Source organism: Tiliqua scincoides, chromosome 6 (genome assembly GCF_035046505.1).
Source record: "Tiliqua scincoides isolate rTilSci1 chromosome 6, rTilSci1.hap2, whole genome shotgun sequence".
In the NCBI taxonomy this organism is placed as follows: domain Eukaryota; kingdom Metazoa; phylum Chordata; class Lepidosauria; order Squamata; family Scincidae; genus Tiliqua; species Tiliqua scincoides.
The window spans coordinates 80,381,734-80,451,984 of NC_089826.1; the positions used below are offsets into that span (position 1 = coordinate 80,381,734).

Sequence of the window (70,251 nt, forward strand, 5' to 3'; positions counted from 1 at the left end):
ATTATTATTATTATTATTATTATTATAATCAACTACTTAATAAGTACTTGATATTTAAATAATAAGTATCAAACAGTGACTTGCTTGTGCAGATGAATCATCACTGTAAGCAAAGCTTTCATATAACCCAGTATCAGCTTAAACATGATATTTTTCATTGGGGGCACTTCACACTTTCAGTTAAAAGGCACCAAATGTTGAGGGAGTGATGATAAACCAAGGGACGTAAATGGATGTGTGAGCTGGGCCATAGCTAGGGCAGCATCTTGTGCAAAACAAGTTACACATTAGTTGTAGGTTACACATGCAGGTTACACATTAGTTGTAACCCACACAGGTTAAGGGCTCAATCCAATTTTCCAGCACACAAGGCGATGGCTCCCACACCCGAATGACAGCATTAATTGGCCCTAATTTAGGCTTGAGCAATCAGAAAATACATTCCCCCACCCCCAATATTCCTCATGAGACTCTGGCCCCTCCATCTGCTGCCAGCATTGGTGCCAGTGGCATAGCTAAGGAGATGCAGGGGGTAGCAGCTCCATCGGGCATCAAGCTTTAGGGGGGCAACAAGCTCAGCTTGACACTAGTGACCAAAATTGTGAAAATCTTCGTATGTATGAATAACACCATCATGTTATATATCATCAGAAAGCTAATTTAATGCAGAATACAATGAAACAAACTGCATTAGAATATCTGTATTCTATCAAATGTTATGGCCAATTAACCTGAAAATGAAAACACAACTGCCTTATGGAACAAGAAGTGGATTTTCTTAACTCAAAACTGGCCTATGAGACTGATTGTTCTGAGAGCCAATAACATATTATTATGTTATTGACACGTTGCAATGACGTGTTATCATGATACAGCATGAAACGAATAAGGGCCCAATCCTATCCAATTTTCCAGCACTGATGCAACCATACCAATGGGGCATGCGCTACATTCCTGTGGTAGGGGAACAGTTGTGGAGGCCTCCACAAAGTAAGTGAACATTTGTTCCCTTAGGTTGGGGCTGCATTGCGGCTACATTACTGCTGGAAATTTGGATAGGATTGGCCCCTAATATGAGTCCTCATTTCCATGAATCATAATATAGTTACCCCTGCTAATTGGGTAAAAAGACACTTTTTCAAGTGGCACCCCTCTTATATTTTAGTAGGGGGAGAAAAACCATCCCTCTTCACCCCAGCACAGTGTCTCAAACAAATCAGGGGCACACTTTCTATTTATTTACTTAATTAAATTTGATTTTGTCTGGGGGTCCTACAAATCTTCTCTGACCCCAGGTAGCAGATAGATGCCTTAGCTATGCCACTGACTGGGGGGAGGCAGCAGAGCAAGTGGGTGGTGAGTTGCTGGGGGGGAGGAGGTGGGTTCCTCCCAATTTTCACTTTTTTAAAAGCCCCGGAGTGACATCACTTCTGGTTGTGACATCACTTCCAGGGCAATGTTTTGAGCTTGACACCAGGCTACACAATCATTAGCTACGCCACTGCACGGGATATCTGCAGATTGAAATCGGGGAGTGTGTGTGCATGGAGGGTGAAAAAGAGAGCAAATGGGGGTCGGTCCGATGCTCCGGCATCACCGACTTTGTGGCAGCAAATGTGGTCAAGGCAAGTGGTGCTTTGCCCTTGGTTGCTGACAGGGGTCAACTTCCAGGCATTGCATGTGCATGGGATGGAGGACAGGAATAATTGGTGGAGATCTGTGGGTGGAAGCTGGCGGAAGCTGGTGTGCAGAAGCCAGGCATCATGCTGGCAGGCAGAAGCCGGTGGATGTGCCTGGGTGATGCTTTTGGACAACCAGGACTCCCACCCCTCTCATGCTGTTTTTCTCTGTCCTCCTTCCAGGGATGTCAGAGTTTTCCTGCTCAAGAGCCCCTGGACTTCCTGCTAGCTGTGCCTGTCTCGTCTCAGCCACGGATGATCCTCTGGTTTTCCTCTCTGGTCCTCCAGTCTCCTGGAAGGAAGAATAAAAGATGCAAAGCAATGGTGAAGTTATTGTTTTCTGGCTTTTTGATGCACGTTTTGGACTGACCAGTTCCACAAGCAGGGCATCTGGCCTCGACTGAAAGATCCAAGCCCTTCCTCATATTTTACAGAACCTCCTTAGATGCCACCTAAGAGGTAGATTGGGACAAAGTGCCCCAAAACAGCTGGCTCAGGTCTGGCTCCAAGACCAAAAACTCCATCTGAATATTTAGGGGGGGGGGGAGCACAGGAGGCCGTCCTGTCTCTTCTCACTGGGGGGGGGAAGGGGTGAGAAACACTTTTAAGGGGGATGCCACCTACAGATCAAAACTCTGAACACTTTTAATTGCAGGAAAACTTCATAGTTTTCAGAAAGGCATTTTTGAAAGAAATTACAGAAATTGTCATATCAAATAATTTAGGTTCCAAATTTATGCAGGCTTTACTTGTTCCACCTCTAATGTATTTGTTTAAATTTTATATTTAATTTCTTCCCCGGCCCTTGACACTGTGCCAGATATTTGATGCGGCCCTTCAGCCAAAAAGTTTAGAGACTCCTGATATAGAGTGAGGCTTACCTTTTTAGCTAGAACTAAAAGGTTGTCGCTATTATTAATATAGAACAATCCATACTGCTGCTGTTTTTCACCAAGTGAGGAAGACAACCCTCCTCCCCAAGCAGTGGCATAGCTAGAGGGGTTGCAAACCACTAAGTTTTGCATTCGCCTCCATTTTGCTCTAGTGGCCCGGAATGGCTCCGAAGGGGAGGGGCTGCTTGCATGGTCCAGTAAGGCTCCCTGCAAAATTGAATGCTTTGCAGCTTCAAGGTAAGGGAACAAACATTCTCTTACTTTGAGGAGGCCTCCGTGAGTGACACCCAACTGCAGGATGCAGCACATGTCCCATTGGCATAGCTATGCCAGTGCTGGACAGCACTGACATAAGAGGTTAGGATTGCACCCTCAGGGCCCAATCCTATCCAATTTTCCAGTGCTGGTGCAGCTGTGCCAATGGGACAGCTCCTTTGGAGGGGAGGCAGTCATGGAGGCCACCTCATGGTAAGGGAACATTTGCTCCCTTACCTTGGGGCTGCATTGCACCTGCTGGAAAGTTAGATAGGATTGGACCCTTAGGCTGCAAACCTATACACACTTTACTGGGAGTGAGGCTGTAATCCTATCCACACTTTCCTGGGAGTAAGCCCCATTGACTATAATGGGACTTACTTCTTAGTAGACATGCATAGGATTGGGCTCTCAGTTTCATTGAGCACAATGGGGCTTACTTCTGAGCACAACTGCATAGGATTGTGCACTTAGTGTGATTTAGCAAAGTTCCAACCAAAACAGACTAGTCTAGCTGTGCTGATTTATAGGTACAATGAATGTATCAAGAAAAAGGGCTTCTGACAGAGATCATAACTTTCTCCTGTAGATGGCACTGTGTTATGTTTCCAGTTCATAGTTTTCTGTTTGGCCAGTTCTAAATGGTGAGCCTTTTTCCTTAAAGCAGGGGTTTCCAAACCCCCAGCCCTGGGGCCAGATGCGGCCGCAGAGAGCCTCTATCTGGTCCACCACCAGCATCTGATCCCCTGAGAGCCTCTGGTCCAGTTGACCAAACACAACTGGAGTTGTGGGGGAATGGGGGTCTGTTTAAGTGTGTGCTTTATTTCTTGGGCTGTGTTTGTGTTTGGAGAAGTCCTGGACATTTGAGCCCATTCATTTATTCATTCATCCAAGTTCCATCTCTAATGCATTTATTTAAATGTTATATTTAATTTTTTCCCCCAGCCCTTGACACTGTGCCAGGTATTTGATGTGGCCCTTTGGCCAAAAAGTTTAGAGACCCCTGCCTTAAAGGAATGCACATTAAAAAGGGATACACAAAAAGGGATACATTAAAAAGGGATACAAAAAGGGATTACAAGGAAAAAATACATGTTGTATTTTTTATGCTATGCTTCTATTTCTTGACTGACAGCCCAATCCTATCCACACTTTCCTGGGAGTAAGCCCCATTGGTCAGTGTTTTTGCCATTAAATCAAACTTGTATGCTGCAAATATGCATACATATTTGGGAACGAGGAAGGACCCAATCCTACTCAACTTTCCAGAGCCAATCCTACCCACTCTTACCCAGGAGTAAGTCCCATTGACTATCATTGTTAAAAGAATATACAGAGTATCCTGTTAAAAGTACAGGTTTTTTAATATTTCCCCCAATGCAGTCACATACTATGGGGAGCATCAAGTCTATTAAAAATAAAATCTTGAAATGGGGACCCACCTGAAATTGGCTCACGACCCACCTAGTGGGTCCCGACTCACAAGGACACAAAAAAGAGTTCTGCTGATTCATCTATTCCAGCATCCTGTACCTTTCACAAGGGGCAGCTCAGTGGGCACGCGCCCCTCCTGGGCTGGGAAGGAGGCACGGACGGCCACTGCCTCATCTGCATGCGCGGAGACAGCGGCCAAGGGACAGGCACTGCTCCGCCCCCCCTCCGGCTACGCCACTGCTGGGCGATACTTGGGAGCTATCGTAGGTGGCCTGCTCCAGCTCAGGTGGACTATAGGAATGGGCTGCCTGTGTACTTCTGCAGTGGTCTCTCACTCACTCAAATTACATACTTCAACAGACATGCACAAATGACAAAAGAAGTACACCGTTATACAGAAATAACTATCCTTGCTTCCTATTTATAGCCAACCGTGCAGCAGACACGATGAATAAGTTGGTATTCTAAAGACTTTACTTCTTAGTCCTTCAGACTCACCCATGAATGAAGCTAGAGCTACACCACTTTCACTTTCTGTATTTCATGTCAGGTGTGGCTACTGTGGTTCTACTGTCTATTATTAAAAAAAAAAAATCAACTCATTTCAATGAACAGCATAAATGTCTTTTATTAACTGTTACATCTTTTCTCCAGTAGCTTCTTTGTATTTTTCACTGGGTCAGCCTCATCGCCTGGAAGACTCTGCAATTTAATTCTGACAAGAAAACATAGGAAAATTAGTTCACCTGGCTGTGAATCCATTAAAGGCCTTTCTTTTGCATAAAATGTAATATATTGTATGCTCAGTGTGATGACAGTAGAGTTATCAGTTTAGACCAGAAAATGTAACACAGAGCATTTTAGGAGACTGCCCAACTTGATTTGCATAAATATTCAGAGTACTTCATTATTTTCCCCCCTACTCTTTCATTTCTGGACTGATTCTTGAAATGAAAAAGTAGAAGCATCGGCACCACATCCTACCTTTATTGTACCCCAACTGTACAAATGAACATTATTATGATAGCACAGAAGAGGGTGTGTATCAATAGCACTTTATAATAAAGCATTCTTTACGGGGAAAGTGAATCCTGCATAGTTGCCCAGTATCAAGACAATGCAGGTGGTGGGTGTAGGTGGGATTCAGAAACCAGAATTTTGATCCATTCTGGATGGGGCTTGCGGTGCTCTAGTCTGTTCTGAAATTAATCCAATAGTACCTCAATTCTTGCCATGACATTCCCTATAGCTACCTTTCCCAGGGTTCCTGAGACTCCTTTGGTGCTGTGGTGAGCATACATCCTAGCATCTAGGGCAGCAACTTTCAACCAGCGCACCAGCAAAAGGTCTACAGTGTGCCGCAGGAGCTTGGAGCATAGCGATGGAAAATGGCTGAAAAAAACTTCCAGGTTCTGCAATTCTGTTTTTGGGGCAACTATCTGTAACAACAAATTGTTTGTCTCTCATCCTCCACTGGCTCTAAGGAAACAGTTGACCTAGAAGCAGAACCTGGAAGAGTCTTCCGGAAGCCAGAAGTGAAAATCACAAGAGGTGAAGACCAGAAGAAAAATGTTGAAAATCACTGATGTAGGGACATGGAGCCAAATCCTATCCAATTTTCCAGCACCAGTGCAGCCATGCCAATGGGGCATGAGCTGCATCCTGCAGTGAAGGTGCAATCATGGAGGCCTCCTCCAGGTAAGGGCTGCATTGCGGCTGCACCGGCCCTGGAAAGTTGGAAAGGATTGGGCCCTTAGTCCCTGCCGCCTTGTTCCTTAGAGCCTTCCCTGCCATCTCTTCAGCTCTGATAAGTTGCGCTAAATGGAGAGGAAGCAAGGACAGCACCTCCAGTTCAGAGTGTCTAAGCAATGTCTCCTCTGCATCCAATCCCGTGGGTGCCTGACAAAGTGCAGAGGCACAGGAAAGGCTCTATGTTATGGCAACACTCAAATGGGAGGTTTTTGATATTTGATTCAATTACTCTGGATTTGTTTTGGAATGAAATGGGGCAAAGTGTATCCTGCACCACCTAGACCAGGGGTGCCCAAACTCCGGCCTGGGGGCCACTTGCGGCCCTCAGGGGCATCCAATCAGGCCCTTGGGGAACTCCCAGTCTCCAATGAACCTCTGGCCCTCGGGAGGCTTGCTGGAGCCCATGCTGGCCCAATGCAACTGCTCTCAGCATGAGGACAACTGTTCGACCTCTCACCTGAGCTGTGGGATGAGGGTTCCCTCCACTGCTTGCTGTTTCATATCTGTGATGCAGCAGTGGCAGCAAAGGAAAGGTCAGCCTTGCTTTGTGCAAGGCCTTTTATAGTCCATGAGCTATTGCTAGACCTTCATTCAGTCATATAAGTTCCATCTCTACTAAATTCATTTATGTAAATTTATTCAAATTTTAAATGTAAATTAATTAATTTTTTCCCCGGCCCCCGGACACAGTGTCAGAGAGATGATATGGCCCTCCTGCCAAAATGTTTGGACACCCCTGACCTAGACTGTTCTGCACAGTCCAACGCATTTTGCCCACCTGGAAGACTTTGATGCCTGGCTATGAGGAACATTGTCCTTTTTGTCACCATCAGCCCTCTCCTTTCTTTCTCTAGACTTGGGATCCATTTTTTTTGTTTTTTGTTTTCTTCCTAGAAGAAGCATAAAAAAAACAGAGTTGTAACTCACGGGGAACATCCATTCCCTTGACTGCAAATTATCATGCAAGCACCTGGGGCATGCCAGGCTGTTTTCGAAGAACAGTGCTACTTTTTCTCAGGGGCTGAACTTTACAAGAAATATAGATGAATATTGTTTCCAGTGCAAGAATGCTGGTGTTGCTCCAGATGCATTTAAAATCAAACTCCCCCAAATGGCCTGACCTAGAGCTGTGCTCAGTAGCTCAGTAACAGAAAGTTGAAGACAGCAGAGCATGGAATGCTGATGAGAATGTGAACTAGAAATAGAAAATAGAGACTGGTCTGTTGAGCCTGCTGTTTGAGCATCAGGGTCACAGGGAAAGCACACCACGTGGTTAGAAAAACTCAGTTCTGCGCTACATAGCATGAAAGTGCTTAGGTTCTGAGCTGGCGGCCATTAATCTGAGTCCTTTCATGCTATACTATACAGTGAGAGAAAGCTGCAGGAGTGTGGGAAAAGAAAAGAAAAAAAGATGTCCTTTTGCCTTTCTACCTTTTGGAATCCTCTCCCCAGATGGCCCAAGCTATGCTTTTTTGCTCCTGTTCTAGGCTGGCTTAACCCATTTCTGCCCAGCCCACAGGTGTACACATTTGATCTCTGTTGCGTATATGCAACGTTGGGCAGAAATGGCTAACAACCTGAACAGGAGCAATCTTAAGGGCTGCACACACAGCACAACGTTTTGTCGAAGTTTTCACTTGTTACAGTTGTTATTATTCAGAATATTTATACACTACTTTTCAACAAAAAAAAAAATTCACAAAGTGGTGAAAAAAAAATTTCACATAGTGGAAATGGAAAAGGTGCAAAAAAGAGTGACTGAAATGATTACTGGGCTGGGGCACCTTTCTTATGAGGAAAGGCTATGGCATTTGGGCCTCTTCAGCCTAGAAAAGAGGCGCCTGAGGGGGGAACATGATTGAGACATACAAAATTATGCATGGGAAGGATAGAGTGGATAGAGAGATGCTCTTTACACACTCATAACCAGGGACATCCACTAAAATTGAGTACTGGGAGAGTTAGGACAGATAAAAGAAAATATTTCTTTACTTAGCATGTGGTTGGTCTGTGGAACTCCTTGCCACAGAATGAGGTGATGGCATCTGGCCTAGATGCCTTTAAAAGATTGGACAAATTTCTGGAGGAAAAATCCATTATGGTTACAAACCATAATGTGTATGTACAACCTCCTGATTTTAGAAATGGGCTATGTCAGATGCAAGGGAGGACACCAGGATGTAGGTCTCTTGTTATCTGGTGTGCTCCCTGGGGCATTTGGTGGGCCGCTGTGAGATACAGGAAGCTGGACTAGATGGGCCTCTGGCCTGATCCAGAGGGGCTGAAGCATCATCTTGCCCAATTAGCAGGAGTTTTAAATCTACAGTATATTAGCAACCATGTCTTTTAAAAATTCAAAAGAAGCAAGCAAAAGTTTCTAGAGTCACCTGATTTTACAGCTGATTCTAAAGGTAGTTTCTGAAAGGGGATGGCAATCCGGGCCATAGAGGCTAATTCAGTAAGGAAGTGCTGCTCGGCTTTCTGAAGGGAAAAGAAGACAGGAACGTGCCAGTACAGATTGGCAAAATAACTACCCAAAGTGAATCTTCCAATTCTACATCCCAATTCAGTGAAGAGATCTCTGTAACAAGAGTAATAGTATGCAGAGCATAGGGGCAGGACTGAAACTACTTTATCTGCTGGGAACTGGGGTGGGGTGTCATCTCAAATGCTCAGATTGTGCACCTGAGGGTCTGCCTCTCTTGGTGCGCCATTATTTCCCATTCTGATCCAGTTGCAACTCTATGCATGATTTCTGGAGAGGTTAGCAGTATTCCTAAATAATTCACAGACTAATCCCAACCTGTGCAGGCACAGCCAGGTCACATGGCCTACACTGTATACAGCACAGATTAGGAGATGGCTGGAGATCTTCTTGGGGTAAGGAGATATTTTTCCCCTTACTTTTCCACGAGTAACAACCCAGCCTCCTGTTATGAAGCTACTTGGATCTCTGCTAGTTGTGTAGCTGGTGGAAGTTCAAGCAGCCCAGTGTAATGCTGGCTGGCCCAGAAGGGGAGTGAAGATACACTCCACCAATCCTCCACCAGAGCTTGGAGACAGGACTGGGCTGCTACTGTTTTGATTGGGCTTTTGCAGTCTTTTCCATGCTGGGCTCCGGAGGGGTCAGTGATGGATTTCCATGAAGGCAGGACTTCTCCCTTTCAACCCCCATTTACCATTAGTTCATTCTCTAGCTGGATTTCCAACTGGTTCAGGAGTAACATCTTCTGCTTCAGGGAAACCAAGCGAGCCTGTTGCTGGATGTCAAACCAAGCCCAAACTCTTTTTTGCTCCTGTAGTGCTCTGGTAAAACAATGCAACAAAATGTTATCTGATGGAGGTTCCTTCAAAGGTGTTCATATTCAAATACACATGGTGGATTTGTTGGGAGACAATGCTGGCTGGGCACTGTCAAGTAGAACAATGGCAATTCGTAAGTACAGGATTTGTTGTTTTTCTTTAAGTTGAAGCAGTGATGCATTCTTGCAACTTCCAGATCTTCCCTACCGGATCCAAGAACCTTCTTGGTTCAGCTTAAAGACAGCTGAGTTGTCAGATTCACAACACATGGGCTGTGGGGAGAAAATATGCAAAGTACATAAGGAGAAGCTGGGGATTTCATAGGTCCAACTCAGAATGTTGGCCATCTTGATTAAGTGTGAAAGTAGGAATCACTAGGGAAGAAGTTTGGGTCTGCAAGAGACCTGGACATTCCTAATGGTCATTTATGTGTCAACTGTAACTGAATCCTAGTTGTACAAGTAGAAAAAAAACATAACAGAGATTAAGGGCCAAACTTCACCTTATGTTAAACCTATCATTGGCATCGATGGGCTTAAATTTGGTTAAAAAAATAGAAGCTGGATAAGGGCCCTAGGGATTTGGACCATGATGGACCATAGTGATGCTCATCCCCCCCTGATCTGGATCAGGTTCCTTGCAGCTGCTATGTTGCAAAGGGAGAAGCACTTATTTATGCTAATTTGAACTTGGCCTTTGTGGAGTATGGAAGAGATGGTGAACCCAATCTGGATTCAGACCATGGCAGGGATAGACCCAAAACCTCTTATCCCCCTGTGATCCCTATCCACAGGGGGCCTAATCTGCTATTTTTGGAATAAAAATTCAGCCACTGCTGAATTTATTAGACAGCGCTAATGCCAGGTTCAATATAATGAAATGTGTTTGGTTCTTAGGTGTGTAACTGCTGATAGCCATCAACATATCCTGAACAAATTAACAAGCATAGGGAGGAATTACACCCAAGGCTGAAGAACTGGTTCATGCAGCAGAGGTTTAGGCAAATCAGACAAGCCATGGGAATATGGATCCAGACAATGCCACTTAAAAGAAGCTTCATTACAAAGAAAAAAAAAAGTCACACTTTTCCTTTCACAATTCTGAAGTTTGTCTAAAGCTACTCAATCCTAGACAACAAAAGCAATCAAACTGTATTAAGCAATGTTGTTGTTTGCTTTCACCTTTCCTGGCCTGCAGATGAAACATCCAGAGGGTCTTGATGGTCCCTTTGCTTACAATCCTGCCTCCTTTGACATCGATCATATTCTTTCCTTTCTGCAAAAAAAATCATTTCTGTAAAATCCTCCACTTGGATTCAGACAGTTGCATGAACCAGAGAGCCAGGCCCTCTCGGCTATGAATTATAATGATTAAGGCTTCAGATCAACTCAAAGAAAACCATCCTACACCCTTCATCCATCTAACTCTGTGTTGCCCATGTGAACTGGGACCCACTTTTTGGAATGACAATCTGTCAGGACCCACCAGAAGTGACTAGTCAATGGAACCACCCATTGACTAGCATTGTTAAAGGCATTTTCATAGTAGCCTGTTAAAAAGTACAGATCTGTAACATTTCCCTAAATGCAGTCACATACCATGGTAGCATAAAGTCTAATATATTATATACACACCAAAATAAATGGGGACCCACATGAAATTGAATCGCAACCCACCTAGTGGTTCCCAACCCATAGTTTGAGAGACACTGTTCTAGCTGACTTTATAAAGGGTTAGAAATTTTTTTTAAGACTTTTCCTAGAAGACTAGATGCAGGTCATTTTCCAGGAGCTTCCTATTTTTTGCTCAGCTTCCCAGAGTGTAAAGTGGCATGCAATAATAAAACATTAAAAACAATTAAAACAATAAATATAAGACAAACTCCAACAGATCACATACAAGCAATTAAGATTACATTTAATTAAAATGCCACTTCATCATGTTAGCTATCAAACACCATCTTGAATTAAATGGTCTTAAGGCCCTGGTGAAAGATCTCCAAGGAGGGAACTGTTCTTAATTACAAGGGGAGGGAATGCCACGATCAAGATGCCACCACTGAGAAGGCCCTGTTCCTTGCTGCCATACCCCTCACCTCCATCAATGGTGGCATGATTAAAAGGGTTGTCTCTGATGCCCTCAGAGGACAGGCTGGGTTACATCACCTCTTTGAGTTTTTAGAAAAGATGGAAGGAAGGAAGGAAGTCCCTCAAATACCCTGGTCCCAAGTTGAAGAGGGCTATGAAAGTCAAAACTAGCACCTTGTGCCCAGAAATGAACCGGCAGCCGGTGTAGGTGCTGAAGGAGCTGCCTGACTGCCTTCCCATCTTCCTCAGACACACCCATACAGCAGAGAGAGACAGAGACAGAGACAGAGACCAAGACCAGGCAGAGACAGAGAGTTTAAACAACCAAAGGAAAATATTTAACTGAGTTTTAGGCTAGGAGAAATGGTCTCAAGTAAGGAACCAGCAAGCTGCCATGCAGCATTTTTAAACTGCTATACTTTTAAACTAACTCAGCAATACACCAGATTTCTCTGGGATCTGGCCTTACCCTGAAAGGCTTTCAGTTCTGCATCCTCGTGATTTTCCTGGATTTTTCCTAGTTGTTCATAGTAGCCCTGCAGCAACCTGTTGATGCTGTTGCTGTTCACATACACACTCTCGACAACAGCTTCTTTCAGCCTTTCCTGCAAGACACAGTTCAAGGTACAATTCACCCAGGCAGGCGTGAAAGAAAACATTTTAGTCAAGTCAATTGGCGAGAGCTGACTAGGGAATTATTTCATACCTTCAAATTTTTCCTGTCATCTGTATAAAGTTTTGCAGCCTCCTGTCGAGCGTGCTGGACCAAGGCCCGGCCAATGGCTTGTTCCAGGTGCTGCTGAACAAACTGAAGATTTTCTTGCATTTCAGTAACTAACTGCTGGTGAAATTCAAGCCTTGTCTGCTGTATCTCGTTCTCCAACTTCTCCTCTTCTTCAGCAATGTGCAACTCCTTGTAAACAGATAAAACCATCATCCTTTTATGCAAACAGTAGCATAATATACTATCTATCAGAATCTGTATCAGTTCTTCAAAAATAGAACTTTCTAGACCAGTGGTTCCTGAAGTTTTTAGCACCGGGACCCACTTTTTAAAATGACACTCGGTCAAGACCTACCACGTTTTATAAGACTTTAAAAAAAAAGTTTAACTTTACCAACCGCTCAAGCCTGTTTTAATCCTTTTTACTATGGTGGAGGGGGCTGCCTTCCAGAACATTTGTTGAGCACATTTGCCCACTTGTGAGTAAACACACATGTGGCTCAATTTGACTTTACGTAGGGCTCAATACTTCCTCCTCGAGAGTTTGGGGGGTTACATTCATCAGATCAGGACCATTCTCATGGTGTTACATGCCTCTCAGCCTTCCTTTCTGGAAGTGGACTGAGGCATGGCTGCCCTACTCATGAGTAAACACGCCTGTGCAGCTCACTTTCCATAGGGTTCAATACACTTGACAGCTATCAGCTTGTCAGTTTCAGGACCCACCAACAAAGAGGCTGCAACCCACTGGTGAGGTCCCAACCCACAGTTTGGGAAACACTGCTCTAGACAATAGTGAGGTTTGCTAAATGCTGATTCATGAATATTCTGCCACTTCTGAACCATTTGGCAATTACTGGCAAAATAATTTGATTTTTATTGAGTCAACCTTGAGATTATTTCTCCTAAATTTGTCTCTTCAACTCATCTCCTTGCAAACTAGTTCATAATGTATCTTGGTGCCTGACTATGCATGGGGGGAGGAGAGGAAATATCCGCTGCAATGGAGCAAACTGACTTGGCCCAATCCTATGCATGTCTACTCAGAAGGAAGTAACATTATAGTCAAAGGGGCTTACTCCTTTGTAAGTGCAGATAGGATTGCAGCCTCAGTCAGTCTTGGGCTGGTGTATGGGAAGGCCCCACCTACTTCAGAAACTCCGCCTATCGTGGAACTTTCTGCCACCACGTCAATTCCATACCTCTCTTCTGGAAGGCCCAACCCACTATCAAAGATTTTGGAGTCCATATGCATCATCACTATGTCTTTTTAGGACTAACAATGATCCCCTGTCGGCTCACTGATCTTAGCACTGGGCAGCTGAAAACACAAAGAGTGACACAATTGTGACTGAAGGAAAGCAAGCTAACAGGCCCATTCTACAGTTGCGATTTTAGAGGTTCCTATAATCTAAATCAGTGATTCCCAAACTCCTACAGGGGAGCTGACAAAGAGGTAAGTCTTTGTGGGAGCAGGATGGAGGCAGCAGCTCCTGTGCTCATGGCGGCACCAGAAGCAAGGGGCTTTTACACTTACCCGGAGGCAGCACTGGCCTTCTGCAAAATCTGGGGGGCTCACAGCCCCCTCTGCAGGCTTCCATGCCGCTGTAAACAGCATTTATCTCCTATCAGAAGTCACTGCTCGTTTTAGTGCAAAAACCCGAAGTGGATTCCGATAGGAGATAAGCACTGTTTACAGCAGTGTGGAGACCCGCAAAGGGAGCTTTCAGCTCCCCCAGACCCTGCAGAAGGCCAGTGCTATCCTCCAGGTGAGTTTAAAAGCCCCGTGATCACTGTGACATCATCGGGGCACTCATTTCTGGACCACTCCCCTTAAGGGGGAATGGCTCTCTTCCAGTTCCCTGGTGGGTCGCAACCAACCAGTTTGGGAACCACTGATCTAAGTATTCTGGCCAGATGAACCCAAGGCTTATACAAGCTGAGAACTCTGGGATGGGCAAAGAAGCAAAAGACGAGCACCATTTCGTTCTGTCGTTTCCACTGTTGCTCATCAAAGCAATGAGAAGAGATCTGCTGCAGGATATGCCGCTCCTTTAGCTCCATAATAAAGCTTCTTTTCTGGGATATTCTCAGTTGGACCAGAGTATTTGTAATCAGCTGTCGGAGAGCCAGCCTTCTCAGGGCAGAGTTCAGCAAGAGCCTGTGGTTCTGCAGTATGTATTTAGAAGACCTGCACACAGATCACAATTGATCAACGGAGATCTAAGTGATGGTCCTGCCTGATGAATTGCTGGAACATGCAGAGCCATTGACAATCTTGGATTCTGAGCTGAATAATAAGACAAACTTTGTTCAAACCTGTTCTCTGCAACTCAGTATTTTACATTAATAACAGGAAAGGATAAGAGAACAGAAGAATATGACAACCAGACATTTTTTTTTGAAAGGATGGCCAGAGTTGAAGAACCATTCTTATTTCAGCAACAGTAGTGTAGCTGGGGAAGTGGGAACTTGGGGCCAGGTGACACAATGACACCCTCCCCCCCACCCCGCATCATCACATCACTCCCCGCACCTGAGCAGACACCCCCCTCTCCTGTGCATGAATGGCCCTACACCCGGAAACAGCTCCATTTGGAGCTGTATGAGGGCCAGAGTGGGCAGGAGAGCCCATTTTGTAGTGCTTCCATGCACCAAAACATAGATGCTGTCACCCTCCCCCATGGGAGCTGAAAACCTTCATTCTGTCATGGGAGGGTCAACTGACCCCCCTGCAGCCCCAACCGAGATATGCTACTGCAACAGGAGGGTTGAACTTGAAGCAGTGGTGTCACTACTGGGGTGCAGGTTGCACTGGGTGATGCACACAGGGAGGGTGACACCACTACTGGCCAAAATTTTTTAAATCTTGGTATTTTTGAATAATACCATCATATTATACATCATCCGATGTGGAATTTCTGCAGAATGCAATGAAACAAACTGCACTGAAATTTCTATATTCTGTCAAAAGTTAAAGGCAAAAAGCCAGTGGGGTGGAGCAATGGTACATCACTATATCCACCACCTGGCCTGTTGCCATGCCCACTGAATGGGAGGAGGTCCATCATGGGGGTGATGTGCTGACCTCCCACATGGGGTGACACAAATCATAGTGATGCCATGGGGCTGAAGTACTGCAAATGAAAGGAGTTGCATTGTGCCATCACTTAACCCATTTCTGCCCCGCCCACAGGTGTACACATTTGAACTCTGTTGCGTATGTGCAGCGTTGGGCAGAAATGCATTAAGATCAGCACAGTTCTGTGTAGGGGGAAGGTCTATTTCATGTCTGTGACAGGGACAGAAAAAAATTGGAATAGCGAGCAATGAAACCCAAAAGGAGGATTCAACAAGAGTGGAGTGAAGGCAGTCTTAAGAACATAAGAACAGCCCCACTGGATCAGGCCATAGGCCCATCTAGTCCAGCTTCCTGTATCTCACAGCGGACCACCAAATGCCCCAGGGAGCACACCAGATAACAAGAGACCTGCAAGGCCTCCTGGTATTGTAGTTTAAGAACATAAGAACAGCCCCACTGGATCAGGCCATAGGCCCATCTAGTCCAGCTTCCTGTATCTCACAGCGGCCCACCAAATGCCCCAGGGAGCACACCAGATAACAAGAGACCTGCATCCTGGTGCCCTCCCTTGCATATGACATAGTCCATTTATAAAATCAGGAGGTTGAACATACACACCATGGCTTGTAAACCGTAATGGATTTTTCCTCCAGAAACTTGTCCAATCCCCTTTTAAAGGCATCCAGGCCAGATGCCATCACCACATCCTGTGGCAAGGAGTTCCACAGACCAACCACACGCTGAGTAAAGAAGTATTTTCTTTTGTCTGTCCTAACTCTCCCAACACTCAATTTTAGTGGATGTCCCCTGGTTCTGGTGTTGTGTAAAGAGCATCTCTCTATCCCCTTTATCCTTCCCAATGCCATCACTTCCATTACAGACATGGCACTGATGGTCTCTTCTTTTGTGCCATGCGCTTGAAGGAGGACAACACTCTGTTGCTTCAGACAAGACAGCAGCACAAATGGAAAAGGAGAGATGCCAGAGTAAGCCTAGGCACATTCACTCAGGAGTAGCCTTCACTGAACAAAAGGGGACGTCCTTTGGAGTTAGCATGCACAAGATCTGGTTGTAAAAGATGGCAGAACGGGGGTCTATAAATGTAAGATCATCCTCTGGCATCCTTAGTGCAGAACAGACCATGCAGATGTTGTTGCAATTGTTAGTGGTTTAGCAATCGAGCTTAGACTATACTTACTCCTTGCTGAGTCCGCCTAATTTGTTCAACGCACACCAGACAATCTTCTCATTTGTTTCGGACAAACGATTCTGCATCGAAGCAGAGAAGGCATGTTCTTTCGTCCACAGCTAATAAGGAGAGGGAGGTAAACAAAGATCCTCTAGTAAGGCTGATTTCCAGCACTTTTGCAGATGAATGTCGATGCATTACAGATGAAACTTATTCCAATGAGCACCACAAATTTCTTCATTGTCTGCTTCCCCACCTCTTCTGTCCTGTTGCTCAAGCATCCTTTCCTCCACCTGCCCTTCTGTCAGGTTCCTCTCTCCCAATCTGCCTGCACTACACCATTCCTTGAATCACCTCCACTCTTTGTTTCCCACTGTTTAACTTCTGGGACTACTTCCCAGGCCTCAGTGAGCCCTGTAAAAACATTCTTTATGCCTGAACTTGAAAAATGTGTTAATGGTTTCATAAATATGTACATAGCCCCTCAAACTCAAACAGACCTTTATTGGCATATAAAGTAGCCCCTCCCACATTTGCGGACCTGGTTTCTGCGGTTTCAGTTGGTCACAGTTCGCAAATGCCCCATCATGCAAATCCCGCCCTGCTGTGCTCAGAACTCTCCTGTCTTGTTTGCAGAACTCCTGTCTTCCTCTTGCTGTCCACTTCCTGTTGGTTTCGCACTCGGGACACATCTCTCTTCCACTGCAGCCCTCCAAGCCACTTCCTGTTAGCTTCTGCCCTGAGAGATAAGTCATGAGCGTGATACTAACAGGAAGCAGGCAGCGAGAAGGAGATTGGAGATGGTGACAAGAGGGTGGCAAACAACACAAATGTCACGTAGTACCTAGATTCCCTTGAGGTGCAACACTAAGACCAGTTTAGGGTTTGCTGCCATCCACAGTTCTGGGGATCTAAGGTGCAGCAGAAATGTATCCCCCAAGGATATAGGGGGACTACTGTATTTAGAATTCAGATGTATAACTGTTACCTGGGCAAACCTGTGCATTTTCTAGCATTTATACTGACAGCAAAAAGTTTTGTTGCACAACAAACACACATCAAGCCTAAACCTGCATCAAACATAAAGTACATATGGAAACATTAAAAAAAAAAACTAAGACAAATTTCAGGCTATCAAAAGGGGGGGAGGCAAAAACCTGCATGTCTAATAACAAGTGCAAAGATGGTTTAATGCTGTACCTCCTGTTCTTGTTGTAGCTGTTCTTGAAAGAAAGTCCACTGCTTTTGTCTGCAGCTTTCTGATTTCTCCAGTTGCAAAGCCAAGTCTTCCTGCATTTCTTCTTTCAGAAGTTCACATTCTCCAGGTGACAAGCCAGTAGCAACAGGAAGAGTCTGAAGGAATAACTGAGCAACCAAGTCCTCCAAAGTGTGGGAGTATCTGGAATACAGATTCTGGAACAGACAAGTTAAGAGACCAGTTTTATAGCATTACATATATATCCATTTGCCATCAATCAATACCTAGTTATTAATTATTATTATTATTATTATTATCATTCATATTCCTTAATCAATCTTTTCAGCCTCCCCATCCTTACCCTGGGCAAATACACACTATCAGTACCCTCAAAAATGTGCCTTATCAATTCCTCCTATAATATGCATAGCCCAACGTGCTTGTAAAACTACCCAAGATGCATTCACAAAAGGTCAAATGACAATATGGAGATTCCTCGAGATAAACTTTAATACAGTAGGTAGGTAAGAGGCAGCCCCCTTATTCAAGATCTTGGTTAATAAAATAAAAGAAGTTACAAGTGAAATAGACGAGTAATGTGAATCAGCTTCTCATTCGCTTATGATGAATTATATGCACCGTTATGGTTTGCTACCCTCACTGCGACCAGTGGTATATCTAGAGGTGGTGCAAAGCACTAAATTTTGCAGGGAGCCTCATCACAAAAGCACTAAGTTTTGCAGGGAGCCTCACCGCAGCATGCAAGCGTCCTCTCCCCCTCCCCTTCAGAGCCGTTCCAGAAAGTGTGAGCAAAACCGAACCGCTTGAAATGGTTCCAAAGGTGAGGGGGTGCTTATATGCTGCAGTGAGGCTCCCTGCAAAACTTAGTGCTTTGCACCCCCTCTAGCTATGCCAGTGACTGTGATTAATCTGGTCTGGTCAGGCAGAGGGTCTGGCCTGGAGGGTAGAGCCGTTGTTAAGCCTGAAGACCGCATCTGAAGGTCGCCAATCCAAGAACACCAGAAGCTTCCATGCATGGTGAGACTTTGAAGCTGATGAGCTGAGCTGAGCAGGAAGCTGGCTGCAGCTGTTTCTCAGTGTGGGAGGCAACATGGCCAGAATGAAGATCAGATCAAAAAAGATCCACCTGGAAAGCAGTGTGTTCTTGAAAGACAGAACTTCCTTGTTTGTTGTAAAAATGCTCTCGGGGGTTGAGAGAAAGGCTGCCCCTGTAACCCTAACCCTAAGGCTGGGTGTCTTGAAGTTGGACAGACTAACAGCCCAATCCTACTGAAATCCCTGCATGGTGAAGCTGCGGAACCAGACCAGCCTCTGCTGCATCCTATGGGGGAGCTTTGGCTGCTAGAGGTCTCCTTGGGGTAAGGGAACATTTATCCCCTTGTCCCAGGATGAGTCCCAGCAGCAGTTATGGCTCAACCTGGACCTGAGCCAGTGGAGTTGATCTGTGCTGGCAGATCAGGCTCAGGAAGGGGGTCTGGATTCGGTGGGCACTACTGCACTTGCCCCCCTCCCAGGCCCAATCCACCCCACCTTGTTCCACCCTTCCTGCCAGTGTGCTTGTGCTGCCACAAACACACAGTTCACCAGCTCTAGTCTTGAATAGGATTGAGCCATAAGGTTACAATTCAAAGTTCACTTGTTAGGGAGTAAATGCGGTGGGGGTTAAGCACTAGGCTACCCAACCCACCATGTGGCAGGTGGCGTGCTGGCTGGGTAGCCAGGAGCGGGGGCCGGCAACTTGCTGAGGTTAGCAAGGCCAAGAGGTAAGCCAGAACTTATCTGACAACACTTGTAGATGAGGATGGCTGTTGAGCCCCGTGGCTGGTTCGAGCAAAGGCTTACACAAGATTTTTCAGTGTGGGTCTGCACTGGCCGGTTGCCTTGACCCTTCAGGGTTGGCGAACTCAGTCCTTGATTGAGTGAAACCTTGAGCCAGGATGTGATGCCCAATTGGGTCAGGGGAGGTAGATGGCCAGTGCCATTTTCCCCAAGCAATTAGATGCCAGAACACTTGGGAGCTTTAGATAACACCAGAACCAGGGGACATCCACTAAAATTGAGTGTTGGGAGAGTTAGAACAGACAAAAGAAAATATTTCTTTACTCAGCGTGTGGTTGGTCTGTGGAACTCTTTGCCACAGGATGTGGTGATGGCGACTGGCCTGGACGCCTTTAAAAGGGGATTGGACAAGTTTCTGGAGGAAAAATCCATTACGGGGTACAAGCCATGATGTGTATGCGCAACCTCCTGATTTTAGAAATGGGTTATGTCAGAATGCCAGATACAAGTGAGGGCACCAAGATGCAGGTCTCTTGTGATCTGGTGTGCTCCCTGGGGCATTTGGTGGGCCGCTGTGAGATACAGGAAGCTGGACTAGATGGGCCTATGGCCTGATCTAGTGGGGCTGTTCTTATGTTCTTATAAGTTTTCCCTACTTCAGGTTTGTTGTTTATTCATAAAGTTTCAATAATTCCAAGCCTATGTCTTGCGCGCTTCTTTGAGGGGTGCCAGTGTAATGTTGAATAAACGAAGTATTGACTATGTTACACAAACCCTCTACTGGGAGATCCAGTCAAGCCGCACCCCACTGTGGCTCAATGGAATACAGAAATATATGACACCTTATAGAGATCAGACACAGCCTCACTGATTTCACAGTCACTCTCTTCTTCCTGGGTGCACTGTGCTTTTCTGTGCCGTTCAGCCATTTCATAATCAGCCTAAAATTGAGAGAACAAAAGAAAGAAAAACTGTGAATATCTCCTTTTGAACAGGGGCAACCATCGTTGGCATATAAAAGTCCTGAAAGACAAACCCTGATGCATGCCTAAGGTAGGATTTATAAATAAGAAACTGTTAAGATGGAAAAATGGACGTAAATCAGTTACTTTGTGCAAAAGCATAAAACAGGGCAGATCTATATTCTTTCTTTTCCCCTATACCTCCTGTGGATGAAGATTCCAGCTTTCTTGACTATAGTTTGTACAGTAATTCTAAACAACCACTCAGAAGAGTCAAACATCTTTGTAACAATCACCTTCAGAAATGCATCAAGATTCCTCAGTTCCTGATTTTTGCTGAGAAGGATTTTTCGTTCCTCTTCCTGAACTTCTTTAAGGCATTCTGTTTTCTTCTTGTGACTTACAAGACACGTCCGGATTAGATCCTTACCCAGTTGGAGACATTCTGCAATATGGAATTTGTAAAGTTCCTTATTATACCCTCCAAGATACAGATGCATTGTGGGGGGGGGGGGGAGAAAATAGTGGGGAAAATATGGAAATACAATTGTTTAGATTGTCTAGATCAGTGTTTCTCAAACTGTGGGTAGGGACCCACTAGGTGTGTTGCGAGCCAATTTCACGTGGGTCCCCATTCATTTCAATATTTTATTTTTAATATATTAGATTTGATGCTACTGTGGTATGTGACTGCATTTGGGGAAATGTTACAGATTTGTACTTTTAATAGGCTACTATGTATATGCTTTTAACAATAATAGTAAATGGGACTAACTCCTGGGTAAGTGTGGGTAGGATTGCAGCCTAGGATTATTAAAAATCTTCCTGCATGATGTCACTTCCAGCCATGACATCACTTCTGGTGGGTCCCAACAGATTCTCATTCTAAAAAGTGGACCCCAGTGCTAAAACCACAGAGAATCACTGGTCCAGACCAGTGATTTCCAACATTTCTCTTCTCTTGGCACACTGAACTCTATGGTCTTCTCTATGGTCATCAACTCTTGTGATGTCACTTATGGCTTCCAGGAGACTCTTCTGGGTCCGCGGGTCTGTTTCTAGGGCAACTGTCTGTAGTAACAAATTGTCTGTCCCTCTTCCTCTGTTGGCTTTGCTGTTACTACAGACAGTTGTCCTAGAAACAGAAACACAGGACCCAGAAAAGCTTTTCAGAGAGTTTCAAATGTTGTGCTCCAAACTCCTGTGGCCACCTGCAGATTTTTTGCAGCACACCGGTTGAAAATCGCTGGTCTGGACTGTCAGTAATAAAAGAATGAGCAAATAATGTCAGTAAAAGCAAGTGAGAAAATACCAACAGTTTGCACATCCTCAGTACTTACCATCTTCATAATGTTCCATGTGTTCCCAAAAGGCCTTATGGATGCCTGTTAAAAGCTCCTCCCTTTGTTTCATAATCAGGTTGTTCCTTTTAGTTAACTGATCCAGTGTATTTGATACAGCTTTGAGTCTGCATTTACTTTCTGACTGTATCTGTGTTTTCAGCGCAAGGGCAATTTTTGCCAGTTGCTCCCAGTTAAACATTCTTTCTTGGACGGCCTGAAAGAAAAACACATGCAACTCAAAGATACAAGCACATTTAAATAAAACCTGGCTCCATCAAGCTAGCATTTCTGTACCACCCACCCTTCAATGGAACATGAAGCTGATAAGCCAGTGTGGCAATTTTCCACGCCAACTTGGAAGCATAAGAAAAACGTAGTATCAAAAATATACTGCATTTTTACCTATCTACACCACATATGTAAAAATGTAGTAAGTGAAAAGCATTTACACACAGCTCTCTCTATTCATGGATTTGCTACCCATGGACTTGCTTATCCACAGGAAGTAAAACTGCCACCTAATTCATGAGCTGTTCTCAGCTATCTGCACTCTCTGGCATTCTGAAGTTGCATTGTGCAGCAAAGACCTTCAAAATAGTGCCTGCGAGCCCTTTAAAATGGACATAAGAAGCTTCAAACTGCTAGCAGAGAAGTGATCTGCCATTTTGAAGCTTCTCACTGCTACTTTAAAGGGCTCTGTGCCAGATGCGGGCACCATTTTGAAGGTCTCTGCTGCATTCAACAAGGCGGCAAAGACCTTCAGAAGGCAGCAGAAACTCTCAGCAAGACTGCAAAGACCTTCAAAATAGTGCCCGCAGCTAGCACAGAGCCCTTTCTGTGGGAAGCTTCAGAATGCCAGTGGATGAGAAGAGATGACACATGGTTTCAGTGTTCAGTAGCAGCCATGCATCCTCTGTCAGGTGTTCTTCTGCCCTAAATCCCTGAGGAGCCTTGGAGGCCCTTATACCATAAACTCACAGGAAAAGCAACCAGTTTTTCCTGAGCCTCTGGTCAGTATGATTCTTTTCCATGCAATAATCTTGGAGGCCTGAAGCCTTTTCGGACGGATAGCTTGGGGCAACAACCTGGTGAGGCATGTCCTGGGCTGGATTCAGTTGTCAACTTCACAGATAAGCTTCAACTGACACAAATGACACAATCTCTCTTCATGTTAATTTTCAGCACATGCGCTTTACCGTGGCCTGCGCATCCTGCAATTTCCTTAATGAGTCTTCCACAGCAATCAGCTTTTCAGTCACGCCCGTCATGATCTTCTTTGCTTTTGTGTTTGAGCACTTGGACTGATCCAGGAAAGAAAGCAAGACCTGATCTATCTGTTTCCAAGAAGCTTCCATCTGGGAATTAGGAATGGAAAGAAAACATTGGTATTTTAGAATCAGGAAGTTTAATTGCAACAGCACATCAAAACAAAACAGAGGTGCTAAAAGGTGAGGAGCAAAATAAGATTCTAGCTCACTCAAGAGGTGCATAGTTTTATGAACTATGACTAAAGCTATAGGACTATAGAACTAGAGCCCAGTCCCATCCCCTGGCATGCTTTAGTATGTAGCCTGTGGTTGGGGAAGAGACAAGCTGATGACAAACAGGAGGTGAGTAAAAAAAAACATTTTTACTTACCTCTGCATAAGCCTACAGTCACCTTTGGATCTCCACCCATTTTGGAGGGGAGAAAAAGGGCACAGAGGTTTTGGAAAGGGGATAAGATTTGGCTTGGACAACTGCTGTCAGATCTACCTCTGCCTCTCCACCCCCGCCCAGTTCCTCCTTCCACATGCCCTGTTACTCCTCCTCCCTGCCCAGGAACCACCACCACCCCCTGCTGGCTTCCCTGAACTGAAGCAGGCCACTGGCCACAGCTGGAGGCTGCCAGTGCTGGCACCTCTTCAGGGCAATGGATCAAAATTGGCTGGCAGCAGAGCACTCCATAGAGGGACATTGTCCTGCTGCTGTAAACGGCATGTTAGCATTGGGCTGTCACGGGCTCACATGATACACTGCAGAAGCACAGAAAGGGTGCTTCCAGGCTTTGATCCACCTAACAAGCATGGCGTAAGGAACCTTGAAAACCTCTGAAGAGCCCCATGGTTCTGTGGAACACCATGTGAAAATTCCTGGTGTACAGCATATCTTCATCCATTCATAGCTTCTGAGACTACCTGAAATATGTTGAATACAGCAGCTCAATTAAACTATCAAAGAGTGCAGAAAAAAGTAGGCAAAAAAGCACCCAGGGGATGGAAATCTTCACTGTTCTGGACAGGAAGAACTGCATGTATGGGTGAGACAGAAATCCCCAAATAAAATAAACTATCCAAACATTATCCATCCTGCCACACAGCTCCAAAGAGGTCCTAGGGGTGCTTAATATTTTAGCATCAAGCAGCAATTTAAACAGCGCAATACAGTTCATCATCAAGTTTAGACAGAGCTTCTTGGAATTATGCTCCAAGCGGAAATCAGTGGCAGACTTTAACGTCCCAACCAAAGCAGAAACAGATTTCATTACCCATGGAATTTGGTACTCGCGGGGTCCTGAAATGGATCCCTGTGGAAACTGAGGGCCCGCTGTAAACGAATAAACAGAACCTGACTCATTTGCTATCCCCACGTCACAGGCAACTTTGGGGTTACCACGAAATTGCTAGAAAGAAAACGGATACATACATTATTCACAATATGATCAGAATAGTCCCTCTCTTTCCTTTCTAGATCATCCAGGGTTTGATACTCAGACTCGCGAGTTCCAGACATCTCAGCATTCAGGAGTCTGGACTTGAGTTGGTTGTGCAATTCTTCAAATGCCTGTAAGGGAACAAAAAAGGCCTCAAGAACTAAGAGGGGGGATGACTATATGGAGTCATTGAAATTGATAGAACCAGGATGAGCCATTTATTTTGCACCCCAAACACACTTCTGACCCAGACAGGGGAGGACAATATCTGGAATGAAGCATTCCAACCCAGGTTCAACAGCACTTCCCTCCCCACCAATAGTAAAACCCAGTTCCATAAAATCATATTTTGTTTTGAGGGTAGCATCCTATATCCTTGTCCCTTCGAGATGATCCACCTGCATCCTCCTCTCCATGGGAGATTTTACTTTGGCTTCTTTACACTGTTGAGAGGATCTTGGGGCAAAATGGACCGGGAGAGCCATCATGAGGAAACAGTATCTCACAGATTGACAGAAATGTATACAGGACCCTGACAATCAAACAGCCAATCCTAACTAAATTCCCACATGGTGATGGGTGCAAGATACGCGGCATCTGGAGGTCTCCTCGGGGTTAAGGGACATTTGTCCCCTTGCCCCAGAAGTCACAATGGGACAACTCAAAATCGCTGGTGCAGGTCCAAGTTGATCTGCACAGACAGATTGGGTCCAGAAAGGGTGATAGGATACAGCATGCACTGGTCCTGCCCCCTCCTGGGCCCAATCCACCAATCCTGCCCCTCCCCACTATTCCCTCTTCCCCTGCGCCATGCTTACCTGGTCTGGTGGGCGTTCCTGCAAGCACTGGTGTTCCCACTAGCTAGAAGCGCTGTTGCAAAATGCTTGACATTGCTTGTGCAATAGCACACACCAGTGGAACACGCGTTCCACCACTGCAGAAGTGCTGTGGCAAAGAACTATTCTCTCAATTATCAAAGCAAAACAACAACAACAACAGTATTTATATACCGCTTTTCAACAAAAAGTTCACAAAGCGGTTTACAGAGAAAATCAAATAACCATCCTGATGACTTGAAGTGCTCCTGAGGTCTGTCCATTTTGAAACTGTACTGGTGCATTCTGTTGCAGCTTTTGACGAAGGCTTTGCCACCTACCCATTTAGGCAGGCACAGCATGTAAGTCTTGCAAAAATGGACTTCTAAAAGACCTACAATGGAATCATTCTAGAAAACGTGGCTTAGGAACTACTAGGGAGACAGCCATTCAAACTCCTGATGGCCGTGACTCAGCCACCACTATAACATCGCCAGGCTGGACTACATCCAGGCTGAGAAATCTAACAACCACCTGCTTAGAAGGCCAACTTTAATCAAGGATGCATCTGATGCCAGGAAAAGCTGGTGCCAACTCTGTTGATCACTCTTCTGTGTGCACACAATTTGCAACCACAGATTAGTGTGTTGGCTTTATGATGCAAATAGGAGGTAGGGGCAATGACTGTAAACATAAAAAAAACTGTAGTGAACTTGAACTAATAGGGATTTGCTTTGTCTCTCTCCCTCCTGCTCTCCTTCCTGAGGCAGGGCTTTAAAAAAGTTCAGTACAAGCAAACAGCTGCTTACTGCAGCAATTCTTACTCTACCTTATATAGAGTAGGCATCTATTTTCAGACAGCTGGAAATAACTTACAGCAGTGTTTTTCAACTAGTGGTACTTCTACCACCAGTGATACTTGAGGTGTTGTCCAGTGGTATGTGTTGCTCCCATGGGACACTCGCCACCTGGCAGCGAGGCCACAACATGAGTGGTAGAAGGCTTGGCTGGCAGAGCTTCAGTGCACAGTTTTCATGTGCTTGAAAAAGTCCACCTGCTCACCCTGAGTCTCTTACCAAAGTCTGGTAAGACTTTGGTCATTTGGTGGGCCGCTGTGAGATACAGGAAGCTGGACTAGATGGGCCTTTGGCCTGATCCAGTGGGGCTGTTCTTATGTTTGTAGCATTGTATCTAGCCTCCCAGGCTGGAAGTAACTGGCAATTACCACTTCCTACAGCGGTACAGTAGCACACTATACAGAGTCATGTTTTGTGATGCTGTCATTCGGGTTGTGCTACTGGAACACAAGACTGATGATAGGATTGGGCTGTTCAAGTGCAATACTATACATGTGTATTAAGTCACATTGTATCTAATGAATTGCAGCCCTGGTTGTAGTTCTTGAAGGTTCTATTTTTTCACTGGGAATCAGTGCTAATATGAGGTGTGTGTATCAAGCAACATGCTAGAAGCATCAGAAAAAGCAGGTAAGTATCATGGCCAGCCCAAACATTTGGTCACCTGAAACAGCTGCCTCGGGCCACAGATTGGCTGTGAGCACAACCTCTACCCACCCACTACTCCTTCCCCTCCTCCCCTAACTTTGTTCTCTGATATTATTGCAAATGAAGGTTTTAAAAATAGGTAAACAGGGACCATTAATATGGCTAAGTGCAAACGTCTGGTATCCTTTGCAGATTGGTCTGTGTTAATTGTCTGTGGGACAAGAGACCATTTGTCCCCAAAATGTGGCAAGTTAGGGTTTAAGTAAGAGTTCAGAAAAAAAAAGTCTCCATGTTTGGTCATTTCAGACCCATCAAAAAGTGGGACTAATGGAGAAGTTTCCATCTACTGATTTATCAAGTGCAGAATATACTTACAGTTTCCTGTGTGCAAAGGATGCTCTGGTACAAGTCTTCAGGGATCTTCTTTTTAAGATAAAAATTGGCTACATACATTCTAAAAATATGAACAAGTGCCTGTTTTAAAAGACAAAACAGACAGGAATGTGATAAAGTGGCCCTAACCTATTTCATATTATCACCAGTATCAGTCCAGTGGTAATGTATGGATAGGTTTTACAGCACTGGGCATTTTATCAGTCAAAACAATTTGAGATGCAGTTAGGACTCAGTCAAGTGCACAATGGAAGGGATTCTATTTGTAGCTCCTGTTCCACCCCCCAAAATATCCTGGGCCGATCACAGCTCAAATGAGCACAAGTTAAAATGCACCTACCACATATTTCTCTTTCCTTAGTTCTGCATCCAGAAGATGAAGATTCTTTAAAAAGAGGCTGTATAAGCACATTTTTACATCAAATCTAAAAAGGTCAATAATACGTTTTATTAATCACACGTCTACTGTAACACTACAATGACTGAATAAAAAAAAAGGCAAAACTATTAAATAAAATTGCTGATTGTGGGTCTAACCCCTATAGTCTTGAAAATCTTGAATTAATCACCTCCAATAGAGATGGGGAGGGTCTCGTCACTTATACCCAGCATCTCCCAATATCAGTCCAAATGTGATTCACTATTAGTTCATGTTAATAGTATACTAAAGTCATTATTACTAATAAACTTAATACGATTCATAGCTCAATCTTATCTCTTGCCTCTCCCGCTGGTGTAGCCATGCCTCTTGCCCTGCAATAGTTCTCCTCGGACCTGTGCCAGCAATTTCACTGGCTCAAGCTAGTGCTTGATGGAGGATAGAGGATAGAAAAGGGGCAAGGAGGCGACCACCAGAGGGGCTAGAATCTAGCGTGTGCCATTGCCACTGGATCCACCTCTTCCAACAGCCTAGCCACCCCTGTTCTCTCACTTCTCCACCCAGTTTTGCCCACTCTCTGTCCCTTTTCCAGCTCCGGCCTACACAAGAGCTCTAGGAATGATCCTTCACATGCCTCCCCAAAGCTCAGGGGGAGAGCAGAGAATTGTCCTGGAAGGTGTGCTATATTTTGAAGGTAAAGTTCAATTCAGGGACAAGATCTTGACTCATGAGGGAGGAGTCTGAAGACCACATATTTTTGAGTAGCCACCAATGACAGCCAAAATCTGTTGAACCCTGAATATAACCTGTCAGACTTACACATCACATGTCAGCACTTCCGGAAAAGTGATCACTTTGAGGAAGGCCTGGTCCTGGTATCTGTCATCGCTTGCTGCAGAATGTATTGTGGTGGATGAAGCACCATCCTCTTTTTCTCTCTGACTAAGGGATTCAAGGCTGCTTGAAGTGGTCACTTCCAGAATTTGATTCGGCAGAACAGCCTGCTTTGGATTTTCATGCAGTGATGGGTTGGATGAGCCGTCTGCAAGGGGCTTTGGTTAAGGACAAATTTTCCAATTAGTAGATCACAAAAGCTTCCCCCTCCCTTTTATAACATGACACCCTGCAGTTGTTCCTCCACTTATAGGCTAATGCCCAGTGTGGCCAGCCTCTGACACCACCCTTGCCAAACGTGTCTTGCTTCAGACAAATGCTGTAAGTACAAAGCTTACAGCCTGCAGCCTAAAAGGGACACTAAGAGCAAACAGGAAGCAGGAAGTTAATGTCTGCTCTTAGAGCCAGCGGAGGAAGAGGGACTGACAACAGATGGTTGCCCTAAAAACGGAGCCACAGAACCAGGAAGAATCTCCTGGAAGCTGAAAGTGACATCACAAGGAAAGACCATAGAGGTCAGTGCGACATGTGAAGAAAAATATTGAAAATCGTTGCTGTACATTCTTTCTTTCCTTCCCCCCCCCCCCCACTAAAATACCAATTCCCCCTAAATGTGTCATGACCTGGGCCAAAGATCCTTTAATGTGCTTCTTTGGGGTACATATGTAGGTCCACACTCATGTTTCTGAGCAGGTGCGGTAACAGCAACCCATGAAAATGAACTTCCTTTTCCACTTTAAGCCTCTGATGGGCTTGGATTGAGAACCAAGTTATTTCCTAGTGAAGCCAGCTCATTTCTAGTTGCAACTGTCAAGGATTTAAAGCAGTTGCTAACAAAAAACATACCTCAGTTTCAACTGATTACCTATAATGACATTTCTTCCATGTTAATTCCCTTCAGGCTACTTTTATGTTCAAAAGTGTGCCCCCCTTTTTTTCTGTGACATTGTCACAGAAAAGTTAAAAAGTCTTACCCTGAATTTTTGATTGATTGGATAGATGACTTTCGCTTTTATGGCAAATTCTGTAACAAAAGTGTCCAAAGGGGGCTGACTTTCCTGCAAAGAAAAAGAATACAGGGAAAAAAATTACTCTCCCTCATTTACTGTGTTTCTCAACCAGTGGTACTCGAACCACTAATGGAACTTGAGGTGGTGTCTGGTGGTACATATGAAACGCCCAGACCCTGCCACCTGGCAGCAAGATCAACCAAGCAGTGCAACAAGCAGCAGTAGAAGCTTTGCAGGCAGAGCTCCAGCTTGTGCGTTTCACATGATCAAAAAAGCCCTCCTGAGACTCTTACTGGTGTTTGTTGTGTTGCATCTGGCCTCTCAATCTGGAAGTAACTGGCAATGACTCATAGCCAGTTACTTCTGGTGGTATTTCCACTAGGTGGACCATGCGACATGGTACGGCAGGGGACAAACGTTAAGAAATGCTGGATTAGAAGGCTCACAGATTATGAGCTGCCTGCTAGCCTTATACCATAACTAGTATCCAAAATAAAAAGCAATGTATCTAAGACACAGAAAAGGTCAAATTCCCCTCCCTGCAAGGAAAATACTAGCTCACACAGTTGCAGCATGTAGAATTCTGATACCCTTGGTGTGACATGAAACCTCCTGTCTGTATGTGACAAGGCTTCCCCTACATCAAAATGTTCTTAATATGCACTGTTACTAAAGAGTGAAACAATTATTTCAAGAACCACAATGAAATAGCATAATATACAGGTCTTGCCTGATTCCGGAACCCCCAGTGGATTAAAAAAATCCGTGGATATCAAATCAGTGGAAAAATAAAGACTCACTTCCAGGTTTCTTGCTCCTCTGTTGTCACCCCAGAATGGTATTGTCACCCCAGAATTGGTATAGACCGACTGGGGTATTGCCACCCCAGAATTGATATAGACGCTATACTACGTTCAGTCACTAGATAGAGTGAATAATAGAATTTAATGGAATGAAATTATAATTATTTAACAGCACAAACATAGGAAATTGGATTTTGGTGCTATTTTCCTTGTTACAAGGCATTTAAAGGTGGACCTCGGTATCAGTGGTGAGTCAAATCAGTGGATATCAAATCAGTGGTTAAAAAGCACAGAGGTCTCACGTGTACATTCATTTGGACATTACATATTTTTTGGGAGGGGAGGGGGAACTGGGAATGTGGTAGGTTTGCACAAGATATTGCCAAACTCTCTAACAGGAAAACAAAAACCAGAAAGAGTTCTAAGCCACGATTACATCTATGGAAACTTCACACCTGCTCAAGAATCTGTGATTTAGTACTATTTAATATCTAGTGATTATTATCAATAGTTTCACTTCATTTTTGAAAAATGAATTCTTACTCAGTTGGGCTTTAACCAGTAATGGTGGCATAGCTGAGGGGACAGCTTCATACGGCTCCATTTTGCCGCCACCCCCCCCACTGGGAATGGCTCCGAAGGGAGAGGCCGCTTGCCCGCTGCGCTGAGCCTCCCTGACAGGCTAAGCACTCCGCCTCCCCAGCTACGCCAGCGACCAGTACCTGTAACATCTGAAAAAATTGCCCAAGTTCTCATACCATTTCTGTGGCCATCCCAGTGACTGTTCCCTTTTTTTCTGGTAACGGATAATCTTCGCAAAGATGATCTTCTGTCTCAGAGTGATCACCTTCCACCAGTCTTTGGGAATCATCCTGCTGGAACACCCAAGGCAAGGCTGTTTTTATGAACAAGAAACCACAAATGCATTCATCAGAGCGACAGATTCGAAGGCCTCTTCACTTATCTCTGAATCCAGGCAATTAGATGAGAATGATGCTCATTTAGGAGTTCAATATTGCTCAGATAGTGAGCGCACAAATTCTGAAAGTGTTTCAAAACCCTTGAGTTCTTCAGTGTTATAGAAAAAAATCACAAGAGAGGTTGTTCATCTGAACATTTTGCTGATGCACACTTTGCATATAACTTGTATATAAACATGGAGCTGACAGCATATCACTTTGTACTTGAAGAAGGACTCAGATTTCAAGTATAAACACCAGCATTTTACTGTGTTCTTTTCAGTGTTGAGTATTCCATGTTTACAGTGTATGTTTGAAGACTTTGTTTCTAATATTACAGTCACTTCTCATCAGACCAGTTTCCCAGGAACATGTTTTGAGGCATACAACTCGTCTTTTACGCATAAACAGAAAGACGAAAGGCTGTTTCTAAATGACAAAACAAAAAAAGGACATACAGAGTGGTGTAGCTAGATGGGGTGCTAAGCACTAAGTTTGGCAAGGAGCCGCACTGGGGAGGGAGAAGAGCAAGTTCAGGATTGCACTGGCTGTCTCATTCCTGATCCCCAGATGTTCAAAGTGTCACTTGCACAGAAGCCGTTTCCTGAGGCCACACACAATTGACCCCTTCCATTTTGCAGGATACAGACTGGATGCACGAAGGACGTATACAGGAGGAGGTTCTGTGCTGGTGGCAGCTTGAAGTCCTGAGGTTGGGAACAGGGCTGGTGCATGTGACCCCACCCTCCTCATTCTCCACAACAGCAACTGTTACCCTGCACATGCCCAATCTCCTCTGATCTTGGAAGCTAAGCAGGGTCAGGCCTGGTTAGTACTTGAATGGGAGACCGCCTGGGAATACTGGGTGCTGTAGGCTTATACCATAGTCTTTCCAGACTGACGGTTGCCAACCATCATTTCTATACATGATTGGAGGAGCTTGCTCAGGCTTGCAGGCTCCACACAAAATGGATTGCCTGAACTAGGCTAGTTCTGGGGACGGCAAAGAGGCCAGAAAGAATTCTGGGATGTAAAGCAATTCGTATCCCTGTTCAGGCGGCACCGACAGCTCGGAAATTCTTAACCCTGGGAATTGCACTTAGGAGATGGGAATCCATGCCAAGCCAGGCTCCAGTACCCCCGTTCCCCTACATCAGTGGTGTAGCTGGGGGGGTCAAAGCCCTAGGTTTTGCAGGGAGCCTCACCGCAGCCTGCAAAATTTAGTGTCCCCCCCTAGCTACACCACTACCTTGCATCCAACAAGGAACGTCCAAGGAAATTTTTGAGAGCATCAGCAGCAGACGAAGGGGGGGCAGATGAAGGCGGGGGGGGGCAGAAGGTACCTTTGGCTGGAGCAGGCGGGGCCCGATCCCGCAGAGCCATAGCAGGCTGGCCGCCCCGAGCCCCAGCCCGAGCCCCAGCAGCACGGCCAGCGCCAGCAAGCCGGGCGAGAGCTGGTCCAGGAGCGCACCAAGGGCCAGCTCGATCTGCGGCAGGCAGGGGCCCGGCGGCGTCCCGGCCATGGCAGCAGCGGTGGAGACTCCTCGGCAGTCAGTGCCTCCCGGGGCTCACTCCCGAGGAAGCGCGTCCGGACCCCGGAGAGCGCGGACGGGCGCCGTCGGAAGCATCTCTCCCCGGGAGCGCCCCGATCCTGGGGGCCGCCTGGGCAGGCTGGCAGGACAGGCGTCTCCCGGGCGGGCTCGGCTGTCCCGGCCGCTCCGAGGAAGGAGGAGCGGAGAAGCCTCCCCCGCCTCGGCCCCTCCCTGCGCCCCGCGGTGGGCCGGCCTTGCGCTGCAACCTGAGCCGCTCGCCTTCGGAGAGCCGCTGGAGGCGGAGCGCCTGGCCGCGCCTCGCCCACCCTCCTCGGTGGGGCGACCCGACCGCCTCGCGGCAACTGGGCCCGGGCCCGGGCCCGGGCTGGCAACCCTGCGCACACTCTGCCGGGCGCCGCCGGGCTGCGCGCTGCGCTGTGCGAGCCGAGCCGAGCTCTGAGTGAGAGCGAGTGGAGAGCCCGGCGCGTCACTGGAAGCGTCATGCGGGGGCTTCTCCCGGGCGCCTGGCTGCGCGAGGGCGTCGCTTCCGCACGTCCGGGGGACGCCCGCCGCGGCCGGCCATGCCGAGCGCCTCTCGCGGGGAGAGCGGGCGGAAGAGCCCCCCCCGGCTGCCCGGCGCTGCTGCCCGTGTTTTTGCCTCTGCGCATGGCAAGAGTGCCAGGGCTGGGACGCTGCTGCCCAGGCTTTTCCTCCCAGGCCTCTGCGCGTGCCAAGAGTGCCAGGGCTGGGACGCTGCTGCCCAGGCTTCTGCGCGTGGCAAGAGTGCCGGGGTTGGGACGCTGCCGCCCAGGCTTTTTCCTCCCAGGCCTCTGCGCATGGCAAGAGTGCCAGGGCTGGGACGCTGCTGCCCAGGCTTTTTCCTCCGGTGGGAGGGGTCTCCAGCCTTGCTGCACGTGGCTTGGCAGAGCCAGGACTCTGGTGGGGAGGTTGCAACAGGAGAAGAGAGCCCTTGCCAGGAGGGGGCTGGTTGCCCCCCAGCTCAGGGCTCCTCTCAGATCGATCAGATGCACCACTTGACCGCTGCCTCTTCTCCGCCTGAATAGGCAGGTCAACTCAGAAGTCAGTAGGATACCCTCCCAGGATAGTCCTCCACCTAGAGGACTGCAGCAGCCAGAGCCCCTACTGGTGCCAGCCCCAACCTCGGTCCCCCTCGCCGGCTTATGATCCTGCTGCACTTCCGGGGAATATCGGTGAAGGTCTCCCTCCTGAGAAAGGTCTGGCCAGGAGTCTCCTCTGGGAAGTGGCCTCGATCCACCCGCAGTCAGGCCGGCAGGAGACTCATCTGCAGCGCTGGAGGTTTCCAGGGGGCTCCCGGACTCACAGCCCAGTCCTATGCATGTCTTTTCAAAGTTAGTCCCATTACAGTCAATGAGGCTTACTCCCAGGAAAGTGCATAGGATTGCAGCCTCAGCCACACGATGTCAGGCTGCTGGGGAGAAGGGGCCACGGGAAGAGCCTCAGTCCGAGTTGCACCCCCCCCCCAGCCTGGGGGAGAGAAGAGGGTCAGCCCTCAGAAGCCCACAGAGCCTGGGATCTGGGCGGGAGGACAAGGGGGCCAAGCCGGCTGGAGGAGATGCGTCCCCCCATCCCACCTGCACTAGGTCTTCCATGATGCTCTGCCACGAGTCCTTCCTCTGGGCGGACCAGCACTAATTTGGTGCAATGCCAGTGTTGGTGTTTCACCTGGCCACTACTATGGCTTCCAAAAAGTCAAAGAAAGCAAAAAGAAAATTAGTGGGGGATTAGATAAAACAGAGCATGATAAGATAGAGGCATTACTAGAGGCAGTGCCACCCAGGGCAGTGATGTCATGACAACACTGAGTGACATCATGACATCACTTCCGGTTCTCCTGGCGGAGGAGGCAGTGGTGGCGAGTTGGCTGCCGCCCCCATTCCTTCTCCTTTAGAGGCTCTCATTTAGTCTCAAAAGGAGAAGGAACTGGGGCTGGCAGCCAGATTGCCAAGTCACAAAAACATGAGGAGGAGGTGGTGGCCTCTACATACTTGTGACTACGGTTTGTGCCACTGCTGCTTCTTTCATCGTTGTCATCTTGGTGGGGCCTCACAGGGCATCTCTTTCTTACCTGGTATCCCAACTGCCTTCACTTGCTGCACTACTGCGATGGGGTGCTTTGTCTTTTCCTCCCATTGATTTTCTTGACATCCATCCTGATGGAGAGGCATGGAGAGTTTGAAAGTTTGCTCCCTACTTTATAATTTAGTTCAGTGATCCCCAAACTGTGGGTCAGGACCCACTGGTGGATCGCAATCTGATTTTTGGTGGGTCCCCAAAGGGTGATGGAAAAATCAGCTAACTCATTGCCTTAAGCCCTTAGGCCAGGGCTGTCTAAACTTTTTGGCAGGAGGGCCCCATCATCTCTCTGACATCGTGTCAGGGGCTGAGAAAAAAAAGAATTAATGTATATTTAAAATTTTAATTTATGTAAATAAGTGTATTAGAGATGGAACTTCCATGAATGAATGAAGGTCTTGCGCAAAGCAAAGCCGGCCTTTGCAGCAAACAGTGCAGGGAGCCCTCGGCCCACAGCTTGCACAAGAGGTTGAACAGTCGGCCCTTGCACGGAGAGCAGTCACATCAGACAGTGTGGGCTCCAGCAAGTCTCCAGGGGGCCAGAGGCTCATTGGAGACTGGGGGCTCCCTGCAGGCCAGATTGGGGGTTCCCAAGGGCCACAAATGGCCCCCAGAACGGGGTTTGGGCACCCCTGCCTTAGCCTATTCAAAAATCGGATACTGTGCCTGCTAATTACCCTGCAAAGAGCTCGTCTCCTGCAGTTTCCAAGCATGTGTAAATATAGGGAGATAAATGTTTAACATTCTTTTTTCTGGTTATCATGTAAGTAGTATATATAAGAATATTTTTTCTTTCTAGATCTCCTTTTTAAAAGTCTAGTAGACCTAGGTGGGTCCCAATAGAGTGTCATAAAAAAAGTGGGTCCTGGTGCTACAAAGTTTGGGAACCACTGTTTTAGTTTTTCTTACTAAAGGTATGCCTCTTCTTTGGCTTTTGGGGTTTTCTTTCTTCCTAATGGTCTACCTTGACTACATGCAATTTTTATAATAAATGTAGGTTTTCATAAATTTTAATAAACAAGTGTCTTTAATACTGTCTCATCATACATCACTTGTCACTTGACCTCTGATCATTACAAGCATTGGCAAGGCAAACTACCAATTCCATATACAGGCTTCATTCAGTTGAAGGTTAGTGTTTTTGAGCTCCACTGATTTCAATTTTAAAAAAGAAAAAAAATCAAAGCCAATGTTAATAACAATGCTTATATAGTACTTTCAGTTAGGTTCAAAGTAATTCACATACTTACCTTAGTAATACTTACAACAACCCCTAATTTACAGTCCTGGGTGGGGACCTCTGCAAAACAGAGGTAAGTTTTGAACTGGGTGCCTCCTGGTTCACACCTCTGACTGTTAGCCATGAAGCCACCAAAACTAAACTGTCCCACTGAAATCAAAGTGCTTAACTGTGGCTGGATCATGTCCATCATCTTTTTGCATTGTTATACATTAGACCCTCTAGCAATAATTATCAAGACACCCGGTCACTAAGTAACATGCATCAGGGCTGTCCTAAAGCAAGCTGAAAGAGTTCCAGGTGCATCTGCAACTCATACCCATCTGACTATGAGGAAGATATACTAGCCTCATTTCTGCATGTTTTAGCAAAACTCAGCCTGACCCAACTCAAAAGGTAAAGGAGTGGAATTTCAGGGGCACCAGGTAAATTAGAAACATGCACTTGATTACTGCCCATGTAGATCCTTGGGACGAAACCATCCATGGTGGTTGCAGGTGTGTTTCACGCCTCCCATTTTTCCAGCTGCTACCTTTTTTTTTGCACACTTTTGTTCCATTTACTTGAATGATCAGGCCAAAGGGACTCGTATTGGGAAACTCCAAGCAGGAAACAATTTTTTTCCCCCTTGTCCCAGAGCCTTGGAGAGAAGCAGGTCTGGTAGCTTCCCAATCTTTGCATCTTCTCAAGGGGATGTAACAGCAAAATGTTTAAAGATAAAGCACGGTTGTCCTCCCCACATACAACATGATGGGGCAAGCAGATGTATGCATGCCAGAACCAGAATACAGTTTTGCTTAGGGTTGCAAAATAGATGGTGCTCAGCAAACCCTGTGGAAAGATCTTTTAAATAAAGCAGAAACTTGCATCTTCATTCATTTTTTGCTGCTTCTCATAATTTGCAAAGCTCCCCCTAAGGACCAAACTAGGCATTACATTAAGCACAGTCTGTCCAGCCGCACACTTGGATTTTCCACTTTTAAATTGGTGGGGGATCCATATTGCAACTGAGAGGAGACTTTAACCCTTTGCCCCCACCTGATTACCCCTCTGCAGTTACCATTGGACCAGGAAGAAAAACTCCTATTGGCATAAGTGGGAGCTTTCTTCCTAGGGCAAATAGCAGCTATGACCTCCCACCCCAGCTGGGTCAGGACCAGAGAGAGGACAAGGGCTCTTACACCCTGCCATAGTCCCAATCCATAATAGCCTACTCCATGCATTCTGGTTGGTTGGCAACCTTCAGTCTCGAAAGACGATGGTATAAGCTTACAGCACCCAGTATTCCCAGGCGGTCTCCCATCCAAGAACTAGCCACGCCTGACCCTGCTTAGCTTCCGAGATCAGACATGTGCAGGGTAACAGTTGCTGGTCCATGCATTCTACTTAACAAGGAAAAAAGAAGCAAGAAGTAGCCTTTACTTTCCCTTTAACCTTCAGAAGCTTATGACACATCCTCCACATGACTATACCATATCAGAAGGCGAGATTGCACATCTCAATGCTTGCCCACATCGAAAACACCTTGCACATGCAATGCTAGCATGATGGGTCTCCAGCTTAATGGTCTTCTTTCCAACATGCTCACTTTGCACATGCAGGTTTATACAAGAGCCCTCTTACCTATTAGCTTTGTGGATTTTAGTATCTGCAGACGCCCAGCCCATGGCTGGAGGAACACTTTCCAGACATGACTGGAAGCACCTTCCGATCATATCCATAGGTGTTCTGAGACCCTCCAGTCACGGATTGTCTGCGGAATTTGGAATCTGGGGGGGGGGGTCCTGGAATAGATCCTCTACTGAGCGCCCACTGTATGTGAGAGAGTCCTCAAAAAGCCCAGCCTCTACCCCCCTGCATTCTGAGTTGGAATCATCCTAAGAAGCCTATACCATGTACATTTCTGAAAGCGATGCATCAGCTTTAATTAAGTAGCAAAAGTATAAATTACCCATTGTGCAGCATATTGCGCCTGAGGTAAACTTCATCCCAAGGCTGGCTCTAGAAGAGCGGTTTTCAACCTCTGTGTCACGGCACATTGGTGTGCCATGAACGGTCCCCAAGTGTGCCACAGGAGTTTGGGGGAGGGTTATTTATTAGTAGGGCCATTTGGGGATGTAAGCCCCCCTGCCGGCAGTGCAGTGTGCCTTGTCAATGGTCGAAAACAGATGGGGAGCCTTGACAATTTTAGCGCTTTGTCCTTGTGCTGTGAGATGAAAACGGTAAAAAATCGCTGCTCTAGAATTTGGGCTGGAGTGTTCCCTGCTTCACCAGCAAGGGGAAGGGCAGAGGTCTTCTCACTCTGCGCTGGGCTCCAGGAAGGTTTGGCACAGCATAAGGACAACTTGAGCTGCTTTTGACCTTCCCAGGAGTTTAGCAGTCATGGGAGTACTGCAGTGCAGACCTGGTGGTGGCTTTTGGACTCTGCATCCATCTGAATCCGTCGCACATGGTGCTGGCCTTGTACCCTCCACACTTGTCAGTGCTCAGTTTGTTAAAATAACATTGACAGACCAATCGAGCAAGTCTAAAACATGTCTGCACCTAGTACATGATGTCTTCAGCCGTCACATTTGCTTCTTCTGTCTTCGTCTTCCGTGATGGGAAACGAATCAGGCTGATGGCCGCAAGTAACACGTTCACACCGTGGATCGCGGCACTCGCGACGCAAAGCCAAAAGCAGTATTCATACTGTTCTTCCAGTAGGACAAACCGGAAGATGTTTTCCCGGAAATTGGCAATCCTTTCCGTCAGATTATGTAGCTTAACTGCCGCCATGAAGCTGGTCGCTGCCAGGACCACAAAGCCCCCTGCAAGAGAATTCAAATCCAAGTCACTCATAAATTGGAATGCAAAATAGTTTATTTCGAAGCTGGTTATTGGTTTGCTATGTCTTGAGCAGCCACCATGTGGCCTGGTCTCTTTTCATCTATAGAAGGCGAATTTGCAAATTTCCCTACACCAATATGTGTGCATTCCAAATGTATTTGGAACTAATACAATTTCAGCCCAGGTTTCCCTTTCCGCCCATAAAGCAGTCAGCACCTGTCACAGAAGGTGCTCCAACAGGATGCAAATTAGCACAGCTCCAGTGAAGCAGGTAAGATGATGAGAGAGGTAAGAGGGAGTGGAAATCATGGAAGGCCTATGCTATCCCCTATCCCCTCTGCAGCTGCCTGCCTGCCCCCTTTCTCTCCTTATGCCAGCAAAATCGCCAGTGCAGACCCAAGGAGATCCATTGCAGGTCAGTAGGCTTAGGCAGGAGTAAGGGGATTTAAAATCCTCTTTCCCTGCTGAAGTCTCCTGGCCCGCCCACCCCATTAGATGTTTCAATAAAACAATGCAACTATGTTTATTTCTGTCTGTTACTTCCTTGACCATTTTTTGGTAACTTGTTTATCAGCTTTTCCATTTACCTGCAATGAAGTTCCACAAGGCGATTCCTGTTGGACCTGTGATAGCCCGATAGGGAACTTGCATGATGTTTAAGACGCAAAATCCCAAACTGACCAGTGCAAAAGAAAATGCCACGCAAAGGAAGACGATAATCGCCACATGGAGAGGTGTGTTCAGCTTCCTCACCAGGTGTGGAAATACTGACATGCAAAAAAGAAAACAAACATTGGGTTACCCATTGCTTAAACGCAGCAGGTCATAGAGGGTGCATTGAAAATTTTCCATTCTCTGCAGCTATTGCCTTGGATTGAATTCCATTGGTTTAGATCAGTGGTTCTCAAACTGGTGGTTCATTACCCACCAGCTGGAGGACTAGGGGACCACTGCCCCCTTTCCCTTTAATGGGCGGGGGCATGGGGAAGGAAGTGATGTGATCCTCAGGATCATGCCACTGCGTACGCCTCCATTTTGCTCCCCCCCATCTGGAATGGCTCTGAAGGGGAGGGGGAGCATTCAGATGAAGAACATGACATTGTCTTAAAGGCTGCACAAATTTGGCAGAAGACATTGAATTCTTCCAAGTATACAGAGAATTCTGGCATCATTGTAGGAAAACATACAACTTCTTCTTGTTTTAATGACAAATTAGGATGGCATACTAATTCTCAAATTATGTGCCTCAAGAAAAAAAAGTGCTGCCACATCTCTGCTTTGCACATGAAGACATAATAATAATAATAATAATAATAATAATAATAATAATAATAATAATAATAATAATAATAATACATGTATTTATATACCACCTTTCTTGGTCGTCAGATTTCTCCTCAGACTTTAATTCAAGGCGGTTTACATAGGAAGGCTGTTTAAATCCCCGTAGGGATTTTTACAATTGAAGAAAGGTTCTATCTTTCAAGAACCACACAACATTTCAGATGGAACTTTTGCAGTCTGTTATCACTTTCTGGCCTCCTCCCACATAGGGATTGCCGGTGGCCTCGAACTGGCGACCTTCGACCTTCGGATGTTATCTTCAGGCAAATGGAGGCTCAACCCTCTAGACCAGACCTCCTGCCTATCATCCAGTCACTTCCATTGCAGACACAGAGCAAAATTATTCACCTTGAAAGGAAGCCATTCATTGTGCTCATGAAAAACCCAGGGCTTTGGTCTTGCCTGTTTCCAATCAGGCACAACCAGTGTCGTAGCTAGAGGGGGTGCAAAGCACTAAATTTTGCAGGAATTTACAAAATTTCTCAGCAGCAGTGTGCAAGGGGCCGCTCCCCCTTGGAGCATCCACCCCCATTTTGCTCCCACCCAGACTGGCTCTGACGGGGAGGGGCTGTTTGCATGCTGCAGTAAAGCTCTCTGCAAAACTTAGTGCTTTGCACCCACTCTGGATATGCCACTGCTCCCAGGGAAGGGTGCGTGGGATTGCAGCCTGACAGCGCAATGCTATGCACATCTACTGAAAAATAAGTTGACTGAGAATTGCAGCCTCAGTGGGCTGCTGGTGGAGGAATGGGCATGACACCATTTCATCAAGACCATAATTTAACCTGTGAACCAGGCACTCTGATCAGAAAATGGTACACTTGTCACTTGCATCCATCTGGCCCTCTGCCAACCACCTGTCACAAAGGTCACAATACATACAGGGCACCTAGAAGGATCACGGGCCGGTAAGTGCTTCAACCAGGCCTTAGAAGAGAAGGGAACTCTAAAAGAGTTCCAAGAGACCCGGCAATGCGCATCCCAGTTTGGTTCATTTTAAACAGATAAGCCCTATTTATAACAGGCCGAGGTAATTTAATCAAGCTCCAGGGATCTGAAGCAAAGGATCAGCTGCTTCTACTCTGATGATAATGTAATCCATCTTCTGAGGCTCTGAATAGCAGTTTCACGATTGTCTCCCCAGCAACTGAAGTCAGATGAGCTTTTCAGCTTGCCATTTCAGATAGCCATGCATTTGGGCAAGAACAAGTCTTAAAAAAATATTCCAAGGCAGTGGAATCATGATGGGCCAAGGTCAAATCTGTAAGGATGGGGAAAATGCAAAATTTTGGACAACAGTGCTCACACACACACACACACACACACACACACACACACATATTGGGGGGGCTGTTTTTTCACAGGTGTCGGGGCTACCAGGACCCCTTGAGATTTTGTTTCAGCCCTGATGCCACTGGTAGTAGCTCTTCTGAGGAGTTTTAAGAACAAAAGCAGGACCCCCATGTGACATCCTTCCATTCTTGATATCTAGCAGCAACCAGGAGAGTGGACAAGACACCTGAAGGCTGTCTCTAGTCTTTTTTTGAAACTGCATTCTGTTTTAATCATGTCGGTTTTTTAACTATTGCATTTTAGCATTGGCTCTATTTTGGAAATCACGCTGTCTTTTTCATTGTTACCTGCAAACGTGTCTTAAAGATAAAAACAAACACAAGCCTGGCCTATATGGATGGTGGAAAGGGAATACCTAGGCTAGTCCTAAATAATTAAGGACTGGTTTTTGTCTTTTGTTAGATGGGGGGGGGGGAGAGAAAACTCAATTCCTTCGGCAACCAGACAGAAGATTATTGTCCCTCAGTGCTTCTCCATGGGTCCTGCCGCCTTCTCATGGACATCCTCATCCTCGTTCTTCCCCAGCCTTTTTGTGTGTAGCTCTCCAGCCATGACCATTTCCTGCTTCTCTTTCTTATAAACACATTGTGACTCTCTAGGTCTGTCCCAAAGATCCCACCTTTAGGAGCCCATGGACCACTGAGGCAAAAATTGGTATTGTTGTGGACCACAAACTACCTCCCATTGCCAACCCTCCTGCGCACAAAAAATCCAATGAAATTTGTCATAATTAGAGAAGATTTATTAGAGATTTATAATTTATACGTATATAAGATTTTATTGTGGGCAGTGGCTGCAGGCGATCTGTTCTCCGCTGGTGGTCTATGGAGAAGCGTCTCCTGAGCAAGTACTCCCCAATGGACTACCAGAGGGTAGGGAACAAACTGCCCATAGCATCATTCAACACTTCAGCCCTCTTTGGTGGTCCATGGATGAGTGCTCATTCAGTGAGATGCTCGAAGTGGTAGAAGGCGGGTTTTTTTTTTCCTGAGACCTTGTGGACCACTTCTCAGGATCTCATGGGTCACCTGTAGTCTACAGACCACAAGCTGAGAACCAGTGCTCTCAGTCAAGGAAAAGTTTTGGGCCACTGTAGTGGGAGTATCTACTTTTTTCCCCAGCCAGACTGGTAGAGTTGCCAACTCTGACTGACACAAGTCCTGGAGATTCTCCCCCCACTAAGACGATGCAATGTTGGAAGTTCCTAGAGAGCTTGTGAAGATCTCGAGGGTTTCTTTCAATAGTTTCCTGGAAATTAATGCTGATTTCTGGAGACTCGAGGTAAATCCCAGCAGGTTGGCAAACCTAATGGTGTAAACCACCACCCCCCTTTAGTCACAACTTTTCTCTCTGCCTGTTCCTCTACCTTCTTATTTCCCCCTCTGTCTGGGTCTCTACATTGGCAAGATGGAGCAAACCCCCAAAGGTTAGCCAAGAACAAATATTTTAAAAAGTCACAATTTTTATTCAAATTTTTAAAGTAGAAATAACACCAGATGAATTCACACAAGGTGCAGAATTACTGAGCATAGGAGACTTTTCGGCGAGGCCTGAAGACCTTGCTGTTTAAACAAGCCTTCTTATTTCATGGCCTTTTTAACATCTTTTATACATCTTTTAGTTGCTTGTTTACAGGCCTGATTCCTCTAAGAACTGCTGTTTTATGCTCTTTTTTATTCTGACTTTTATCTGACTACTGTTTTTATGGTCTCTGTTAATGTGTTTTTAATATGTTTTTATCTGTTTGTTAAATTATGTTTTAATCTGTTTTTATATGTTGTAAGCTGCCCTGGGTCCCTTTAGGGAGAAGGGCGGGATAGAAATAAAGTTGTTTATTATTATTATTATTATTATTATTATTATTATTATTATTATTATTATTATTATTATTATTATAGAAGAAGTAAACTCAACTCAGCAAAAATGCATCTAAGGCTGCAATTCTATACACACTGACCTGGGAGTAACCTCCATTTAACTCAATGGGACTCATTTCTAAGTATTCACTCAATCCTAATGCTTTGGACTGCACTGCCAATGCATTCAAGCATTTGTCCACACACACACCAAAGCCAAAATGACATTAAAGTGCGCTACTTACTTCTGAATTTGGAACGGCGCCCGCCCAACCCACACTGGCGCATTTTACCCCCTCCAAAGAGTCCGTAGTAGATCTCCCCCATGAATTTGATCAGCTCCGGGTCGGTGGCATTGACCAGTTCGGCGCCAGTCTTGCAGAGGATCTTCCCAGTCATCCATTTCGGGGAGCCCATGGCCACAAGGATCAAGATGAACGATGCAAAGCTCAAGACAGCAATGGAAGCGAATAAGGTCTGTTTGAAGCAGCCGGGCATTCTAGTGGCTGGCAGGAATCATTTTGCAAGGCCTCGCGGCAGGAATGCTAAATGCTGAGCCTTTTTCTGGTGCTTGGAAATGAGCCAGCGGAATGCCCATTCTGTCCAAAAACCTCCTTTCACATGCCATCTTCTTTCCCAGCTCACAGGTTAAAGGAGACAGGTAGGCTTCTTGCAACACCCCTCTGTGATAGCAGAGAGAAGCATCATCATTCTGCAGCCTGATGGTGCTTGTTGCTGAAGAAGTAACCCCATCTCTCTTACATGACTTATGTTTCATCCAAAGGCTCCAATTCTTTTCCCGTTTTAAATATTCAGATGACATCCATTTCTGACCTGAGAGATGATGAGCTGCGAGTCCCATTGGCTCAGTTTGTTAAGAAGTGCCTGGTAATTGTCCGGAAGCAAACATATATTAACATGTTAGAGAACTGAAACATGAGCTCCTCTGAGTGCATGAAATCAAATGACCATCTCTGGGTTTGCTTGATTTTTTTCTCCCCTAAATGTCATTACTGTCATCCCACCCAAACGGACGACCCTCTGCTTTCGACTATTAATTGAAATAGATAAATAATCATTCTGGACGTCAGAGAGGAATTTTCTGGGCATAAAGAAGGATGCAAATTAATTGTAGCAGGGTACTGCAATGTACTGTTGTCTGCTAAAGCCTCCTCTTTGGGAAGGCGAAATGACCTTCTTGTAAGGTCTTTGCGTAATTTGCCCCCGGAAGATGTGTGCATCGATGGCTCTTGATAACTGGTCACTAAGCTTATGCAGACCCTTCACCTGCTTGTGACGGGGATGGAAAGGAGCAGATTGGCAGTCAACTAATTTTTTAAATGGTTGGTGGAAAGGTAGCAAGGTATGGTGGTGTTTTTGGAGAAATCACTGCTGCTTTGAAGACCAGCCCATTGTGTTTGGGGCTTGCTTGTGTACATCAGGTGGTGCATTGGGGACCAAGTAGACAGGTGGTGAGCAGATGCCTGCTACACCTCCACTCCACTGCCGCAGATAGAACCAGCTTCCTTATTGGTCCCTCATTGGACACACCCCACATTGTCTGCTTTGTGTAAAGCAGCAGTTTTCAACCTTTTTCCATCTCATGGCACACTGACAAGGTGCTAAAATGGTCAAGGCATCCCATCGGTTTTTGGACAATTGACAAGGCGCACCACACTGCTGATGGAGAGCTCACATCCCCCAATGGCCCTACTAATAAATGACCCTCCCCCAAACTCCTGTGGCACACCTGCGGACCATTTGTGGCACACCAATTGAAAATCACTGGTGTAGAGGCCACATGGAGGAAGAAGGGAGATTATTGCATTCCGATTCTCAGAGCACAACAATCCGGCTCCCTTACCTTATGAGGAAAGGCTACGGCGTTTGGGCCTCTTCAGCCTAGAAAAGAGGCCCCTGAGGGGGGACATGATTGAGACATACAAAATTATGCAGGGGATGGACAGAGTGGATAGAGAGATGCTCTTTACACTCTCACATAACACCAGAACCAGGGGACAGCCACTAAAATTGAGTGTTGGGCGGGTTAGGACAGACAAAAGAAAATATTTCTTTACTTAGCGTGTGGTTGGTCTGTGGAACTCTTTGCCGCAGGATGTGGTGATGGCGTCTGGCCTGGACGCCTTTAAAAGGGGATTGGACAAGTTTCTGGAGGAAAAATCCATTACGGGTTACAAGCCATGATGTGCATGTACAACATCCTGATTATAGAAATGGGCTATGTCAGATGCAAGGGAGGGTACCAGGATGCAGGTCTCTTGTTATCTGGTGTGCTCCCTAGAGCATTTGGCGGGCCGCTGTGAGATACAGGAAGCTGGACTAGATGGGCCTATGGCCTGATCCAGTGGGGCCGTTCTTATGTTCTTATGTACCTTCCTCCACCTGGTCCTCAAAAAAAGCCCAAGATCACTACATACTGCCTCAAGGAGCCCAAGAGGTGCAGCCAGTCCTGCTGTTTTAGGGACAAGTGCAGTGGTGTAGCTAGAGGGGATACAAAGCTCTAAGCTTTTCAGGCACCTGAATGCACTGTGCAAGCATCTCCTCCCCTTTGGAGCCAATCCGGGCAGTGAGAGCAAATATAAGCGAATGCTGGAGGGGCTGCTTGCACGGCTCATTCAGGCACCTGCAAAACTCAGTGCTTTGCACTGCCTCTAGCTACGCTACTTGACAGGTGCAGGTACAATCAGTGTTTGTTCACTTTTAATTTAAGTATATTACATTTAACTGAACAAACATCTAATTAGGTGCATTTTTCTAAGTTCATGTTGCTCAGAGATTTAAAACAAAATGAAGCATTGCTCTCCAAAATGGCAGCCTTCCCCCACTTTGATTTTGCTAGACTTTGGATATGCTGATCAGAATATCTTTAAAGATAAACAAAATGTATCAGTTTGGTTGCAGTTAGTTTGAGGTTATTTTTTTTTCCCTCCATAAAATGGAAAATGCCCAAATAGGGTAGTAGTGTTTTGTGTCACATGAGCACACATTTGCATGTACAATATGCACGTACCAAATTATGCAGGGGTGACAAGCTATATGCAAACATCTGGCTTTAGAAGTAGGGTGTCTCTGAATGCCAGATGCAATGGAGGGCACCAGGGTGCAGGTTTCTTGTTGTCTTGTGTGCTCCCTGGGGCATTTGGTGGACCACTCAGATACAGGAAGCTGAACTAGACGGACCTTTGGCCTGATCCAGTGGGGCTCTTCTTAAGTTGTTATGTTAATTTCCTTGTTAATTTCCTCACTGGAGTCCAGAACCAGGGAACGCCCAGTGATACTGAGTCAGAAAAGACCAAAGAAAACATTTCTTTACCCAGGGTGTCATTATTCTGTGGAACTCTACTGTTAATAATAATAACTCTTTGCCACAGGATGCTGTGATGGTGTCTGGTCTGGATAACTTTAAAAGGAGATTGGACAGATTTAAGGAGGAAAAGTCCATCATAGGTGACAAGCTGTGATGTGCAACCTCAGGTATGGGTATGTGCAACCTCAGAAGGCCAGGTGCAAGGGAGTGGCACCAGGATGCTGGTCACTTATTGTCTTGTGGGCTCCCCGAGGCACCTGGCAGGCAGGGTGACCAGACATCCTCTTTTCCCAGGACATGTCCTCTTTTTTAAGCCTCCTGTCCAGGAAAAGAAATTTCCCTGTGAGCAGCCCCTGCAGGCAGCGCATAACCTTCTTGTAATTAAGAAATGGTATGAAATTGTAAGTAATATAGGCTCCAATCCTATGCACACTGACTTGGGAGTAAGCCCCACTGAATTCCATGGGCCTCACTTCCAAGTAGACATGCATAGGATCGGGTTGATAGTTCTAAATTTAGTGATATCTACAGCCCAATCCTATGCATGTCTACTCAGAAGTAAGTCCCATTAAAGTCAATGGGGCTTACTCCCAGGAAAGGGTGGATAGGATTGGGCTGATAGTATTTAAGTTAACCACATGGAAACCATGTATGAGTGTTTTTAGCTTTCCTTCTGTCGTGCCCCACATTTTTCTTGGATGTCCTACATTTTGGGTGCCTGGTCCTCTTCTGTGGTCCTGACATCTGCTCACCCTGGGCCTGATCCTGTGGTCTGATCTGCTCACCCTGGGCCCGATCCTGCAGGGCTCCTCTGATCCTGCCACTAAAGGGGGTCCCTGCGTGTCCGCCTGCAGAGATCAATCCCCCTTCCAGCCAGCAGATGGGGCTGTTGCTGGCAGCCAAGCCCGAGCGGGGCGGAAGGCCAGGCGATTGGTCTGCTGCCTGCCGGGGGGCAGAGCCTGCCCCGGTTCCTGGGAGGCGCAGCTGCCGGGCTGGCTTGCAGAGCCCTCGCGGGAGGCGAGCCATGGCCACGGCGGAGGCGCGGCGCGTGCTGGTCTACGGCGGCAGGGGAGCGCTGGGCTCCGCCTGCGTGCGGCACCTCCGAGCCAAGGACTGGGTGAAGCCTCCGCTCGCTGGGTTCAGTGGGGGATCCGGCCCGGGAAGGGATCTCAGCTGGCTTGTGGGGAGGGGGCTTGCAACACCCACCCTGCATTGCATGCATCCACACCCCCCCCCGCAAAAAGACTTTGCTCTCCTGGCATGCATTCCCCCCTGCAAAAAGACTTTGAGCCCAATCGTATGTATGTCTACTCAGAAGTAAGCCCCGTCAGAGTCAATGGGGCTTACTCCCAGGAAAGTGTGGCTAGGATTGGGCTGTTTCTCTCCTGGCATGCATCCCCCCCCCCAAGACTCTGCTGTCCTGGCATGCATTTGCCCCTGCAAAAGACCTTTCCTGAGATGTGAACGTGCGTGTTGATTCTGGTGAATCCTGTTGCGATGGAGAACAAGACCCAGGGCCAGGGGAGGGAGAGCAAAAACCCCCTGAAATGATTTCTCTGCCACAGAGTCTCTGGCTGGCCTTGGTCACATCACTTTTGCTCAGTTTCAGCTCTCCCCATTGATGAAGCAAGGCTGGAGAATGGGGACCATCAAACACTTTGTACACTATATATCCATCCTTTGAGAAACACATATACAGTGTTTCCCAAACTGCGCGTCGCCATCAAATTTTTTGTGGGTGGCAAAACAGACAAAGCTGATAGTCAACATGGAAAATGTATTGGGCCCTATAGCAAGTGAAACGGAGCCACTGCGCCATGGTCCACTGCGAAGGGGAATGCAAGGCCACCAGAATGCTCCTGATCCTGTAAATGTGGAACTCAACAAAAGCTCCAGAAGGTGGTCCCCCCCCCCCCAGTAGTAAAAAAGGTCAGGCTTGAGGGCAGGAAAAGTGAACCTTTTTTTAAAGGCTTGTAAAGCTAAGTGGGTCCTGATAGTGTGTTGTTGTTGGGTCCCAATGCTAAAATGGGGAGAACCACTGGATATGAAGTAATAACGTGAGAACTTGCAAAGACTTACTGGGGGGATAGGGAATGCAAAGGACTCTTTTTATCCTTTGCCCTTTCTCCTTTTCTCTCCCCCCCCCCCAGAGAAAGAGAGAGGTAATTGTGTCTTTAGCCAGATTCCATCTTGCCAAAGTCAAGCCCAGTTGTCAAGTTCGAGTCCTAGATACTTGTGGATGAATAAAGCAGGAAAAGTAACAGACTAGCCATTTGTGCAGACAAAATCTGCAACAGTCTTGTGGACACTCCTCTTTCTCTTGTGCAAGCATCTTTGAAATGTATTTGGAAAAGTTTTGCATGCTTAAAAAAAGAGAAGCAGCAAATCATGAAAAGTGATTTTAAAAATCTTATTTTGTTTTATCAGTGGGTGGCCAGCATTGATTTAGCAGAAAATGATGAGGCATGTGCCAATATTGTTGTGAAAATGAGTGATTCCTTCGTTGAGCAAGCAGATCAGGTAACCAGACTTCTTTTTATCTTAAACCTCCTTTTTGGTATTTTTATTTTGGAGCAATTAAAATGAAATCAAGGACTAATTTCTTCTTACCACCACCAAGTTTAGTGGTGTAAATAACATCCAATATAGGAACTTTTCTTTCTTCTTGGGCAGGGTTTCTTGTCAGCTTTATAATAGGTAGAAATTCATTAGGTGTAACTCTTTCCATTATTACATCTCTGTGTTGCCAATTGAATTTCTTCATTTCATTCAGTTCTTAAAGGGCACTGTGCCAATGTCAGCCAAAAGTAGTAATCTTACTCCTGGAGTCCATTTGGGGGCCTTGCCAGCTGTTGGTAGGCTGACTCTCCAGCTTTGGAGAAAAGAGGAATCCTTCCTGTTGTAGTATTGCTGTGATCTTGCTGGACCCATGCAGCCCTATTGATATAAACAGATCTATACCTCCTCTTAACTTATTTACTTATTTTTCACTTGAATAGGGTAGACATTTTTCAGCCACACTAGACGCTGTGCCAGAACCACCATCCAGAGCACGATACCATAGTCTTCCGAGACTGAAGGTTGCCAACAAAAGGGCAGACATGTGAACAAACAACTGATATGGTTGCCTTTCATCTAGATTGACTCTCAGCTGAGATGGTAAACCTGTGAAAGGGCAGTGCTGCTTCAAAGTGCAGGCTGCAGAAGTACTATAGAGTACAGCTGATTTATTGTGGAAGAGCTTCTAATCCTGTGAGCCACAACCTAAAGTAGTACAACCCAAGTGCTACCACTTGAGTGACATCCAGGCTTGAGGGCACCAGTTGGTTGAATCTAAAGGTTTGCACATGCCAGGCAGTGTTCTTGGAACCGACTGTTGTAACATCGTCCTCTTATGTGTACATTTGAAGGTGACGGGAGATGTTGAAAAACTCCTGGGTGAGAAGAAGGTGGATGCCATCCTTTGCGTAGCTGGCGGCTGGGCCGGAGGCAGTGCAAAAGCAAAATGTAAGCTGCAAAACCCGTTGAAGGGATTCTTTCTGCCTTTGGCTAACTTTTGGAATAGTCTCTTTCCTTTTCATCCAAAAACAGGAAATAGGTTTAGCAGCTCCATTTGATCTATACCAGGGGTGTCCAAACATTTTGGCAGGAGGGCCACATCATCTCTCTGACACTGTGTTGGGGGCTGGGGAAAAAAGAATTAATTTACATTTAAAATTTGAATAAATTTACATAAATGAATTTATTAGAGATGGAACTTATATGAATGAATGAAGGTCTTGCAGTAGCTCAAGGCCTATAAAAGGCCTTGAACAAAGCAAGGCCAGCCTTTCCTTCACTGCCACTGCTGCATCACAGACATGAAAAAGCAAGTAGTGGAGGGAGCCCTCGTCCCACAGCTCAGGTGAGGGATAGAATAATCGTCCTCATGCTGAGAGCAGTTACGTTGGGCCAGAATGGGCTCCAACAAGTTTCCAGAGGACCAGAGGCTCATTGGAGACTGGGGGCTCTCGAGGGCCTGATTGGGAGCCCCTGAGGGCCACAAGTGGCCCCCGGGCCAGGGTTTGGGCACCCCTGATCTATACAGTGGGCTCTCCTGGATTTCCACGGATGCTGAGCCTGTGGCTGGAGAGTCCCAGATGACCTCCTGGACATGACCGGAAGGTGCTTCTGGTTCATGCTGGCAGCTTCTGGTCCAGAAGGTCCTCCGAGGCCCTCCAGCCACAGATTTAATTACCTGCAGAATCTGGTATCCATGAGGAGTCCTGGAATGGGTGTTTTTCACTGAGCTTGAGCAATAGCTCACCAGCAAATATATGCAGTATTTATTTGCAGTGTTTATTCACCCCTGTTCAGCGGTTATTTTTTCTTGTGGCGATGGGGAGTGGTGAACAAGAACCTTAGAGTCAGACCTAACTAACATTCTCCAGGACATATATGTTATTAAGAATATTTATATACCACTTTTCACTAGAGTAGTTTATTTATTTTTATTTACTATATTTCTATCCTGCCTTTCTCCCTGAAGGGAGCCAAGGCAGCTTACAACACAAAGTTCGCAGGTGGCTTAGTTCACAAAGTGGTTTACGTGGAAATAAACCAATAAATGGTTCCCTGTCCCCAAAGGGCTTACAATCTTTAAAAAAAAAAAAAAAAAGCAACAGCCAGTGGAAAAGACACCATGCTGGGGTGAAAAGGGACAGTTCTGTGATGGTTCTCAGACATAACATCTGAACAGTCTTTAACAATATTTAGGCTTAATTAAGGTGCACTAAGACCATTCGGTGGAGGAGCTAATGCTGGTCCTGGCACAGTTGTGTGGAGAGATAATAAATTCAAGACCATGTTCCCACTGTGTTTACACACATCCCTGTCCAGAAGCAGTGCCTGTCAATTGTGTTGCAATGTTAACTTCATCCAGCTGTGTCTATGGGAATGGACAGATTAAGGGAATGTTTGAACTGCTGTGGCCATAGGACTGCTTCATGAGAACTTCTGAGCAACTGACACGGTCTGTCTGCTTGCCTGATGATACCTGGCCAGTGATTCTAGAATGAGATTCCAGGGCCATCCTGTTTGCCGTGCTATCTTACAATGTGTGAACGTTACTGTGTGCCGTATTTTTCATATTGGAGCAAAGTTTTATTTGTACAGCAAAGAGACAGTGGAGAGAACCTCTTTCCTCATAGTTGCACAATGCTTTTTTCCCTTCCTCCTAGTGGCATTAATTTCTGTTTGACATTTAAAGAGATCAAAGCCCACTGGGAAAAATGTCTCTCGCTCTCTTTAGTGCAGTGTTTTTCAACCTTTTTCATCTCATGGCACACTGACAAGGCACTAAAACTGTCAAGGCACACCATCAGGTTTTTGACAATTGACAAGGCACACCATGCTGCCAGTGGGGGCTCACATCTCCCATTGGCCCTATTAATAAATGACCTTCCCCCAAATTCCTGTGGCACACCTGTGGACCACTTGTGGCACACCACAATGGTTGAAAATGGCTGCTCTTGTGGGGTGGTGGTTTTCTGTTTACGCTAGTAAATTGCGTCTGAAATCAAATCCAGGTTTTCACTTAATGCTACAAAGCACTTCCTGCTGACCCCCACTGAGTAAAAGACATCAAAGCAGAACATTAAACTTGTTTTAAAAAATCAAACTGGTAGATCCTCCCCCAAAGATCAAGTGGATCCAAAGTAGGTCCCTGAATCTGAACCACCAGTGCAATATCCCCGAGTTCCTCACACCATTATCTAACAAAACAGGCCTACTTATTCTTCCCCACCCACTGAATCCTTTCCTGGGCCTGATCCACCTGCATGGGGTCAGTGCGGAGTTGTGCCAGTGATTTTGTTGGTGTAGGTCCAAGCTGACCCATACCAGCTGCTGAGGCTTACCCTGTGGCAAAGGGACAAATGTCCGTCTACTCTGAGGAGACCTCCAGCAGCCAAAACTCCCCCACAGATTGCAGGATGGTGGTGGTGCTGCATCATTGTGCTGGGGTTTCAGTTGGACTGGGCTGCACAAAGGGGGGAAAAGGTGGATATGACCATTCTAGCAGAAGGTTTCTCATGCAGGTCAGAGCAAGGAGTAGTGTGAGTTACTGCCCTTTCTATGGCTGACTTTGTGTAACTTCTTTGGCCATCAGCATTGTACAAAAATAGCGACCTGATGTGGAAGCAGAGCGTCTGGACATCAACCATTTCTAGTCACTTGGCCACCAAACACCTGAAGGAGGGTGGCTTGTTGACCCTAACAGGGGCGAAAGCAGCATTAGCTGGAACACCAGGTAAAATATGGATGGTTGCTTTTTGATCTGGTTGTGTAGTCTTTATGGCTTTAATGATTTACATTTGAGAAAGCCGGTTCTGGGCTTCCAAATACCCTGCCATGCAACTGAGTCTGCCATGTTAGCTGATCTTGGGGAAGATTTTGGCTCCTGCAAGCGAGTTTCCACTTGGGAGTGGCAAGCTAGTGAAATGTTTTTGAGTGAAATGCTTTGTACATTTAATTAACCAAATGCACTGTTCCTTGTAGAAGTGCAAAGGCTATGTATGGCAGGCCTTTGTTTCTAAAAGTGCAATCATGAGCATGTCTATTCAGAAGTAATCCCTACTGAGTTCCCTGGGACGGATTCCTATGTAAATGTGTATCGTATAGGATTGCAGCCTAAGGGCCCAATCCTGTGCAACTTTCCAGCACTGATGTAGCTGTGTCAGTGAAGTATCTGCTTCATTCTGTGCTGGTAGGGCAGTCCTGGAGGCCTCTTCAAGGTAAGAGAACATTTGTTAGCTTGCCTTGGAGCTGCATTGCGATTGCTTCAGCACTGGAAAATTGGATAGGATTGGGTGCTAAATCAATAGCAGCTGGGTCAGAGAGGGCAGGGTGAAAGCCCCCATTCTCTTCTCCCCCCCCCCATTCTAGACTGGTTGCACTTAATTAAAGAGAAAAAAAATCTTGTGAAGTCTTGTAACGCTTTACACATTGCCGGTGCAGTTGTTTGGCCCTGAAATAGTTTACTTATGTACCTTGGATTCTGAGTTTATTTTGCCCTGTTTGAAAGACAAATGACCTTCACTCCTTCTTATCAATACTTTAATCTTGTGAAATTGACCTATGGTAGTCATCCTTGTGTGATCTCCTCCCCCCTGCCCCCATGCAGAGCAGAATCTAGAACTAGATTATAGATTATAGGGTGGGGAAACTTTCAACTTTAGGTCTCCTGGACTTCTAACGATTGTGTAGAGGAGGAAATTTCAGCAGGTGCAGCTTGACAAGCTATACCTGTTGAAATTCCCTCCTCTATGCAATTGTTAAAGGTCCAGGAGAAGTTAAAAGGTTGGCCACCCATGTTGTTGACAGTACTCTGTATACTGAGTTCTAAATATTAGAATTCTATCCAGCATATTCAAGGTCTGCATCAGGGAAACAGTCCATTCTGTGACCTGCAAAAAATGATGTAAGTGGGAAGATGTGTGTAATTAATTCTGATTTGCTAATCATGGGAAGGAGCAAAGTGCTTTATGGGATGATAAAATCCCACCTGCCATTGCAGGAAATTGTATTCTGTTACCTTCTAGTATTGGAGATTTTAAGTGCACATGTATGCTTTCAAGCATATCTTCATTAGATGCAAGGCCTAGAAACATTTTAGAACAGAAGTTGAGATTCTCAGGAAGCTGATTATGCACTCAGTATCAGATGCTACATCTTTTCTGTGCTGTTGTGCAAGGGTCTCCAGACTTTTCAGTACAAGAGCCACATTGTATATTTTACACACTTTCACAAGCTTCAAACAAAGTCGAATGTGAATGCCCCCATTTTGCTCCCCTAGCCCAGAATGGCTCCAAAGGAGAAGGGCCATTTGCATGCTGTGGGGAGGCTCCCTGCAAAACTTAGCACTTTGCACCCTCTCTAGCTATGCCACTGGTTTCTGCCTCTCCTTATCTTAACATTTGATCATACGAGATGAATATTTTCTTCTCTTCCTTTTCAGGAATGATTGGTTATGGCATGGCCAAAGGAGCAGTCCATCAGCTTTGTCTGAGTCTGTCTGGTGCTAACAGTGGTTTGCCTCCAGGGTCTGCTGCAATTGCTCTTCTCCCGTAAGTAGTGGAAATTTTTTACATGTTGCTCTTGTATTTCATTTTGGCAAGGAAGGGAAGCAGGATACTTGCTGCTTCGTTTTTGATTCTATTAACTTTCGATTTTACTTTGCCAAAGTAGTGAAGAACCTTGAATGCTGTATAAATGCTATGCAATTATTATTAATCTATTGCTTCATCGCAGCCTATGCTGGGCTGGTTATAGTCTACAATTCGGGATCTAACCAAGATCCTGGGAATCATAAAGATAGCTTTGTAGAATTTGCGCCTTTCCAAGCATTAATTTCTGGAGTTATTCTGGAGTTAACTTCTGAAAGCACTAATTTCTGGAGCTAAGCTAGTGTAATTTGTTTAAGGGCCAGAACATCTGGCTGCTAGGCACTCCTCTAAGGGCTGCAATAACAATTTACAATATTGACCTTCTTCTTCCAGAGACAAGCAAGTTCTACTCACAGGTCTTGATATCTTGTGATCGTCCCATGTTCTTTATCTTCAATTCTGCTGTCACCTGGGATTGCAATATCTATGAGCCAAACTTGATTTTTCTTTTTGTCAATGACTGTCATATCTGGTGTATTGTGTTCTAGATGTTTATCGGTCTGAAGTCCCAAAGGACCTTTGCTTGGTTGCCCTCAGTGATTTTATCAGGTTTATGATCCTAGGAATTATTATCATTATCATTATCATTATCATTATCATTATCATTATCATTATTAACAACAACAACAACAACAATATTTATATACCGCTTTTCAACTAAAAGTTCACAAAGCAGTTTACAGAGAAAAATCAAATAACTAAATGGCTCCCTGTCCCAAAAGGGCTCGCAATCTAAAAAGATGCAAATGAATACCAGCAGACAGCCACCAGAACAGACACTGCTGGGGTGAGGTGGGCCAGTTACTCTCCCCCCTGCTAAAAAAAGGAGCACCCACTTGAAAAAGTGCCTCTTACCCAATTAGCAGGGGTTTTGTGCTGTGAATTGTGATGTGAAGGAAAATTGTGTTGTTTGCAAAGATTCCAGTGAATTATTATTACCATCAACTTTAGGCTCTTATAATCATACCTTCTGGCCAATGCAAAAATTTATTGTACCTGTACACACACACACACACACACACACACACACACACACACACACACACACACACACACATATATATATATATATATATATATATATATATATATATATATATATATCACATTTGTATGTGTGCTACTGACAACCTGATAGTGGGCTCATACAAGAAACTGAAAACAGTGTTTGAAATGAATGCTGTAGTTATAATGGGTAGAAATATTTTAGAGGCAGTCCTTGAAATGGGCATAGGAATAATGGAGATGAAGGGGAGGGGGGAATCTACTTGTCAGTTCCCTGTACAGACATAAACACCGATATTTTAGAAAATCTTGTCTCTGTCCTAGAAGCCAGCTGATCCAGTTGTCTTGTTTAGTAGTTATTGTATAGCATAGATGGTGAGTTAAGGTAGATTCCTTTCCCATCTTTTGTGCTCTGTTTAAGATATATTCTGTAAATGGAAAACTAGTGACCCAGTTCTGGTGATATGTATACCTGGCTGTGAGTTGGTATGTTCTTTTTCTGCTTGAAGAAAGGACTTGGTTCAAATAGTTCAAAATATACTCAACAGAACATCCAAGTTGTGTTTTTGCTGTGGGGATGTGTTTTTCTTCAGAAGCCGTGTTGAATTAGCACGTGAAATCAGTGGGATTTATTCCTGAGCATCTGTGTGCGTAAATAAGACACTGGACCAGGGCAGAAGAATTTCAGCTTGCGAGGGGCACACTATATGTACGTGTAAAGAAGCCCTGTATGGGAAGCTAAGCAGCTTCAGAAGGGTCTGATTCTTATTCCCTCCTGATGCTGTATTTCATTTAAAAACTGGCCACCTGTGTATCTTTTGTATGCTGTTTTTGCCCCTCAACAGCAAATGCTTGCATGCAAATAAATTTGTATTCGACCAAAGTGCACCAGCAGCTTCTTTTGGGGGCTTTATAGTTAGTGAGAAGGATAGATCTTAATAAAAAGAATAGCCTACTGTGAGCACAACAGAAAGCATTCAGGATTCAGTGAAGAATTGGCTGGATCACCTATGCATTGTGTTCTGCGTGTGTTGTGACGAAGATGCAAGAACGTACAAATGAAGGGCTTATCTGTCTCCATCGCAGGGTTACCTTGGATACACCGATGAACAGGAAATCCATGCCTGATGCGGACTTCAGCTCCTGGACACCGTTAGATTTCATTGCTGAGTGAGTAAACAGAAGCTTCCTTGCTCAACAGCAATGCTTGTGATATGACTTACTTACCTCATAGTTGCCAGGAGACATGTTTCCAGATAGGGCAATTTAAAATTCAATTTTGCTCTACATGTGACCTTCTTTCTCCTTTATAATAGGCAATAGTTGTAGGGGTTATTCCCATTGAGATGAGATGAATGTTGACGTGAGCTGGCATCTTCGTGCAAACCCCAAACTCCTGTCGGGTCCTATAGTAATGTCCTTAAAACCTTATGGTCCAGAGCAGGGGTGTCCAAAGTTTTTGGCAGGAAGGCCAAATCAGCTCTCTGACACTGTGTCGGGGGCCGGGAGGGAAAAAAATTGACATCTAAAATTTGAATACATTTACATAAGTATACATAAATGAATATATTAAAGATGAAATTATATGAATGAATGAAGGTCTTGCAATAGCTCAAGGCCTATAAAAGGCCTTGCACAAAGCAAAGCTGGCCTTTCCTTTGCTGCCGCTACTGCATCAGAGATGTGAAACAGCAAGCAGTGGAGGGAGTCCTCATGCCACAGCTCATGCAAGAGGTCAAACAGTTGCCCTCACGCTGACAGCAGTTGCGTTGGGCCAGTGCGGGCTTCAACAAATCTCCAGAGGGCCAGAGGCTCATTGGAAACTGGGGGCTCCCTGAGGGCCGCATTGAGAGGACTTGAGGGCCGCAAGTGGCCCCTGGGCCGGGGTTTGAGCACCACTGGTCCAGAGCAGGGTGCCCAAACCCTGACCTGGGGGCCATCTGAGGTCTTCGGGGACCCCCAATTCGGCCCACGAGGAGCCCCCAGTCTCCAATGATTCTCTGGCCCACTGGAGACTTGCTGGTCCGACATGACCGCTCTCAGCGCAGGCTCTGACTGTTTGACCTCTCACGTGAGGTGTGGGCCAAGGGCTCCCTCTGCTGCTTGCTGTTTCACATCTGTGAAGTGGCAGCAAAGGAAAGGCTGGCCTTGCTTTGCACAAGGCCTTTTATAGACCTTGAGCTATCATGAGACCTTCATTCATATAAGTTCCATCTCTATTTTATTCATTTATGTAAATTTATTCAGATTTTAAATGTAAATTAATTCTTTTATTCCCAGCCCCCAACACAGTGTCAGAGAGCTGATGTAGCCCTCCTGCCAAAAACTTTGGACACCACTGGTCCAGAGTCTCATAGATTCTGAAAGCTTCGGTTGAGACTGATGGAATCCTAGTAAAACCTCCTGAACTTAGTCTTGGTGACTAGTCCTGAAAGACAGAAGGCTTCTGGGTGTGTGAGCAGGTTGATGTCAGGCCAACGTGAAATTACTTTGCCTACCTGTGTACAAGTAGCATAATTATCTGTACATGCATTCCCTGGTAGCCATGGAAGGATACATTCCTGCTGCTACCATGGATGGTAGCGAACCCTACTCAAATTCCACCTCTTTGTGCTCATGATTTGCCTCTCTTCATCAAACACTTTGCAGAAGGCAACTTTTTCCTTTGCCTTGGAATGATTTGGGAATGGAAGCAAACAGTGAGAACCTAGACTCGTAGCTGCTAGAGGAATGGTAGAGGAGTTACTCTGTTTTTTCATATAGAATAGTGGTTAAGAACAGAAGAACAGCCCCACTGGATCAGGCCATAGGCCCATCTAGTCCAGCTTCCTGCATCTCACAGCGGCCCACCACACATTTAGCACTGGGACCCACTTAAGAATATAAGAACAGCCCCACTGGATCAGGCCATAGGCCCATCTAGTCCAGCTTCCTGTATCTCACAGCGGCCCACCAAATGCCCCAGGGAGCACACCAGATAACAAGAGACCTCATTCTGGTGCCCTCCCTAAATATTCTCAAATATTTTAGCACCAGGACCCACTTTTTAGAGTGAAAATCTATTGTGACCCACCGGAACTGATGTCATTAACCTGGAGGTGATGCCATGGCCGGAAGTGATATCATCAAGCAGGAAAATTTTTAACATCCTCCCCCCATACAACAAAATCAAATTAAGTATGTAAATTAAAAGTTTACAATAAGCATAAGTTAAAAAAATATTTAAAATCACCACCCTATCCCTCCCAAGCAGTGGCTGCTCTGTCTAAAAAAAATTCCCCACGCATCTCAAAGAACCTGAATCTATTAACAAAATTTTATGTTTTTTCTTAACAGAACCTTGTATACCTGGATCACTGGAAAGAATCGGCCGTGCTCTGGGAGTCTGATGCAGGTGATAACCACAGGAGGAAAGTCAGAGCTTACAGCTGCCCATCTCTAAGCTGGGGGCGACCCTTTGTGCAGAGTCATGAAGTCATTGAAACATACAGTATGCCTGTTTCGCCAGCATAGTTGTCTTTTTCTGCCAATTAAATGTTCTCGTTTATGAAGGAAGATGTAGAGTACTTGTGTTGACGGGTGTGATTTGTATCTAAATCAGGGCTGTATCAAGTCTCACTAATGGCCCAATATACCACATTTTCTGGAGCAGGGCCTGCCTTAACCTTTCAGCCTGTGAGGTTGACCGCACTGGCGAGGTTGCACTCCAGAATATCTTGCAGGGGCCGAATAACACTCTAGAAAGCCTTGCAGCGCCACAGCTGGCATTGGCTTGAATTTTTTTTTTAAACCAAAAATCAGGTTGCGACACACAGGTAAGTCGCTGTTGGGAACCGCTGTTCTAGAGCTGTGATTCCCAACCTTTAGGAGCCCGCAGACCACTGAGGCAAAAACTGGCATCATTGTGAACCACATGCTATCTCCCTGCCCCCACCCCTGCACACAAAGACAATTAAATTTGTAATAAACGAAGAAGATTTATTATATTATTATAGAGAAGGTTTGTGAATTGCTGCTTTTGTTGGCGGTTGTGGGCTGTCCATTCTCCACCCTCTCTTCCGAGGGTCTTCCGAGTGAGCACTCCCCCATAGACCACCAGAGAGGCTGGAGAACAGACTGCCCACAGCCGCAGCCTACACTTCAATGCCAGCTGTGGGTGGTTTGTTATCTACCCACTCTGGTGGTCCATAGGACAGTGCTCACTTGGCAAGACACGAACTGATAGAAGGCAATCTCTTTCTATTCTGAGACGTTGTGGACCTCTTCTTGGGGTCTCGTGGTCCACGGATCACAGGTTGGGAACCACTGTTCCAGAGGATTACTTTTAGCCTTATGAAAGCAAACAGTTACACTTCTAAGTAAAACTGTGTTTAATTGTATGAAATTCATCTGACTGTTGTGGCAAGTCGACTGTATTTTCTGTATGATATCCATGTGACTGGTGTCAATGTGGTCTTTTTGTCAGAGATATTTCTGAGTTGTCGTAGGTGAACCCTAACCAAAGATGCAGTCACCCTTTTCTCTGGAGCATTCTCTCCTGTCACAAGGAGACTATGAGACAAAGTAGGCTAAGCAAAGCAGCCTTGTTTTAATGTGTCTGCTTGTGGACTGTACCACTTCAGGCTGTGTGTGCGTGTTGTGGCAAGTTGTGTTTGAATCCCCTTCATCTAAAAACAATGCTCCCTTCAGGTTCCACATTAGCATGTTAGAACGTTGTCCCTGACACGTGTGCACCCAAGAAACTTTTCACTTGAAGAAATACTCAGATTGGGTTTCCTCTGGCCCCAGCCCTTTCCGTCTGACAGCACATTAATCATCTGCACATTGTCTTTGTGTGAATGTGTGGGAAGGGGGCTGTTCTTGAGAGAGTTGCAAAACAGAAACCTTATTTTGCCTTAAAAGCCATGAAACCCTTTGCTAGCACAGCCTGCACATGCTCTGATCCACTATGGAAAAGGGTTCTTTGACCCCCCCCCCATGAATACCAAAATATGTTGATATTCATATCTACGGGGGCCCTCAAGAGAACCTCTGGACGCAACTGGAAGACACTTCTGGTTGCACCCAGAGGTGTTCTGAGGCGCAGGGAGGCAGTGTGTGGCATCCTTATGCCTCCGAACACCTCCTGAGCATGACCAGAAGGTCTCTGAGGCCCTCCAGCCGCGTGTCAGCACCTGCGATTAGTCAAATCCTGTGGTTGGTCCAAGGAGAGCCAACTCTACAGTGAAAGAGGCCTAACCTATTTTTATATCTGTTTTATACACTAGTGGTTAAGGTGGCAGTTTGCACACAAGTATACTCTGTGCTGAGGAGGGGACGTAGCCTGTTTGGAAGGGGAAGTAGCCACAGTGGAATGGTTGCTGACTGACTAGCAGCCTTTGCTCATGTTGATAATCATGCTCAAGGGGAAAGGTCAACAAGGGGACAGTTTCAGCAGCCATGTGCTTACACAGTGATGTTTGAGTCTGTCGCTGGGTTGTGATGTTGGCTGGTGATTTTCTGTGGTCCCCTTATGGATGGGGTATATTGCCAGCAAACTAACTTGTTGCTACACTGCTATTTGTGTATGTATCTTGTGTAGAAATTATTTTTAAGACCTGAATGAAAAGAGTGCCTGTGCTCGCTTCGGCAGCACATATACTAAAATTGGAAAAGAGTGCCCTAAAGTAGCCAACCTGTGTGTAAATCTAGTTTGCCAGATAATTACGTTTGTGCTAAATAAACGCATTATGTCAAGGCTGCCTGTCGTACGTTTTATTGTGTGATCTTGGGTACCCTTCTGTCGTCAGATGGTCTCTTGTAAATCTTTGTCTTCAGAGCAGAAAGTAGCCTTTAATAACACTTCTTAAAAAGATGGACAAACTGGCAGAAGGAAACCAAGGCAGCAGCAGACCTCCCATTCACTGAATGGGGCAAATGCCCTGGGCATGGAACTTGCATGCCTCCTGACTGCACAGGAAGCCTTAATGAGACTTCCAGCGTGGTCAGAAACTGTGCTTCCAGTTTGCCAGAAGTACAGTTTAAGACTGCGGGGAAGCCTCAGGTGGCTTTTCTCATTGGTCCTGGAGCCGTGCAAGGCTGTGTCACTCCAGGTGAGTGGGGGGGGCCTTCATGTTGGGGGGGCAGCTTCACGGACCTTTGCCCCAGGGGCCTAGAGGTGAGGTCTGCCAAGGCACTAGTCCTCAAGGCTTGGAATAAAGGAAAACAGCTGTACCTTTGGACTTTGTCCATCACTTTGCAACTCAGCAGTTGAGAGCTGCTCTGCAAAGTGAAGTCTCTGCAGAAGTGCTGCTGCTGGAAGAGTGGCCCACATGGTAATTGGGTTCTCCCAGTACCTTGGCAGTGTCTCCCTCTCTCACTCCTCTTGATCTTCCATGGTGTTCCTTGCCTTCTGAGCCCAACTTCTGCCTCTCCCACCCAGGGCCTCAGCAGACGTGGCACTGCTGTAAGCATGGCACTGGAATAGTCCATTAGCATGCGAGCCGGATAAAGGACTTCCTGGGGCTATATCCAACCTGCAGCCTTATGTTTGACACCCCTGATCTAGGTTGAAAGAAGCAAAAAAAATAAAAAAATAAAATTCAAATACGTTTGCAAGCCTAGCGTGCAAGAAAACCTCTGCTTGAGTTTTACTGTCTGCATCCAATTTAGAAGGGAGAGAGAATGAAAGGAAATATGTTCTCAAATGGCATCCAATCAATCAGTGGCACTTTTGCAATTGCTTGGTAAATACTCCATTATTTGATGTTAGAAATGGCTTGCATGGCTTACTCAAAGACATGTGTGGGGTTAGAATTCCATGTGGTATTCCCATGCATCCTTGGAATGCAGGTCTAATTGAACTCAGGCAGACTTGTTTTGGAGCATTTTTCTCACAATTTTCAACCAAACAGTGACGTGGTTAAAATGTTTCATTTGGTTAAAATGTTTCATTTGGTTTTATTAGTTTATGCGCAAAAATTATGTTACGGCACATTAACATGGACTAGAAAGGCCTGCTGTTCTTCATCATGTGGGCTGTACAGCTCCTGCTTAAGCTGTACAGCCCACATGTGTTCTTATGTGTTCAATGGAGCCAGGGGCTGTTAAACACTGGCGAACCTCTAGAGAAGTGGCACCCCCCCATGACCTGGAGGCCTGGAACCTGGGGCTCTATACCCCTGTGGCCCCCTAGCTATTCTAGTGGCTGGATGCCCAGCGTTCAAGATTACAGGGAGAATGTCTTCCCAAGTACAGAACCTGTCCCTGTACGTGCAGGAGGCTTGACTGTGGGTCCAATCCTATCCAATTTTCCAGCACCGGGGCAGCTGCAGTGCAGCCCTGAGGTAAGGGAATAAATGTTCTCTTACGCTGAAGAGGCCTCTGTGACTGCCCTTCCCACCACAGATTGCAGTGCACACCCCACTGAATGGCCGCACCAGCACTAGAAAATTGGATAGGGTTGGGCCCTGTGTCAGCTGTTGCTCTACACAGCCTGCAACACCCCAGACTAATTTGGGAAGCTGGAATCAGGCCCAGGAAGGTTTGTATAATTACTTGAGCATCCTCAGTTGGAAGCAACAGGGTCTTGCCTTAACCAAGCTGCTAACTTCTGTGGTGGTGAGGCAACCATCCCAGCTACTTTCAAGACTTCAGCAGGCCTTTACCTCTTATGCCGATTTGGGGATTTATCAGCACCTGAGCTATGGGGCAAAGCTCTGGCACTCTGTGTTGGGTCAATCTTTTTTTTGTTATACCTAGGAGAAATAGGGATTCAAAAAAGGGATTTGAATCTGTTGGCTGAATTCCTGAATGAAAAAATTAGGGCGAGGAAACCACTTGCCTCCCTGAAGTCTTATGCTCTTCCTTACCCCAACTCTCTCCCCTCTATTACCTCTGTGTTCACCATGGGCTCTCGTCCTTCAAGGCAGCGGCATCATTGGAGGTCCTGTCACCCAGAGCAGAGCTTTGCAACCTGGAACTTTGGGCGTAACATGATGACCTCATCATGGCATGTCTGAATTGGGAACCTCCAGGTTGCTAGAGGGAGGAAGATGAATGCGTGCGGGGAGGGAGGAAGTGAGTGTGGATGTGCGTCAGCTATGGCCAAGGTGAGCATCGTTGGCTCTTCTGCTAGGCTGGTGCGGTGGGGTGGTAGCAATGCTGGCACCCCCTTTGCACTTTCTTTTGCCTGGTACCTGGGGTGGACCACATCTTCTGCCCACCTCTCTGTTGCTATGCCACTGCTTCATGATTTTGCATTGGTCACACAGAGTAACTTAGGGCCCAAGCCTATCCAATTTTCCAGGACCAGTGCGGCTATAACAATGGGATGTGTGCTTCATCCTGCAGTGGGGGGACAGTCACATAGGCCTCCTCAAGGTATGAGAACATTTGTTCCCTTACCTCTGGGCTGCATTGCAGTTGCACCGAAGCTGGAAAGTTGGATAGGATTGGGCCCTTACATGGCCCAACTTACATAAATGGTCTCTCTGTTACATACAGTGTCTCACGGTTTGATACGCCTGTGAGTTGTCTCTTTACAATTATTTTCCCTAGGAAATTACATGTTTCACTGAGCTTGTGGCCATCACCAAGGAGAAATAACTGATTACAGACTCTTGGAAATACCGTATTTTTCGCTCTATAAGACGCACTTTTTCCGCCGCAAAAAGTGGGGGGAAAAGTGTGCGTCTTATGGAGCGAATACTGCAAAAAAAAACAAAAAAAACTCTGCCCCGGCCCTGGCCCCACCCCCTGCCCGCTCGCTCTGCTCTGCTCTGCTCGCCCGGGCAGTCAGAGGCTGAGCTGGCTGGGGGGCTCCTGCATTCTCTCAGTGCCCGCCCGGACTGTGGCAGCACTGGAGGGAGCCCAAGCCCGTGTGTCTACTCAGAAGTAAGTCTCAGAGTCACTGGGCCTCACTCCCAGGAAAGCGTGGGTGGGGTGGCAGTCTCGCTGCCCAATCCTGTGCATGCCTACTCTGAAGTCCCATTAGAGTCAGGGGGGCTTACTCCCAGGAAAGCCTCTCTCTCCCCCCCAAGCCTAGAGCATCACAGCCTCTCTTTCCCCCCACCCCAAGCCTGGAGCATCACATCCTCTCTCCCCCCAAGCCTGGAGCATCACAGCTTCTCTCTTCCGCCCCCCAAACCTGGAGCATCACAGCCTCTCTCTCCCCCCCCCAAGCCTGGAGCATCACAGACTCTTGCTCCCCCCAAGCCTAGAGCATCACAGACTCTTGCTCCCCCCCAAGCCTAGAGCATCACAGACTCTTCCCCCCCCCCAAGCCTGGAGCATCACAGCTTTTCTCTTCCCCCCCCAAGCCTGGAGCATCACAGACTCTTGCTTCCCCCCCCAAGCCTAGAGCATCACAGACTCTTCCCCCCCCCAAGCCTGGAGCATCACAGCCTCTCTTTCCCCCCACCCCAAGCCTGGAGCATCACAACTTCTCTGCAACACAAATACTTTCCCCCCTCTCTCACACACACAGGCTGCCCCCTTATCTTACACACACAGATGCTCTGCCCCCCCACACACACTCACACAGCAGCACTCACCTCATCCAGCATCTGAATGTAAGCCCCCCCCCCCCCATCACAAAGGAAAAACTGTCTCCTTGGTCAGAATGCCACTGTTTGCTTATTGCACAAGCCCCAGGTAAATCACCATAAATCCAGAGGTTTGTTGTGTCTTGAGAATTCAAGTTGTGGTTGGACTTTCCACTTGTTCATTTGTATTGGAATCACGGAAGAACTGGCGAGGAGGTAGATGTGGTGTCAGCAGTGGCCCCTTTAAGGGTAAGGCCTGGGCATCCAGCAGAGTGTGCTGCACAGCTGCAGCCACTGGAAGGCAATAGGGCCCTCAGGGATATAAGGAGTACCTGAGGCAGAAAGGGTTTGTGGGTTTTGAAGGAGTGCAGGTTGGAGAGGAGACTGACTGGGTTTATTGAATTTGGAATCTGACTGTGGATTGTGACTGGACTTGGATACCCTGAAGGATTTGACTAACCTACCTGGAACCTGACCTTGGACTCTAATTTGGCTTATTGGTTCTGGACTCTGATCTGGCAACTCTGATTGATGGGACTGATTTACTTGGCATGTGTGGACTAGAACTAGACTCACTTTTGCTTGCTGCACTGGTGAGTTGCACAAGGGGGACTGATCAGCCTTAAGCGGGCACGAGGCCCAGTGGATTGGGATTTGGCAGAACATCATTGTAGCAGGAAGATAATGTGATCCCCTATTTGTGTGCACCTGCTTTTGTGAGCTTCATAAATTCTGACTCTAGCGATGATGAGTTCTTGGGGTTTCCAGAAAACTAGAGTACTCAAACCTTTAAGTCTCTCCATTTGTTAATGACAGTGATAATGGTTCTTAATGCCACTGTTGACTGCTGTTCACTTTACATGGTTCAAATGTTATTCTGTTATAGTTTATTAAATATTTTATTACACTATTTGGTTCAGAATATTTTTTTCCTGTTTTCCTCCTCTAAAAACTAGGTTCGTCTTATGGTCAGGTGCGTCTTATGGAGCGAAAAATACGGTATTGGGGGGAGGGGAATCTGTTCCCGAACCCTCCGTGGATACCAAAAACTGCAGATAATCAAATCCGTGATTTTCTTCCCACCTGGGCTTCCCACCTGGGCTCCAAGCCTTGCACCGATTGGGTCCAGAGCACTTCTGAGCCTTGGAGAGGCTGTGTGCCACGATTCATGGGTCCAGCATCTGTGGTAAGGCAATGCTAGATCCGTGGATAAAGATGCTCCACCTGTAATGTGCATAACTGCTATATATTGAACTAGCTAATGGTTCCCATATAGCCTAAGACTAAGAGCATTGGGTGGTATGTATATTACATCGTCTTCTGTTAGATTTGCTGCTGAATATGCTCCTATCACTATAAGGTTTTGATGTTACCAGTGGTAGCTAGCATGTTCCCTCTAAGGCGCACAGCCGCACACCTCTCAGCTGGGCTCAGTGCAGCATGGAGCTCAGCAACCCGGAATCTTGGTGGTGACACGATAACACAATTGTTGCACATCCAGAGGTGGCATTGTGATGAGTCATGCTGCTGCCCAGCTGCAAAAGGGGACCATGCACCAGTGGCTGTGTGACCCCCTAAGAACAGCACTCTGCTGAAGCTGTGTTGGTTTCAGGTAGAATATAAGTTAAGCTGCAACCTCATTGCCATTCACCTGGGACAAAGCCCCATCAAATTCTGTGGAACATGATTCTGAGTAAGCAGGCAAAGGCTTGCTGGGGTTAGTGTGCTTTTGTTGCCACTTTATTGGTTATTTATTGCCCAAGCAAAGTGAGGCTTCTGGCTTTACTCCCCAGTAAGGCACGCTCATGATATTTCCCTTGAATGTGAAGACATCAGAATGAAATGTGGTGTGCCAAAATATATAGTGTAATAGATCTCCCTTGAGCACTGAGATATCACAACAGACGTCTATGAAAGAATTTGTTGTTCTACTCCACTTTCAACTGGGGGAGGAAAGGTGTAAAGTTCGGGAAGGTTCACTGATCACATTTTCCACGTGGAAGGTCTGTTTCAGGCTGGCACATCAGGCTAAAAAGATCTCATGTATTAGAGTCAGAAAAGTTCTCTGTTTGAGATCTTGGAGTCACCACCAACACAAATAGACGCCTCTAACAGAAAGCTGTTGGTATGACCTGCAAGCCTTCCATTGGTCTGGGCAAGCGCAGGTGGAACACTAATTCAAATCACTCCTTTCCCTGTACTGAATCCCCTTTACCTACCTTAGCAGTGATTTAACGGCCCAATTCTAACCATTATAAACGCTGTTTGGGAAGCGCTTGGAACCATGAGCTTCTGGGCCGCCACCGCAGATAGTGGGCAGGACCCTGTGTACCATGGCGGTGGTGATAAGGAGCCCTACTGATGTTGGGAAGTTGACGAGGTGGGCAGAATAGGGGCGGAGTGGTGGAAGGGTCAGAAGTGGGAGGGAGTGATACCTGGTGCCAGTGACTTGTGCCTGATGCTGTCCCCTCTGGAGCCCTGCAACATGTCCCCTTTATCTCCTTGGGTTTGCTAAAGAGCTGGTGCAGTTCCAAGGAGACCCATTGGCAATTGGGGGGCTTACAGACGGATAAGGAAAAATATTTTCCCTTTCCTCTCCCAAGCCTCCAGATCGGCCCCCCCTCTCCCGGCATGCAGTGTGGCCTATTTTGCCACAGTTGCTTGCTATGATAGGGGAAAGCATAGGATTGGGCTGTCCCTAATGGGGTTGATATTAATTGCAGGAATTTGCAGCAACTGTTGCCCTGCACATGCCCAATCTCATCTGATCTTGGAAGCTAAGCAGGGTCAGGCCTGGTTAGTACTTGGATGGGAGACCGCCTGGGAATACCAGGTACTGTAGGCTTATACCAGAGTCTTTCGAGACTGAAGGTTGCCAACCACTGCTCCAGTCCAGGGAAGGGAAGGATTTTTCAGGAAGGCAGCAGGCAGTCTTGGAGCTGGCAATGTCTCACCCATAAAGGTGGCATGTTGGTACTCACCTCTGCATGGAAGAAGGTAGCTTAAAAAAATGAGAGGAATCCTCAGGGTTATGCAAGAAGCACGCATGGATTGTCTTCTCTGCCTGTTTAGCACTAAAAACGCTATCAGCGTACAATGTGGTCATGTTCGTACTACGTGTTTAGTGCTATCTTGAAAAAAAAGTTATAGAATCAAGATACTACATGCTAGGGCTATCAGCACTATAGATAACAGCAGAAAATAAATCAGCCTTTATGTCTAGCGTGAATATCAGCGTATCTCAAGTCAGGGCTTTTGAGAGGAATTTTATCAGGAGGTATGAAATTTTTGGGGAGGCCTCCTTCCCAAGTGGGGAGAGGCAAAACAGAGCAGCAGGGTGGGGTGATGGGGTCAGGTAGGACAGGGCAGGAAGGAGACAAAACAGGGCAAGGGGTGGCAACAGCCAGAAACGTTCCCAGAGCCCAGGTCTACTTGCCCAGTAAACCTGGCCTCTCAATCACCTGGCCTCCATCTTTTGCATTCCACAAGGCCAGTTGAGGTCCCAGGAAATTTCCAGGTATCAAAACTTACTTCTGCAGCAGCTGTAGTCCCACAACTGTGCCTCTGAGCTCCTATGCACTCCTTCATGGCAAGTGGATCCACAAGCCAAAGTTCTACTGTAGCAGGCCACTTTCCTCCTGATCTGACACTTAAGGACTGTCATGCATGCATTCCACAGCCCAGTGTGTACGGCTTGCGGGTGCCGTCTCTGAGGCGCAGCCCACAAGGGCACCCCCAGCAAAACCTGCAGGAGGCTGGGTTGGAGAAGGTGTGGTGTCAGCAGCAGTGAAGGCCAAGCAGTGAGAGCCGCAGAGATCCCATATGAGCAATGAGTCCAGGTGAGGTAGGGAAATGGAAGATCCTAGGAAATTTCCAGGCCCCCTCCTTTGGCTCCTGGGCCCCCTTTGACCCTGGGCACAATTTACCCTCTGTACCCCCTCCCATGGGCTTTGCTGTGACAGGGCTCCTCACCTAATTGAGCACCTGGACACCCACCACAAATATATACTCATAATGCCTGGACGAGACGATTCAATTAAGAGCTGCTTTAGACCCCTGACTTCGGCGGTATAAGGAGCAGAATGAGCTGTGGCTCCAAATAATGATACCATCTCCAGCTCTTCAAGGGGACTGGTGAGACAGTGGGCATCTGACTGCCTGTGGGTCTGGTTCTGGCCCTCAGGAAGGCACAGTCATGCAGCAAGTTCAATTCCCACTTGTGAGCTGGGCGTTTCAGAGCTCAATCCAAATCCTGTCCATTGCGCCGCCCTGGAGGTGTCACAAAACTTTTTGCACCACTGGGAAAGTCAAGAGGCCTGCACATAGATACCAAATCCAGTCTTAAGGTAAGTCCGTGCTAGCTGAGTCAGGCCGGCATGGGGGTCTAGGGAGGGCAGTGCTGGGGAGCCCGATCACCAGCTACTGACATCAGGACTAGGTGATGACCCAGAAGACTCTGGAGACTTCCAGCAACCCCCTGGTCCTGGCGCCAGGACTCCCCATGTGGCCACTGCTGAGTCCTGCTCGCAGCTGGCTGCCTGGCCTAGGTGCGTGGTGTCTTCCAGTGTCCCATGGTGGCCGGCCACATCCCCTGGTGGGCCAAGCTGACAAGGCGCTGCCGGAGAAGCCCTGCTGTCGGCACCCGGGTGCCAGCCCTTTCCACAGCTCTAGAGCCCTGGTAAGTTGGGGGACCATCCCCAAACATGACAATCTGATAAATTGAGGGTTCAATGTATCATAGTGGTTGGTGCTGGACCTCAACTTGAACAA

General features: G+C 46.3%; 3 protein-coding genes and 2 pseudogenes across 5 annotated transcripts; 3 read left to right on the forward strand and 2 right to left on the reverse strand.

Moving 5' to 3' along the window:
- Positions 1-4,869: 4,869 nt before the first annotated feature.
- On the reverse strand, positions 4,870-33,015 carry EVC (EvC ciliary complex subunit 1). Of its 3 annotated transcripts, none has more exons than XM_066632665.1 (21): positions 32,495-33,014; positions 30,951-31,064; positions 29,354-29,437; positions 28,305-28,537; positions 27,447-27,531; positions 27,089-27,187; positions 24,387-24,524; positions 22,898-23,056; positions 21,699-21,915; positions 20,655-20,803; positions 20,239-20,337; positions 17,599-17,811; positions 16,408-16,517; positions 14,108-14,318; positions 12,110-12,316; positions 11,873-12,008; positions 10,498-10,591; positions 9,193-9,319; positions 8,401-8,494; positions 6,792-6,903; positions 4,870-4,976 (listed from the first exon to the last, which is right to left on the reverse strand). In XM_066632665.1, exons 1-21 carry the CDS (start codon positions 32,672-32,674, stop codon positions 4,892-4,894), a joined length of 2,946 nt encoding a protein of 981 aa, XP_066488762.1. In that variant the 5' UTR covers positions 32,675-33,014; the 3' UTR covers positions 4,870-4,891. The 3 variants fall into 3 exon arrangements, with proteins under 3 accessions (XP_066488762.1, XP_066488761.1, XP_066488763.1); XM_066632664.1 differs by having other exon boundaries at positions 30,951-31,067; XM_066632666.1 differs by lacking the exon at positions 8,401-8,494 and having other exon boundaries at positions 30,951-31,067; positions 32,495-33,015.
- Positions 31,909-32,028, forward strand: LOC136656648 (5S ribosomal RNA; annotated as a pseudogene).
- Positions 33,016-38,582: 5,567 nt separating the features above from the next.
- Positions 38,583-43,918, reverse strand: CLRN2 (clarin 2). The gene is made up of 3 exons (XM_066631584.1): positions 43,666-43,918; positions 39,455-39,634; positions 38,583-38,848 (listed from the first exon to the last, which is right to left on the reverse strand). Exons 1-3 carry the CDS (start codon positions 43,916-43,918, stop codon positions 38,583-38,585), a joined length of 699 nt encoding a protein of 232 aa, XP_066487681.1.
- A 3,791-nt stretch (positions 43,919-47,709) lies between these two features.
- On the forward strand, positions 47,710-59,508 carry QDPR (quinoid dihydropteridine reductase). The gene is made up of 7 exons (XM_066632069.1): positions 47,710-47,865; positions 49,176-49,268; positions 50,159-50,255; positions 52,897-53,037; positions 54,745-54,853; positions 57,044-57,127; positions 59,294-59,508. The coding sequence occupies exons 1-7, from the start codon at positions 47,773-47,775 to the stop codon at positions 59,397-59,399; spliced, it is 723 nt and encodes a 240-aa protein (XP_066488166.1). The 5' UTR covers positions 47,710-47,772; the 3' UTR covers positions 59,400-59,508.
- Positions 59,509-68,206: 8,698 nt separating this feature from the next.
- LOC136656724 (5S ribosomal RNA) lies at positions 68,207-68,326 on the forward strand (annotated as a pseudogene).
- Positions 68,327-70,251: the final 1,925 nt, after the last annotated feature.

Coding starts and splice junctions, on each gene's coding strand:
- QDPR (XM_066632069.1), top strand. CDS start 47,773: ATGGCCACGGCGGAGGCGCGGCGCGTGCTGGTCTACGGCGGCAGGGGA. Junction 47,866..49,175: donor ACCTCCGAGCCAAGGACTGG/GTGAAGCCTCCG, acceptor TTGTTTTATCAG/TGGGTGGCCAGCATTGATTT. Junction 54,854..57,043: donor GCTGCAATTGCTCTTCTCCC/GTAAGTAGTGGA, acceptor TCTCCATCGCAG/GGTTACCTTGGATACACCGA.
- CLRN2 (XM_066631584.1), bottom strand. CDS start 43,918: ATGCCCGGCTGCTTCAAACAGACCTTATTCGCTTCCATTGCTGTCTTG. Junction 39,635..43,665: donor GCGCCGTTCCAAATTCAGAA/GTAAGTAGCGCA, acceptor TTTGCATGTCAG/TATTTCCACACCTGGTGAGG. Junction 38,849..39,454: donor CTTGTGGAACTTCATTGCAG/GTAAATGGAAAA, acceptor ATTCTCTTGCAG/GGGGCTTTGTGGTCCTGGCA.
- EVC (XM_066632664.1), bottom strand. CDS start 32,674: ATGGCCGGGACGCCGCCGGGCCCCTGCCTGCCGCAGATCGAGCTGGCC. Junction 14,319..16,407: donor TTAGGCGGACTCAGCAAGGA/GTAAGTATAGTC, acceptor ATCTGTGTGCAG/GTCTTCTAAATACATACTGC. Junction 12,009..12,109: donor ATGACAGGAAAAATTTGAAG/GTATGAAATAAT, acceptor TGTGTCTTGCAG/GAAAGGCTGAAAGAAGCTGT.